Raw genomic sequence first — 72,089 nt, forward strand, 5'->3', positions numbered from 1 at the left:
ATTCAAGCTGCCATAATGCAGAACCTCTTTGAAGAGTCTGTCCCTTTTGGGCAAATGAATATTACCATCATTTATATAATTACAAATAAAATTAATATACAGACAAAAATCCAAAGGGAGTATAAAGAAGAGGAAATGTTCAGAAAATACCTGGCTCTAGATTTCTAAAGTGAATTTAGGATCAAATTTTTAACAGTAACTTTCCTATTTGCTTAATAGAAATTTACTATCTATTGTAGGTGATGAACTTCATACTCATTTACCCAGTGCACCTTCATTTTGAAACACAATTAGAGAAATGTGGATATAATTTAATCCCATGCTTAAAATAAGCCACATATGCAATAACGTACCAACCACAAGTTTATGAGCAAGATCCATCAATTTGCTAGACAATATGAAATCATTATATTAATATGATATTCATTTTCTAAAGTTGATACAATTCACCTATTTTCCTTCTTGTGACCAGTAATGTTATCATATTTCTCAATCTATAAGTACATCAATTTGTTATTCAAATAATTCTACTGCTATTGCCTGTCCTCTGAATGATTTATCTAAACAATATAATTCATTAAAAAAATACATATATTTAAACTTTTTTTCAGTTGTTATCAATACATACAATAAGATGTTTTTTTGGTTTTTATTTTGTTCCAATTCCCTGATCAAATCATCTTTTTGCATAATACATTTCTTTCGATCTTCAGTTTAACATCAATTTTAATGCTTAATAACAAACAAAGCAAATAATTCTCTCTAGCTCTACTATAAATTTCATGTTATTTTGTGATTATTTCTGTGCTGCTGTGAAAATAAACAAAATATTCAGCAAAAATTAAAGTTTAAACAGTAAACTATATGAAACAATAATGGAAAAGCAATTTTGGAATAAAACTAAGTTATTTCAACATATTAATCTAAATAATTTATTTAAAATTTGAAAACCAGCAATAGCAAATTTCTTCAAATAAGACATTCTGGGATCCAGAATTATATTGCTGTTATAAATACATAGGAAACATCAAAGTAAATAAATTATCTAATTTGTTACCTATGTTTATGTGAGACAACTTTTTGTTACCCATGTTTATGTTTTAATTTTGATTAGGGTTGCCAAACATTTGAAATATTCACTAAAATATTAAGACTCATAAAATATATTTTTAAAGAAAACTGTTAGGTTGGTAAAAAAAAAATACTTGAAATATTTAAGTCATATATGGCTCCTTAATATTTACACATAAATATAAAGCCGAAAAGTAGATTGACTAGTAAAATCTCCAGGTTTTAAACACATGATCGTAGACACTAAACAAAAATAAATTAAACTTCTGAATGTTACTAATTTGCATCATTGTCATACTTTTATGATAATGACTCAATCTCCTCGTTCTATCTCCGATGGCAGCTGTTGTTTGAGAGACTATTCCTACAGCTTCCTAAGTACCTGTGCTTTCCTGGCTCTAGAAGCTACTGCAGGTAGGGCTTAGAACAGGCCAGAATAGTTGGTGAGTTCACATCCTCAGAAATAACTTTCAAAAACTGAGGACACACCAGCTTCCTTGCTCCTTGGTGGGACAAATTTGAAGTGTGTTCTGCAAATAGAGTTTTAGGATTTTCCTATAAAGATTAAACTCAGTTGGACACCCTGATCATGAATGCCAACTCCTCTGACTTTCCCTCCCTTCCTGGACTCCACCTCCATTTCAGCTCTTTGGAATAATATCCATAATACACTCCTTATCTCTTATCTGAATTCTCATTAGGGTGCTTTGTGATGAGGTATAAGTGAAAAGAAAAGCATTGGCATGTACAGGGTCTAACACCTGAAAGACATGAAGGCCAATAGAGTTAAAATAATTGGAGATTCAGTTCTCTTTTTTAACTACTTTTTTTTTTAAGACAATATTCAATGGTCAGCTTCAGCCAGCATTTAAGTCAAAAGAGATCCATGGCAGCAATTAAAGATACATTATTTCCTGCTGCTGGTGTACAGATCGTACTGGAAATAAAATTGAAAATTTAATTGTAAGAGTGATAAAAATTACATAGAAAACACTCACCACCTAACAATCACTTATGCTAGAATCAAGGCCTGAATAGTGAGGTAATGAAGGACTGATGTCCTGAGGACTGGGATGGGGACATTTGAATGAATTCACTTGAATAGCTAAAACTCCCCCCAATTCCCGTAATACTTCCCGGCTGTCAGTAGCAACCCCTTCCCTTGCCAGTGGAGACTACCTCCCTGACACCACCACCACCACCACTACCACCACTACCAGCGGCTGGTTATTAAGGAAAGACAGCACCTGATATGAATGCCTCAAAAGATGATATTCGTCTGCATCAAGTGTGTCTTTTCTTTCTCAAATTTTATTTCCAGACCAGTTACTACGGTCAGTATTCAGCGTGGCCTAAATCAAGATCGCGGTACAAGGAGAAATAGATTTTTAACTCAAAAGAGCTGCTGAACCTGCAAATATCTATCAGCAGGAACCAAGAGCATATATAGGCATGTCTACTGAGGGTGCTGAACCAACACAGGCCAAATATAACATTAACATTTGGCAGGACACTTGAAGCTGATCCTAGTATGACGTTGCAATGGCTCATTTTAGTTCACAGAAGATGATACAACCGTAGCTAATAAGGTGGAGTTGGAACTGCCTTGTCAGAGTATTAAGAATGAGGCCAGAGAGCTCAAGAAGTGGGGATACCAAAGTGGGTTAACTATGTAAGACCAGGGAATCAACTGGGTCATAGTGTTCCTGGGTAACCCCAAAAACACTCTCTTCACTGAAGTGATATTGTATACTCTAGGTGAGTGGAATGTTGGTGTTTTTGAGATTCTCAGTAGGGCTATCTTCCAGAGTCTGCATACAACATGCTTCTGTGAACTGGCTCCTTTCTTTCCGTGGGGTAAGAGGGTTCTGGGGTATCAGAGGCCAAAGAGTGATACTTAGCAATCAGAAGCCAGACAGCAAGACCAGAAATGGCAAAGGGTTTTAAGACCTGAAGGGAACTTTGGCAATGGCTGATGTATGGTTGTTTTCCAGAGGCAAATTATATGGGCAGCCAATGAGGATATTTTCTGGCTTATAAAGATTTTGCTTATTTATTTGACAAAGTGAGAACAAGAAGGGGCAGTGGCAGGTAGAGAGAGAGGGAAAAGCAGGCTTCCCACCCAGCAGAGACCCCAACGCAGTGCTTGATCCCAGGACTCTGGGATCACGACCTGAGCCAAAGGCAGATGCACAACCAACTGAGCCACCCAGGTGCCCTATATTGTCACTTATCAAACCAGAATGTTTAACAGTGAGCTGAACAATGATATCAAGTGTTATAATGGAAAATCATTATTCCTCTCCATATTTTCATATCTAAACCTATCAACTGAAGTGGAAACCAGATGTCCCTGAACGGGGATCCAAAAATGCCAAGGGTAGGCTTAGCAAGAGAAACTCCAAGAAAATCTGAGCAATTTTTTAAATTGGACAAATTTTGGATATAATGGCAGTTGGGATGCCATAAAAAATACTCTGGACCACTTTATACCAAAGTAAAAAGGGAAGAAAATAATTTTGAATGTTAAAAGAACAAAGAGAAAGTCAGTGTATGACTGTGGAAGGCCTGGAATAAGATGAATAAGGTAGGGTTGAAATTATGCGGACCTCTTTACAGCAAGACAAAAAGGCTGGCTGATACTTAAACATGATCAGAAGGTCATCAGCAAATAAACAAATGACCTGAATTACATATCAAAATATTACTCAGGGTGCTGGAAATATTTTATGCTTTTGTAACAGGAAAGATCTTTTTAAGAGTTTTTTTTTTTTTTTTAAAAAAGCAATAATAATCTCTAAGTGAAGACAATAAAATACTGTCTTACTTTCTTTAGCTTCCATTATTTCACAATGCAGAGAAACTTAAAAACATATGATAGGAATCAGGGAACTCTAGGAAACTACCCAACCAACAAGAATTACTTATCCTTCTTATCAATGCATAAAAGCTGTGGTGAATGAAGTTCTACCATTTTTTTTTCCCCAAAACTCTACTAACAAAGGTTTTAATTTTGTATTTGGGTGCAGCATTGCGGGAAGATATTTTAGCTGTATCTGTCAAAATAAAACCAAACTTTTCACTTATCAATTCCATCTTAATAAATACTCTCTAGAATTTTATTTCAGTTTTGGGTGTACTAGTTGGGATTCAAAAAGAAAAGCATAATTGCCGTAAGTGATAAAGAATGTAGGAATTATTATAGGAATTAGATTTTATAAAATTACGGGAGCTGAAAGACAGTGTGTGGAGCTGTTAGCTCTGAGTCCAGTATCAATCCTGATGTACTACGGATTGGTCTGAGCAACAGTCAGGAGAGCTGGCTAGAAGAAGAGCAAAGATTCATAATGTCACCTGAAACATACTAAGACACACCGGGATCATCCATGAGGACAGCTGAAATCAGTTGGAATACAGAGTGAAAAACCAGAATCTGTGTCTATTGCCAGCGTAACATGTAGTGATTAACCTCGAGAAGCAGCTGGCATCCTTTGCCACAGAGCTGCGAGCACACTTAGCTCAGGTTTGTAGAAGTTGAAGTAAGATGTCTGGTGGTAGCTGGTTGATCTAGATCACCAAAAATATAAACAAGAGGTTAGGCATCTGACACTTGGCTCCTTGCTTCATTTTTACCTTCCAAGTCTTGCACAAGGAAAGGGGTTCTGCAAACACAGTTCCAGATTAGCTAAGTAGACTCAGAACAAACCAGTACAATGATCCTTTGCTTTTTTTTTTTTTTTGGCGGGGGTTGGGAAGTGGAAGGTAGAAGAGAAGGAAATGGCTGATCCTTTTCCAATTCCCCTGACTACACTGTGATGTCTTCCACTTGAGATAGAGCCTCTATCCAAGCGAAGCCAATCAGATGTTCCCTACAGTCAGAGGAAATGACTCTTCAACACCGGGGGGAAAAGGGGGCTGTTGGGGATTTACTAGCCTTATCAAAGTTTTCTTTCGATATAGTCTTGTTCTAGTTCCTGCTCTGGAACTGCATTAATTGCTGCTTTTCCTCCAAGCAGCTGATTGACTTCATGAGTCTTCAATATACTTCTAATAAATTCCCTTCTACGTATGGGAAGCACAGTAGGTTCTACTGAGTGAAAATAAAAATCCTTAACAAATACAAGCCCACATGTGCACAATTAATATATATATATTAATTGCAGTATGGTTTATGATTAATAGTAGACAGTATATATGCCTAACAATAGAATGGTAAAATAAATATACTACCATAAATTAGGAATATATTTTATTTATCTATTGGTACATTAGAGCAAACACAATGTCTATGTAAAACACAAAAACAAGAAAACAAGCATCTATTTCTCCCTAACATGTCTGAGTTTGCTCATATCAGATCTCTGTTTCAGACTGAGGACCTAGGGATTATAAGGGATTCACTTCAACTGTGGGTCTACTCCACGTGTCACACTGAGATCAAGTAGAAGAGGCAGTGGGTCCCTGAGGTATGCTCTTGACATCACAATGGCAATGACATATTGGAGTAAGCCCCACCACAAAAATGCTCTGCTTTTATCATATGTACTACTATCCCATCGGCCACAGCAAGTCACACAATCAAGACCACAGTCAAGAGACTGGAGAGTATGTTATAATCACCGTGAGGCCAGAGCAAGGATGGGGACCCAAAATTCTATTTGAGGAGAGTTAAGATTTGAGATCAATAATTCAGTCTACCACAGATTACAATGAAGTTTTTAAAATTATGAAGTATGTCTACACATCCTATCACAGAAAGATCTCAAAGGTGGGTAAAGTTGAAAAAACAAGGTTCAGAAATACACGAATAATATTTTATGGAAAATATGTATATGTTTCCTTTCAGATCCAAATACAAATAAAAAAGGTATATGCAAAAAATGTGCATAGTTATATAAGGATGTCTATTGACCGTGATTATTATTACGTCTGCCAAGCACACAGTTGCTTTGAGTGGGAGTTTCACTACATAGTTTGGTATTAATTTGTATAATTTTATAAAATACTCTAAAATTTTTAAAACAGAGAGTCTCAAACTCTGTCCTTCGAATAGACTCTGTCTACTATATTCTTATGCAGGTCACAGTGTCAATCAAGTGAAAATTGAGAGGAAATTATTACTCTGAAATCCTCAGGCTATCTGTATCAAAAATCACATTTATTAATTTATGGCTCCCATATTATTCCTAGGCCCAAGAATAAACAAGTTCAGTCATCTTAGTCACAGAGCCTTCTCATATATGCCCTGTTTTTCTTCTTTCATAACATTTTTCATCTTACTTTTCTTATTCTTAATCCACCTCCTTATTGTCATTCATCTGGATTTCAAAGAAAATAATCTTTAACCTAACAGTTCATCTGCCTCTGCTCAGGCAGAGGCAGATGATTAATTAGTCAATTAATCAGTCATATCATGACTGAAGAAAAAAACAATACTATAAACTTTCATTGCTTCTATGTTATGCCTTTTTAAAACCAAGTATAATGGCTTGATATTCAAGTTTATTTAAAATTTGGCAAGTCCATCTCTTTTCTGCAAATGTGAGAATTACATCTCTTTTTGTAAAAATTGTTAAATATAAATATGTATCTCCCTCTGCTTTCCTGCTTCTTAGCATAGCCTTCTTTTTAATCAGGTATTTTGTTTTTGTTTTTCCTTATTGATGCATAAATATATCGTGTACCTTGCTTTAGGTTAGGGTCCTTTCCACAAATTCCCTCTTTTTCCCCTTCGTGTAATCTAAATTATCTTTTAAAGTCGAAATTAAACTTTATTTTTTCCAAGAGACTGTCTTGAACTCCAATGGCATAGTATCCAATGGAGTGCAATATGAGATTTGCCTGCAATAATATGCTAGTCTTCTCTTTTTAAATCATTTATAAACTCACTGTAGGTAAGAATCACGTTTCAGCTCCACCTGTATTCCTTATGACTGAACAATGCTGATTACTTAGTATATGCTGGATAAAATGTCATGGATCATCATTAGTCAGGCTAATTATTTACTTTCTATCAAACAAGAATTCAAGTTGTGATTTGCCCCTTCGGTGTCTTCTTGGGACTCATTCCCATAGTTATACTAATGCAGTGGACTGAACAGCTGTGAATCATTCTCTTACCATAAATCAACATTGTTGCCATTAACTCAATATATGTTAAGCTAAACAGAACTTCCAATTAAGAAAAGGAAGAATAAGTTGTTTTATATTCCTGACAAAAGAAAAATTCCCTAGATTTCTAATAGCACAATAACTTCTAAAGAAAAAAAAATAGTGTAAAATAAATCTAAACAATTTGTAAAATTTGTGCAGGTTCTAATCACATGATTTTTCTTTAACTTTGAGAATTCTTCAATGAAGGAAATAAACTCAGGAATATTCCCAGATTTATTGTATTTGTGTGATCTAAATGTCAACATATTTGGTTGTATTCTTAAGTGAAACAATTCATTAATATTTTCTTCTTTAGAAATGTTAAATGAATTAGGTAACCCAGGGTTATATTCACATATGCCTGTTTCTGAAGATTTTTCACCCACTTTTCTTGCTTGCAGAGCATTCTTTTTGGAAACAACTCATTTAAATCCCTAACCCTTTTCTACCTGAGTCTCTTTTCCTTTCATTTATTCTGCATTGTTTTTTTTTTTTTCATTTATTTAAATTCACTTTGCCAATATATAGTATAACACCCAGGGCTCATCCCATTGTTGTTATTAGTATTGAAGCTATCCTTTGTAGGATTCTTTTGTATCTCTTACTTCATTTGAATCAATTCACATTTTCTTCCCAGACATTTATCTGTCGTTGTAGTTAAATTCCTTGACAGTGAACTAGTCTATTTTCTGTTTAGTTTGTGGGATTTTTCCAGCAAATTTCAGTACTATTTATAGAAAAACAAGGTATTTGCAAATACCTTCTATTTTTCACAGGAATATAATCTTAATATTGCTTCTAGAGGTAACTGCAAACGTGATCCAGTTTTTACCTATGTTTTTCACACCATTTCACGTGTCATGAAATAATGGGACAGTTTATTAAACATATCTACTTCTCCTAGTGATAACATTACTGAGAATGCCCCCCAAATAAATAAAACTGTACGAACTAAACGTTTAGCAACAATGATGAAGGGAAGATCAATCATGCACCTAAAAATATATGCCTAGTAAGGAACTCTTATATATCCTTTTAGTGCAATATTCTGACAAAAAGGCAATACCATTTGATCTAAATTCTGGGCTACCTTGGAAATGAAATGAGTTTTATTCATAATGATATTATTCTACTACATAAACAACTGTTTTAAACAGGTGAGAAGCAATCTGACCGCTTCAAGCCATCTCACGGTGTGTGGGCCCACTGGTGCAGCCTCACTTAACCAGCCTGGGTCAAGTCCTCAATTCTGTCGTCTGGAAAGACAAGTTCATTTATTCATCAAGAGTTATCTAGACACTACGAAACAAAATTATGCTAACAAAACTCAAAAGAAACTGCTTTCTCCAGTCCTTTCTTCTGTCATTCTATCCCCCATTCCTCCTGTTCCAGTCAGGTTAATTTTCTCATTGCTTTACAAATGTATAAGCTCTATGAGTCTATGACTTTTCTCATGCTGTATATTTGTCTAAAATATTCTTCTCCATTCTTTCTGCTGAACAAACCCTTACTCATACTTCCAAACACCTGCCTAAATGTGAACCACACTGTGAAACGCTTTTACTTCTTCAAAAAGATATATTATCTCTATTCTTGATTCTTCCCCAATATGGTGTTCATTACTTATCATGTTGGACCATAATACAGACACGTGCTTCTGACACGTGGCCTGGATGTGTTAACTTATAAACAGAGTCTAATTATACTTTACATTTAACAATGAGAACAATAATTTTCAGGGACTTGCATTCTTTCCTCTACCATAGCACACTACTTTTCCCAGTATCAAGATTCTGATATATCAAATTTTCACCAACATGGTTGGGCGTCATGATCTACTGGGACTTTTATAGATACAGCTAAGACCCATAAAGTTCTAGAGAGTACTAAAATGATCAGTAGTCACTTATAGAGATACTTGCCATATATTATTTGTAAAGCAATAAATTTGCTATTGGCCCATCGTCCCCAGTACACAGCATAATCTACTATAGTGTTCTTCAGTTGAAATTTCCACAATGACAGAAATTTTCTGTCATTGTTATAGGTAGCCACTAACTACATACGGCTATTGGATATGTGATATATGGCTAGTGCAATGTAACTGAATTTTCAACTTATTTAATTTTAAATAATTTTAATCAAAATTCAAAGAGCCATATGTGAATCATAGTTACCAAGGTAGAAAGTAGAGTCTGTAGATTCAACCTTGGTGTAGCTAATAATATAATGTCTCAAAAATATAAGATGTTTCATAAAAGAAAACATTTACAATAGATGTGTAAGAACAGGAATTCAAGTAAAAAACTAAGCCATAATGTTTAGAAAAGGAATAGGAGTGCAAATCATTTAGCAAATATTGTCAATTAATCACCATACTGGGTAAAATACATTAAAAACAAAATTTGTACACGCACACACATATACATTAATACCAACAGGATTTTTTACTTGAGGAGTTCATAATCTAAAAGAGAAGCATTTTTTAGAAACAAATACTGATTTTGAGGTTTTCCATATGTTTATACATACTATCCCCAATTTACTCTTAGAGCACTTATTTAATTTCTGCCCTAAAAATTTTTCCAGAGGTAACTGCAAATGTGATTCTAAATTTTTCTGCCTAAATTTTTCTAAAAGGAGATTCTTTGCTTTAAGGGACCACTAAATTACATTATTTGGAAAATAAAACTCAGATCATTCACTAGTATACTGATAAATTATTACAATGAAGAAGTCTGAACGCACAAATGCTAAGAGAAGAATGGTTGTTCTCTTGCTAGTGTTACTACATCTAAAGATTTTAGACTATATCAGCTATTTAAGATACCAGAGGATCACATAGAATAATAACTTAATGGTTAATTTTCTGACAATTAATCTAAACATTTAGATTTTTTAGAAATTTTCTCTGGAATGTAAACATATAAATATATTTGAGCAATTGGGTATTTTCTAAAATATGTAACAAAATACATTTTGTTAATATTTTAATTTATGCATAACAGAATCATGCATAACATTTTTAATGAATACTAGTTTTTGACTTAAAAACCCAGAGCAAATACTTTTCTATATAATTACACATTTATAAGCTTCCTTTGATGAAAGTGTATTCATTTGGTATTTGGATCTTTTTTTTCTAATTCTATTTTATAGTCTGCTAGATAAATCCTCTTATTCATTTGTTTCAATGGAGCTTGAATAAAGGTCATTTAAACTGGCTCACCTTTCTTATCCTCCTGTGCTTTCCTATAATCTCTACATCCATTGTAAAAGGATCATAGCTTCCTTCTCAATATACCTTTTCAGTATGAGAAGAAATATTAACATTTCATTAAATAAACCTGAGCCTATTAGACTTTAAATCCACACTTGTGTGGTTGTGTGTGTGTGTGTGTGTGCATGTTGAATTATTGAGTTCTTTTGTAAACTCTAAGCAATCTTACTGAACTTGCTGGCTATCAATTATTTTGCAATTCTGATATGCAATGAATACAGCACATAAAGTTTAAAGTTTAGTATTTATGATGGGAAATTCTTCCAAAAGCAATGTTTTTAATAGTCATAAACTGAGATCTTCAAGTCAGGTCCCCAACCCCTGTTGAGTTCCCTGACTTCTTTCTTTACAATGATAATTCTCGGTAATATTATTTTTCCCAAAATATAAAATTGAGTTGTTAACAATTAAATATAATGTCACCAAGGCACAATAAATAACGAGACCCTTTTCCCCACTTTAGCACAAGAAAGCAATATGATGCCTTTTACTTGTGATATTTATAATGAAATTCTTACTTGCTATCGTAAGACCAGTATATGCTCTCACTTGTTGTTATGAGAAACCAATACAGGTGCAAACTAATTAGTTCAGATAATTTATTGATCATGCATAGTGTGTGCAAAACTGCAATATATTCTAATGAGAAATTTAGGCAGGACCAGAACAAGTCACCCCTTCTCCTCATACTCAATTTCTAGGAGTGGCCTACAAATTCTACGCTGCTTTTATCACAAGAAAAATTTGCCTTTTAGCTGAATTGTATAAAATTTCCTATAAAGTTAGAACTTTACTCAATCAAAACTATCAGTGTCAATTCACTTTATTGTTATCTCCCAGTTTTTGAATGCTATCTAGTTTCAATTCTCCTAAACACAAAACCTTGTTCAAATGTTTTATTATTAGCTATACTAATAATCAGATATCATTAAAAAAACCACTGTCACCTGACCAATAATCATCTCACTCCTCATCTTTGCTAACAGAAGCTTGGTTTATTCACTCTCTTCTGAATAGACTTGTCCCTCAGGGGTGAAAAATATCCCCAGAGAATGAATTATGAATGGTTTAAGCTAACATAGTTGGTTTTATAACTCTTATCAAGTTCAGCACATATGGAATCGTTCTAGTTAATGACATACATAGAAAAGACTCAGACTGTTTCCTCTTTAACTGTCTTTGCTAATTGCTCTATGAATGTGGGATCCTGGGAGCTACGAAAGGCATCTTTTGATTCTGAGTAACTAAAACTAACATGCTGAGAATGGCAGAACAGAAAGATGGAGAAAAATAAACCTGTCATTTATGATTTTGTGAAGTTTATGAATCATGTAAAATAGTATATTGTCTTTGTTTAAGGTAATTGGCTTTAGCTTTATGCAGCCAACAGTATTCTGATTTATATAAATATTCATTTGTTGTACACTGTAGGTATACCCTGGATATCCTGTCGAGTAACTCATCCATCTTCTCACCTAGAATGTTGACCATTTGAACCAAGTACCTTTGACTTTGCTTTGTATTCCAGAAATGATGTTTCTACTAGAAACATGGCTACCTGGAGGGCACCTGGGTGACTCAGTTAAGCACCGGACTCTTTTGATTGCAGCTCAGGTCATGATCTCAAGATCATGAGATAGACCCTCATGTTGGGCTTTGTGCTCAGCATGGAGTCAGCTTGAAATTCTCTCTCCCTCCCCCTTTGGCTCTCCTCACCCCCTTGCTCTCTTAAAAGAGATGAAAGAAAAAGAAGAAAGAAAAGAAAGAAAAGAAAGAAAAAGAAAAGAAAGGAAAGGAAAGGAAAGGAAAGGAAAGGAAAGGAAAGGAAAGGAAAGGAATAAAGAAAAGAAAAGAGAGAATGCCTACTAGAGTGTTAAAATACTGACCACGGAACTGTCTATATTTAAAGACATTTTAAAGTATTTCCAGATAGAATAAGACTTATAGCTCTAATGCTAGCACTGTCTTGAATATCTATAACAATGTACAACCACCTTTAAATTCAGATAAGTTTCTCTTTATCCATATCCTATATACTCTAATATTATGTACATTTTACTCCAATCTTAACACAAATGGCTACTCTTCATCCCACATGTTGGTTGTTATAGACCTAATATATTATAATGAAAGATCTAAAATAAAACCCGCTTTTAAACCTCAAGTTATACACAAGTTATACAGTTTTAGGAAACAAAGTCAGTGAGTCTAAACTGATTTATTAGGTATATTTGAAAGTACAAAGAAATTCTCAGGCAGAAAACATTTAAAAGCTAAAAACTTCCCAATGTGTGCGACAACTCGTATGGTGATTCTCCTTGATGACTTGTGGTAAAAACTTTTTCTGTTGTATTTATCATACAGGTGTGAGCTCACAACTGGAAATTCCAATTCAGAAGATTTAGCTTTGGTATCTGGATTCTAAAAATGCTACTTAGGTAATTGTGATGAAAATTTCATTTGAATACTACCCAATAAACCCTTGTAAACATTGAGAGATACGCTATAAGCCAGCAGTACTGAATATCAAAAACAACTATTCAGAATAAACAGAACGGAGAATGATGATATTCTCTGAATAGGTTACTAAAACTGAATTCAGAGAAGCTGGTTATGTTGTTTTCTTACTTATTTGTTCTGTTTCCTTTATCAATAATATATGCATTTCCATTTTGTTGGATATAATACATCTGTCTCATTATTCTTTGTTCTTGGAAAAGAAATGATTGAAAATATCCATAATAAAATCTATAGTGTCCCAGAACCATGTATGTATATATATATATATATATATATATATATATATATATGCATATATTGTTTTTATAGCCTGCTCTATTGGCTGCAGGTTTGTTTTGTTTTATTTTGTTTTGTTTTTGGTGAAAGGTAACAAATAGAGGACAAGATGTAATTTATATTTTGGGTTTAAATAAAATGAAGTGTCTAGGTTAGATTCACATCTTTAGAAAAGGAAACATTATCTTGGAAACAGACCTTACAGAGAGGGTCTAGCCAACATCCTGTCTCAGAGCAGTCTATGCTGCAGAGTGGACAAGTAGTCCCATGCTGTTTCCAGATTGCTGATAATGCTTGCCAAAAGGATAGAGATATTTAATTGTTTTTAAAATATGCCAAAATCTTCTTTAACTAATTAGTTAATTCTAAAAATATTTCCTCAAAATATTTAAGAAAACAAAAAAAAAAACAGAAAATAAATTCAATGCTGAAGCTTATAATTGCAGTGATAAAAGCAGTGAAAGAGAAACACAAAGCGCTATGAGCATGTATTATAAAAAAGTTAATCCAATTGAAGGGAGGTAGTGTCTGGGAGTGTTTTATCAGAAGGTGATATTTCAGCTGAGATTTGAAGGATGAACAAGAGATGAGAAGATAAGGATGAGGGTGAGGAGTGGGAAGAGCTTTGCAAAGGCAAGAGAAAATACAAAGGCTCTGAGGTAGCGTGAAACATAGATCTGAGAACATGAAAAACTGAGGAATAAACAAAAACATAAGGGATGAAGCAATGGGGATGAATTTCAAAGAGTAAATTTTGAAACCTGTTTATTCCAACAGTTTTTGGAACTCATATTGACTGAGAGAAGCATTTGGACAGGAAGAGGAGGAGATTTGAGGAGACCAGATTGTTAGCTACTAAGGTAGCATGAACTATGGTATTAGCAATAGAGAGAACATGCAACTTAAAATCAACAAGAGTTTATTTAGATGGGATGTGAAGTGCAGGAGAAGGTCTCTTCCTTCCATAATTAGACAAATGTGTATGCCTTTCACTGAAATAGGGAACATAGGAAAAGGACATATTTGAAAGAAAACTTTTTTGGACACATTTGCTTTTGAGAGTCTTTTGAAACATCCAAGTGGAAATGTCAGGCCAACTTTTGGATATATATGTTTAAAATTCAGAAAAGACAAAGATCCAGCTAGGACTGGCGTATCAACAGGAAGTGAGGAAATGGCATGGATGAAATTGATAGAGCACCTGGGAGGGGTCAAGGATCAAGGCTGGATGCAAGATTTAAACTTATTAAAAGAAAGTTTGGCAAAAAAATATTACTTGAGGAGACTCACATATTCTATATGCGGAATTCAAATTGATTACTGTTTGGTTAAACTAGACAAAATTACCAACCGATTGTTGAAATATTTATTCATAAATAAAGGTGGATATGGTATTAAATACCAGTATTTCCTTACTGCATTGGTGAGAACTATGAGCAGGAAGTGGCCTACAAACTGCTTTCATTATTTTTGTCAGATCCACGCATACTTTTCCCAAATTGAACATACCTAAACTGCTTCTTTGCCCTGTATCTGTTCATGTCTGTCAATGTCAGATAGGTAACCTCATTTTACTGGAGATAATACGTTGATGGAAGAAAAATATCATTCTATAGGTCTTCAAATGTTCTAAATTCATTTTTTAATTGAATGATACTATTCAATTTACTGATTGATACTGAATAGTATCAATTTACTGATACTATTTAGCTATTTCTATTTCAATGTGAAAATTCATAAATTTATGAAATACTGTAAATTCTGCAGGTGTGACTCTCCACCTATGTCTTCTAACTTGAAAGTGACTATAAGTATCACTCTGAAAATATCTTGCACCCAGCGCCTTTGGAAGCTTCGCTGATTTCAGGTGGGTACAAGGTTATTGTTTAGATTAAACCCTGAAAAAGACTTCCTCATTATTCAGAAACTTATCTCTCTATAAAACTATCATAATGTTATTTGCCTAAAACCAATAAAATGCTATATGTTAATTATTTTTCAATTAAAAAAGGGACAAAACATTCTGATTGCTTCCTTTCTCATGCACCAATGACCTTCAAGTTCAGAAACTGGGATGCAATCTCCTATTTGCTATTCCACAGGCTGTGAGAATTTTTTTATGTGAGTAGAATAATATGTGGCCAATAGTAAGGATACGATAACTGTTCGAGAAAGAAATGAACAAACTCTTCTCACACATTTTAGAGTTAGCTGTTACATCACTGCCACCACTGTTAGGTGTAGGTAAAATACAAAACTGCTCCATGCCGTGAGAGCAGGATTTTTCTGTATTCATGTCAATTAGCATACTTTTTAGATAACATTCATCCTGGTGTATGTGCAAGACGAATCATAAATCTTTGGGTCTGATTTTGGTTACTGTGATTCCTGAGAGGCTGTGGGAAATTTTATCACAAAGAAAAACCACTCCTACCCACTGCCTCTTGACAAACTCATGGATATTTGTCTATCACCTCCAGTAGTCTAGATGTTAAATTTTCTTTTCATTCTAGCACAGTGGAACCACTCTTTAAAATTGCCATGAATATTGAATTAGCTAATACTGGATCATTGCTCCTAGGAGAAACACAGAGTTAGGTTTTGGAAGCCTCTGATCACAATATTTTGCTAATCAATCAATATATAACCTTATTTTTGGTGTGTTTCTTATTACATGTGTATTGTTGATTCACTAACATTGAAATCATGGCCATCAACACATTTAGGCATAATGCATGTCTACATTAAGCTGACCTAACACATGAACCTTCTCTGTGGGCACATCACAGTCTTCCTATACTTCGGGACACCAGTCAGCACGCCAGAGTATGCTTGGAGGACACCTCAAGCAATGAATCATCAACAGAAAGCACAAAAATGCTAAGACATCACACCACCACAAGGACACTCATTTATAGTGTAGGAGCTAACCCAAGAAGTCAGTGTCTCCCCGTGCCTTGCCTGACCTCAGCTTGAAATGTGCACATCAACTCAACTTTTGCCTTGCTCTGCACGTGTCCACACATATCCGCAAATGACCTCAAAAGCATTATGGATATTGACTTTGGGGTTACAAATAAACTTCAGTACGCAAGCTAATTCACATATACAGAATCCACAAGTGATGGGATCCACTATATTTTGGTGGGTCACAAAAGGTGTATCTTCTCAAAAATATTAATCAGTGGCCATGTTATTGAAAGACAGGAACATGGTAACTAATGATTCATTGGTCACATAATAATGAAAAGAAAACATTTATTAAATATGGAAGAGTAAAACTCCCAGTAAAACTTAATTATATGTTGATTTTGATAGCTTTATATCAAATTGAGTAAAAATCAATTGCAACCTTAAGGATTTCCTGAAATAGCAAATATAAGGTAAATAAAACTGCTGATTCCCTCCTGGTAGGCTTTCTACCAACTAAATGACTTCAGACTTCTGCCTTTGTACCTGACATTAATTTCCAGTATTTTAATATTAAATTATAATGTTTCTAATATTTTAGAAGATTTGTCTGCTATGTTCCTAGACATAGGTATTATGTATTTTATATTAACCCTTTTGCATATATTTAAATATCAGGCACAATATTGTATCTAGAAGGATGCTGACAGGTCAACTAACCCTACTCTACACATCACATGAGAGAAAACTGAGTCCAAGAAAAGTTAAGTGATGAACATTTCCACACAGAACTTTAAAAATTCATGACTAAATATGTGGTCAGCTTGACAATAAAACATTTTATCTTACATGGACGTTTTTTAAATTTTGTCTATAGAATATACTAAATTATCCTTGGTTTAAAAGCAAAACTCAAATAATTCAGAAGCCAAAAGCAACTCTAAGCCTATCATTCAGCTTTTGAAAGTACACTATGATTCAAATAATTCCCATGGTATTCTCTCTTGTTTCCAGGTTCTTCACCTGACATTTCTGGGTTTTTTCCTTTTCAATACACATTTCTCTCAGTCGTGTATTTTTAATGCAGAGCTTTCGCTTTGAAAAAGCACAAACTGGAACAAAGCAAGTTCATACTCCCTAAAAGATTGGATGTGAAAAATAATCATGGGTGACTGCTTGGTTTACCTTGAAAATATACTGAGAATAGAGTTCTACTTTCTGTTCATTATTAGTTGCAAGGTGACTCTGAAATAAATACAGGTCTCTTACTTTCTCATACGGTCTGGTGGTGTTGCAAAGAAGTTTTTTGACCTTCTGATGCATAATAGTAAGTTGCAGACACACAGGAGTTATAAAAAATGTTTGCTAAATGATTGTTAAATGGCTGAATGGTGGCATTGATTTAAATAAGACCTTGAAGTACTTTTATAGGCACATCTGGTTTTCCTTCTCCATCAGCTTTTTTAATTCAAATTAATCACTTGAGCCACAACCTGCCCAAATTAGCAGAACGTCTAGTTTCCCATTCTTGAGACTTAAAACTTAAAAAAACAGTGCTGAAGTTTTAATCAGCCCAAAGCCAATTTTGTTCCCAAACACCAGGAAGAAAGAGATCTGCTTCAGAACCTTAATAATCCTAATACATACACCCATGGTTAGTTGTTCTTGCATCTTGTACTGCCACATGGGTCACATTTAATACCAGTGCTACTCCTTTTGATATGTATCTATTCTTCAATAAACCTTTTACTAAGCCATATTCCCTGGGAAACATAGTAGTGAGTGAGGAATGTGATCCTGCTCCCTCGATTGGCTGAATCTTCTCTGGTGGGCACTAAAGTAGGAACATTCCAGTGCAGTTTCACATCTCACCCTTGCTCCCGGATACAGCCTCACGACGGGATGTCTCAGCCAGCCACGAGGAAGACCAGCGTTAGCCACAGTCTGGGACAAACCCAGCTCACCTGTGCCGCCTGTCGGACCTTGATATGAAGCTGAAGACACCAGCCAGATTCCCCTTTCTGTCAGGATGAGTTCCCCAACAGAGAACTGGGTGTCTTTCCAGCCAGTCAAATTAAGTTGGGATCATCTCCATCAGAGAGATCATAAAAACACTGAGCTTCAAAAGGTAATGAGACAGAGTCTATCTCCTTTCCTTCTAAGGAAGTTTCTTTGCGTCAATACAAAAATAACTAAAAAGACCATCACAAATCATAAAAGGTCCATCACGAAGGATTCCTAGGGCAACAGGATTGATCATCCTTAGATTTACACAACAAATGGGAGCATTCAAAATTGCTCTTCTCTGATCTGTCCTTTGGATGACTCCTTGTGTCCAGCTGACAGAAAAAAAAAAAAAAAAAAAGTAGAAAACTTTTAAGTGACAATCTCTTGAAGCCCTGCTTATCTCAGCACCCTTCATATATATTATGACACAGGTACTCAGTTGTTCCAAGTCTGATTTTTCCTCATAACATTCTCTCTTGTTCTCCTCCTCTATCTTCACTCTAGACCAAGTCTTCATCAGTCTGTATTAGCATTTTTTGCCGGGGTGCCTGGGTGGCTATTGGTTAAGTGATTGACTCTTGATTTAGGCTCAGGTCATGATCTCAGGGTCCTGAGATCAAGCCCAACATCAGGCTCTGTGCTCAGCCAGGGATTCTGCTTGAGAATTCTCATTCCGTCTCCCTCTCTCTCTGCCCCTTCCCCACTACCCCCTCTCTCTCAAATAAATAAACTTAAAAAAAAAATTGTTGCTAATATTTATGTTACCTTTCATTGATAACAAAGCATTTTTGTATATCTTACCTCACCATAATCTTCTCCACCAAATTGAGAGAATAGAAACAATGACACTAAAAATGCTTCTACTTCTACAGAAAATCTGCAACCTACCTCCATCTGCAGCCACATTTTCTAACCTCCTTCTGTGTAAAATTTATAAAACCAAGCTCTAATAAAGCTTGCCTAAAAACTGAGAGGCATAAATTCTGTATTAACTATAACCTAGAATGGAAGGTGACACATGATTATTCTGATGGTAATGAAAAACGCAGGATTTTAATTAAAAAATAAATAATATTTGAACATTTATAATATGTCAGACATTGCTATATTATTGTCTCATTTGATACAAGTAACCGTAGGAGGTATATGTCATTATATCTATATACAAATCAGAAAACACATATTTGAAAGTCAAGCCTAAAATTAGGCCTTCCCTGAGGTTAGAGAGATTTTCCTGTTGCCCTTGACGGAGTCAGCACCTATGAGTTCTACAGCAGCAAGAAAATGGATTTTGCCAATAAGCATGTGAGCTATTAAGAAGACCCTGAGACTGGAATGAGTCCCCAGGCCTATAGACCCCTTGAGATTTGAACAGGGGACCCAAATAGTTTGTGCCTGAACTCCTGACCCACACAAAGTGTGATATGATAAATATGTTTTATTTTAAACTGTTAGATTCGTAGCCATTTGTTTTGCGGCAATAGAATTAATACATCTGCCAATGTTCACACATCTGGTGGGTGTGGAAATCAGAATTTGAAGCCAGGGCTGCCCAATCCAGATCCCCAAAACCAACTAAATGAATAAGTGCTGTCACTTACGTTTGGTAAAAGAATGAAGAGAGAGAGAAAGATGACAGATAAATGATAAGTACATATGCCATTGGATAGATAGAGAAGATAAACATTGTTATCTAACCTAGAAATACAAGACTTCCAAGCCTCTAATACATTTAAAACAAAAACAAACTAAAGTCACCAAAGTCGGAGATGTAAAAGCCACAAAGGCTATTTTTATCACTGACATAAGTTCTAAAGGGGTCATTTATACTCTAGAATATGAAAAAAAAAAAAAAAAAAAGAATGCAAAATTGCCGGTAATGGATAATGCCTGTGAGGACATTATATAATAAATGTTAAAAATGAAGTAGAAGTGAGAATCTCTTTCAAGTCATGCTTTGAAACCCTAAGCTAATTTTTCTCTAAACAAACCTGACTTGCTTGACATTTTAGTTTTGAGAAGTTTTATTTTTCCTAGGCAACTCGGATTTATTGTTTCTCTTTCCCTGAAAAGCCATTAATTCTTGGCTGGTGGCCCTGTTGCAGTGCTTATTGGATGTGAGCACGGAATTCGGAATTAGCCAACATAGGTTCACGTAATGCTAACACTCGCTGGCATATGAACTTAGAGTATCCTTTAGCTACCGAATTCTCACTTTCTCTTAGTAAAATGGAAATAATAACAATCCCTACCTGTCCATGTTGCTATCATTATCAAATGCCACGGTGTCTTTAAATTGCTTAGGATATGTCTATGGCACTGAATGCTCATAAAGAAGTTTCTTCTGGGTATTATTTTTATCATCGGTAGCTAATTAATGTTCAGACCCGAGGACTGAGAGCCATCGGCATGTGCGAGAACAGTTACAACAAAAACAGCTGAAGTCATAATGACTTCAGTATCAGAAATTATCATACTTCTCAGGTAGATTTAAAGATCTCAAGAGCAGATTCATGTTTAACAAACATCTGCTATGTGCTAGGAACAGTGGCAGACATTCATATCTTGTGAGTCATTTTCTTAATCTGCACCTAAACTCTCAAAAGCGTGCATTAATGCTTCATTTTCGCATGGGCAAACACCTATAGATAAAGAGCCCTCGATGATCTAGGACAAAGTACAAAACTACGTTTTTGTTTGTTTGTTTCTGCTGTTTACACATAGTGAACAGCAAAGCTCTCAACTAAAATTAAGATTTCTTTTCAGTATCACTCCTAAAGCAGTGTTTCTCAAACTGGTAGCACAAGCAAAGCAATTGAAGCTATTGCCAGGTTGCTGTGAAAAATGTGTTGGATCACTTCTCCGCTGGCAAAGCTGAGCAAGATCTGCTAGGCACTCAAAGGTAGCTCTAGAACTTGCTCTATCAGGGCTAGGCTCCCAGGCCTTCAGGCTGGTCCCACACTAGTGTGTTTGGACAATATGCAAATCAGCCAAAAAAGATGACATAGACAGATGGTATGAAGGAAAGGCAACCTGACATACAGAATTACACAAATGAGTGGCATATAACACCCTCATCCATCAAGCAAGAATGAAAAATTGAAATTCAGGTGCATGTCCAAATTTATATTATCTACATGTCCATAAATGCAAAGACAGACAATGAATGGTTTGAGACTAAAGAAATAACTGGAACCAGTGAACAATAATTGAATGAGTAAGTGGGAAAGTATTTTGGAACCTATTTGAATGAATCTGTATCATCACAGGAAGATTGAGAATGACAAATGAAAAATGTCTATACCTGAGTATACCATGCACCATACCTTAGTATATATTGGTGTGACTCATGCAACATGGCCTAAACCACATATCCAGGCAAAACTCCGTGCTAGTCTATTCAAGACATATAAAAACAGTTATAGTCATTTCAAAATGCCTAATATGACCCTCACTCAGAAGTCACTATTTGGAACTGTGTTCCCTCTGCTGAGGTTTAGGGGCTAGAAACCTCTTACCTCCCATAGACAATGTTCGTTCTTTCTGTACATCTTGAATGTAGTAACCTAAATTCTTCATCCTTTGGATGAGTAAACCTTATTTGATTTATTCGAATACCACCTATGTCTGCTCTTTCTATCCATATATTCATGCCACTGACATTTGTCAAGAGAATCTTTGTTCAGACATATCATTCTTAAACTGGTTAATATTCTAATATCTTACATTAATCTACAAGGGAGAATTACTGAATACTTTTAAACACAGAGATATTAATATTTAATATACAGATATATACATATAATTAAACAGATACACACACAAATTTATTTTTCATTGAGTATCTTTTTTTTAAGATTTTATTTATTTATTTGACAGAGAGAGAGCGAGACAGTGCAAGCAGAGGATCCCAACTCGGGGCTTGACTCCAGGACCCTGGGAACATGACCTAAGCTGAAGGCAGATGCTTAACTGACTGAGCCACCCAGGTACCCCTTCCACTGAGTACCTTAAAAGCTTCAGTTTTGGAGAATAAATGTATATAATGTTGGCTTAAGCTAATGATGTTCCAACTCTAGCTTTGGAATTCCATTCAGCTCAGTTTCAATTACAATTTTTTTTTTTTCAAAATGCTAAGATTTTATTTGGAAAGCTTCTTTGTTATACAGAAAGTAAAAAAGCTGTTAGAGTCTTGGTGTAACCAGTAGCCACAGATGGTTGACTCCCCAGTCACAGCTCTCCACGCTACGGCAAGAGTCTTACGTGAAAACCTAACAACACTTAACAATTCTGTTGGAGTGAAGTCTTCAAGCTTGATGGTGAATTTCCCAGAGGAACTAAATGGAGGAAGATGCAATGTCATAGGAACAATTTTTTTTTTTTTTTTAGGTGGATAGGTGTCCTGGGGTTTGTATCACAGCTACATTTTTTTTCAAAACAGCTACCAAATCCATATGAGCAGTCCAACCAAAACTGAACAGTTCCTTTTTCTACAGGTTATTCAGGGGCTTACTCATGTCCTCCTTCATCGTCTGTTTCTCTATTCCTCTTTTCATCCTTCCAATTTCTTCCCCCTTTTATCTGCCTCTTTATCTTCATTGACTCCACCTTCATCAACTTCTTCATGTTCAAGTTCTTCCTCCTCACTGACTTCACCTTCATCCTCTTCCCCTTCTCCATCTCCATCTTTGTCCTTTTCATCATCAAATCCTTCCTCCTCCCCATCCTTATCGTCATCGTCTCCCTCTTCATCCTTCACTTCTTCATCCACACATCCATCTGGGCATCTAAGTCAGGAGCTTCCCGATCGTCTTGGTCAGAACCATCCACGTAGGTCCACTGGGACACGAGTTTGAAGACACTCTCTCAGTAGTCGTTCAGGTTAGTTATTTCCCAGTTAAACAGAGGCAGGCTTTCCAGATATTCCAACTTTTTCAAAGGCTCCAAGTGGATATTGATCTCCCAGTTTATTTCCACTTCAGTTGAGAAGGGTGAGATTTGAAAGTATTTCTGCCAGCATGTCCAGATCTCCAAAGATTCTATTGTCACTAAGCTCAAGTTTTTTTCAATTTAGATAGCTTGGGGAGATGTGAACCTGAAATCAAGCCTATATTTATCAAACTAAGGAATCCTAAATTCAGACAGTCAGCTGCTAAGCCCTATTTTCCCATCATATGATATACAGTTGTCCAGGACAAGTTCTCAGACAGCCACCAGGGCCCAGTCCCTCAGCTCCAATGGATCTTCCTCTTCGTGTCCATGTTTCTTCTTTCCATCTCTTTTCAAACTTAACATTCCATGGTGGGGGTAGAGCGACGAGAGGCTTCCTGGCCTGCAGAGCAATGGCCCTTGGGAGGGGTCCGCTGGCAGCAGAGGCCAGCTACACAGTCACAGGCGGTGTGCAGGCAGGTGAGGGAAGCCCCAAGAGGCCCAGTTCACTTTTCTATTTGGGTTTTCTACCATATAAAATTGTGGGAATTACATTGTGATTATCTAAAAAGAAATGGCATATTTAATTTTTTTAAATGCTAGCATTTAATAAAATAGGATATATGTGTTTGGTTTCTGAAATGCACATCTTAAAAAAGTATATAAAAACCTTATTTCCACTGGGAATTTTAAGTATTTCTTTGGATCCTTATTGATTATTTTCTGCTAAATAAATGGATTTGTAATCATAAGGAGCTGAGCATTATTGTTTAACAAAATTAGGGACTATTTTAATGTTATAATGAATAGACAGATATCATCTGTAGTGTAAAGCAGAAAAATTTAAAATAGCTAACATGCAAAACCTTGTAGAATTTCAATCCTCGATACAGCAAAAACCTAATTGATTTTCTAACATAATAAATGTTTTTAATCTTTAGAAAAGAAGTGGTGGCAAATCCTTAAACATTATATATAAAAATAAAAAAGCAATGTAAGTATGATAAGACCATTAACAATAAAAGAAAAATATATGTTCGGCTTTACGGTTAGGTTTTATGAAATTTGAAATCGTTTTTGAATTAGACCAGATTTAGTACTATGCTAAATGGATCATTTCAATACAGTTGTAATGAACATTACCATGTACTGTATAGTAAGGAAATAGAGCTTAGCTTGCCAAACTATCATTCTTGGAAGCTCTGCCAATGCAAAAATAGCCTCCTTCCGTGGTATAATATTTAAGGGGATTTTAAGAGGTTTTAAAATTCTTTAGAGAATTATTAGAAGTTACTTGATAAAAGAAGCAATCAGTTGTGAGTTTGAAATAGCATCACATTGCTTGTTTCCCATCTAAAAATCCTTCTGCTTTTGATGGCTGTTCGTCGCTTTGCTCGGCCATTCAGTATTATAAAGGAACTATTTTGTGACCATCTGCCACTTATCTCTTTGGCCCCAAACTCCTCTTCTCAGATCACTATTGATTCTCCAAATGGACCCACCATAAACTAAATGTAGCAATTATTACATTTAGTTTAGAAACAGCCTTTGCCACTGTAAGTTGTATCTAGATTACTAAAGAATCACTCAAAAACAACCAAGAAAATGAAGGCATTTCCTGGAGGCAAAGATTTTTTAATTGCTACAATTAACTTTAAGTCTATATTATCATCATTAGTCCATATTTTCTATTTTTTAAAATAAATTAGCCACACAAATTTCCACATTTAAGTCTTAAGCAAATGCTAACACAGCTGGTCCTCCCAAATGCATTCATGGTATAATTTTTTGAACTATGTGCCATTTCTATTCAAAATTGAAATATCCTTCAGGAAAAAGAAGCATTTAACAAAAAAAGGTATTTGAATTAAAATCTTTTCTCTGGAAAGGCAAAACTGTTTGGACAATAAAATTATCACTGGTTGCCAGGGGCTGAGGGTCATGGAGAAGAGATGACTAGATGGAGTGCAATGGATTTTTAGTGAAGTGAAATGATTCTGTATGGTAACATAATGGTAGATACATGACTTTATATACGTTTGGCAAAATCTCTAGATACGTACAACACAAAGAGTGAATCCTAATATAAACAATGGGCTTTAGTTGGTAGTAATATGTCAATAATAGTTCATCAACTGTAACAAAGGTACCACATTAACGCAAGATGTTAACGACAGAGGAAATTGGATGGTGTGGCAAGATATGGCAGGGTGAGGAGAGGCAATAAATGGTAATTCTCCATACTTTCTATTCCATTTTGTCTAAAACTAATAGTGATCTAAGAAATAAAATCTATTTGTTTAAAAACAAAATGAAACAAAATCCTCCCTCTTCCTTGCCTCTTTTTCCTTCATTGTGATTTTGTGTATCTGTCCTTAAGTTAATGTAGAAATATGTGGAGAAGAAAATGTTGAAAGTCTGCTATGAAATGAAATGGCCCAAATATCATGAGAAACTCAAGTAGAATTTCTGTCAACATAGATTGTTAACAGACATCATGTTGGCTTGTCCATTTAATTTCATTGTGGTTCGTGAAGCAGGGGTGATGAGCAGAGATCCCCATTTATAACTCCCTGATGGAAACCAATCAATTGATGATCAGACAGGTGTTTAAAAACCATCTTGTACTGACTGAAACAGTTGATGTCTATAGAGTACTTGTCCTCCAACATGTTCCCAGGCCGTGTATGACCAGGGACCCATAATGGATTTGAGGGGGGGAGGTTGAGGGCAGGAGTGTTGTTGTTGTTTAGTTCTTTCATATGTTGAATCTATGTATTTCAGATTTCAATATATATTATGGTGTTTGGCCCTGTCTTTTGGGGTTATTAGAAAGAAAAGGATAAGTGTTCATCAATGGATAAACAGATAAAGAAGACACGGTAAACACACACACACACTACACACTTACACACATGCACAGTGGAATACTATTCAGACACAAAAAAGATTTAACTCTTGCATTGTAACAACATAGATAGACCTTGAGGATATATTTTTTAAGATTTTATTTATTCATTAATGAGAGACACAGAGAGAGGGAGGTAGAGACACAGGCAGAGGGAGAAGCAGGTTCCATGCAGGGGGCCCGACGTGGGACTCGATCCTGGGTCTCCAGGGTCACGCCCTGGGCCCAAGGCAGGAGCTAAACCGCTGAGCCACTGGGGTGCCCAGCCTTGAGGATATTATGCTAAATGAAGTGTGTCAGACAGAAAGACAAATACCATATGACCTCACTGGTATGTGGAAGCTAAAACAAACAGACAAACAAAACAAGTTCATAAATACAGAAAATAGATTGCTGGTTTCCAGAGGCAAGGTGGGGGTGGGCAAAATGATTTAAGGGTGTCAGGAGGTAAAAACTTCTAGTTATAAAATAAATCATGGAAATGTAATATACAACTTGGAGACTATAGTTAACGCTATGTATTGTATATTTGAAACTTGCTAAGAGGGAAAAGTCCTTGTCACAAGAAAAAGAAAACGAAAGGAGAAGTGATACAAAAAGCAGAAGATAGGGAGGAATCAAGTGGAAAAGATGGCAGGGGTCTTCCTCATTCTGGTTAGGCTATGTTGTTACTGATTGAATCTGTAGGAGTCCTCATTTATTATTCTAGAAAATGTGTTGATCCAAACATCACTAGTTTTTTTCACTGCAGATTGAAACCTAAGTTTGTAAAATTCAGTTGATATCAGGGCATCTTAGTGCCACAGTGGTTGAGCATTTGCCTTTGGCTGAGGCCGGGATCCCGGGGTCCCGGGATCGAGTCCTGCATCGGGCTCCCCACAGGGAGCCTGCTTCTCCCTCTGCCATGTCTCTGCCTTCTCTCTGTGTTTTTCATGAATAAATGAATAAAATCTTTCAAAAAAAATTCAGTTGACATCATATAATGAAAACAATACATATTTAATAAGATAATTAAATAGTATGTTTACCGAGCACCCTCTTCTACTCTTAAATACTCATATATTTGAAGGGAGTTGTTAACAATGTAATTCACTGTGGGAATTTTAGTGATGGGAGCAAGAGTAGGAGGTAAATAAGAAAAAAAAGGTTAAGAGAAAATCAAGCCATATTCACTGACACTTCTAGGTTAACATGTGCTAAGCTGACATTTGAAAGAGACTTACTTAAAACACATTCATGAGGGATGCTACTGAACATTAGGAATCCCAGAAATGTGTCCCATGTGTTGTTAACTCAAACCTAAATTCCCCATATTTGGAATAACTACTTTAACTCAAGGGTCACACTAGTATCTCACTTTCCCAATCTTCCTATTTTCTCTGATAAAGAATGTCTCAGTTCATCAAGTGAAAGAGAATAATTTAATGTTTCCTTAACCACTCAATTTTTTGAATGAAAAAAAAAATACTTTCAGTTTAACTAGGGACATGATGTGCAAGTGGGAATGAACAAATCCATTATCTCTAACCCAAGGACATTAAAAAAAAAAATCCTGCTATAGAAAGAGTCTCCCACATATTCATCATTCTCAGGGTGAACTGTGAAACTTGTTAAAGAACAGATATGAAAAGCATTGCCAATATGTCAACCACCTTAATACCATCCAAACTTCCTGCAATTGCTGCATTTTCTTCTGTAAGAAATGTCAAGATTTCATCAAAAAGTCTTTTAATTTGGATAGTCTCCATACAGTTGTCTGGCTATTTTCACTCTCTGGTTTGCAACTTCTCTTATACCAGTTGTCATTTCTGTAACCTTTCCAACAGCAACTGTGCAGTCTTGGGACCATGATGCAGAATATCTCACTCAACAATCCTCCCACAAACCATCTGTTTCTAGAGACATCAACAACTGTTGGCATTGGGAGATTCTATGCAAAATGGGGAAGAAATTGTTCAAAACGATACCGTGAAACTTTCTCAGAGATCTCGAAACCGTAGCATAAAAAGCAAATAATTGACATACAAAAAAAAAAAAAAAAACAAAAAAACAGTATTATTTGAGTAAAAGACTCCAAGTCTGGAAAAATAAAATAAAACAAATAAAACCCAAAAGACCAAAAGTCCCTCACTCTTCCATCACATTTACACAAAGTTGCACATCAATTTTAATTACAATAATAAATCTCTATAAAATTATGCAATATGCAAACAAAACATCTACCCCAAAATGTGAAAACATTCACAAGACATTCACTCCACCAAACATGGCCATATATATATATATATATATATATATACTCTTTCAGTATAAAATAATCAGCATCAATCTTTGTGCAAAATCATAAATGGAACTTTATTATCTTCCTGCATCTTGATTTGAAATCCCATTGTCCTTGAGATATAAATGCTCACCAATAATCATTTTTAACTCACTTTAATAGGGCAACTGAATTGTTTTAGACAGATTATTTTTTTAAGACTTATTTATTTATTTTAAATAAAGACAGTATGGAAGCAGGGGGAGAGGCAGAAAGAGAGGGAGAGAAGCCGACACCTCGATGAGTATGGAACCCGTTGGGTGGATCCCAGAATCAGAGATCATGATCTGAGCCAAAACCAAGAGTCAGACGCTCCAACAACTGAGCTATCCATGTGGCCCTACACAGATTCCGCAAGAAATAAGTGCCCCCAAAACACTAATTAGAATTATAGTTGGCAATGTGATTTCCTATACCTTTATTATGATTTCCAAAATAACCTTGTGAAATACAAAGAACAAATATTATCACCAATTTACAGAAAAGTATTTGGTGAGTCCTTCAAAGTCACATACCTCAGAAGTAATAGAGATGGAAGGCAGAAGGCATTTTTACAATTCAAAAACAGGGATCCCTGGGTAAGTCAGTGGTTGAGTATCTGCCTTTGGCCCAGGGTGTGATCAAAAATAAATAAATAAATAAACAAACAAACAATTCCAAACGGTTCAAATTCTATTCAAACATTATTGTTTGGGTTGAGTTTTTAAAATAAAATATGCTTCTCTTCCTTAATTTTCTAATATTACTTACCATCATATCATTGGGGTACATAGACGATAACTGGTTTGAATATAATATATAATATTTTAAAAAAGATTTTTAAATGTCTAACACAAATGCCCAGATCTTAAAAAACTGAGGGGTCTTATGGGTTAGGAACCACATCTGATTAATCTTACATAGAATTGAATAGCAAAATTATATTATAAAGTTTAAGTCTTACTTTAAAGACTGCTCCTAAAGATCCAAGTTGCCACATAATACAACTTAATCCTGGAAAGGAACTCACAGACAAAATACCTTTCAGATTCACTTCCTTCTTTTTTAATGGATTCTTTTGTTACTTTTTGTTAGCTCCCAGCCTGTTAAATTTCATGTCATTAATGCCTAATAGTTAATGTTTTGGTCTATTTAAGGCCTAAAGCTTAAATGATTTGAGTTTAATGATTAGCAAGTCTGTAATAGTGCTGTGCCTCTCTTTGGATCTCAGGTCTGTGAACCAGAGTCAGAGCATGTTTTATCTCGTATGTATTATTCATCACTCTCATACTCAGAGGGAATTTCCACAGACATGAAAGCACTTTAATTTTTCTTTTTCTAAGGACACATTCATGTCCAATTGGACCAATTACCACAGCCAGTTAACTCTCAATTATGTGGGCAAAACAAACTGCATCACTTAAAAAGGTGTGATTGTCACTACGAGTGATCTTTTTGTAAACGGGCAACTGTGTCAAAGCTATACAGACTTTCCGTCAAAGGGCTGAGTAATTATAAATCTCCCAGATGTTAGCAAACTTCCCCAAAGTGATGTCAAACACGGGCATTCCCTTCCAGTATTTTAGATCATTGGTTCTCGGAGGCAGTTTTGCCTCTCCGTGTAATACTCAGCAATGTCTGAAGCCATGTTTGGATATCACATTGGAAAGAATAGTTATTTGTGTCAAAAATATCAATAGTGTCAAGGCTGAGACACCCTGACCCTACACGGGATCATACGTGCAATGGCTACTCCAAATAAAATCTGGCTACTCATTACCCTCATCAGCTTGTTTTAAATTGTAAGAACTGAATGAACTAGTTTAAGTTATTATCTCTTACTGTAATATCTGATTATTGTTTTTAAATTCTATTTTCCTACTACATATGGTTCTAAACCCTATCTCGAGTTTCTCTTCTGTAGCTTTCAGTGCATAATGAATTAGAGAAATGGCAATTATTTCTTTTTTTACATTGGGAGAGGAGATTCCTAAAGGTCTCGTTTTAGATCTGGGCTGTGAGAATTTCAGCAAATTGCTCCTCCACTGCTCTCCACCTGAGTTGGAGAGAGAGAGAATAGATACATGATACAATGATGGATGGATAGATAAACAGATAAACAGGAAGACAGATAGACAGAAAGATAGAGTAGATAAGAGCTTAAACCCTAGAGCCAGGCTCCCTAGGTATACATCTTGGCTTCACTACTTACTGGTTGTATGTGTACTTTGACAAATAATATACTAGGAGCCTAAGCTTTTAAATCTATAAAATTGGCAAAATATTATATTACTTTATTAAGATTGTCCAGAGGATGAAACACACAAAGCCCTTAGAACAGTTCCTTATGTATAATGTGTTCAAAAAATATCAGCCTCCATGTATTTATTTAAATGTTTCACCCTCAATAATATTGCTTTAAACTTAATAAATAAATTTATTACTTAAAATGATTTTATTTTTTCTGAAACACTAGAATCTTCTGAAAATTACACGATTGCTTTCAATAGCTTCAAATGATAAACAGATACATATTCAACCATGAACCTCTATAAAATTAATCTAATTCTCAATGTATTTTTGATCATAATTGGAAATGAAGAGTAAAAATGAAATTAGTGTATCACCAGAGAATGAATAGATTTACCAATCCTGCTTTTTCATTTATATTGATTAAAGTACTTTTTGATCACCATTTCAAATGTAGAGTGAAGATGTTTGCATCATCGGAAAATAACTGGATTGACCAATGCTGCTTTTTCATTTATATCTATTAGTACTTTCATGCTTCTGATCCAAATTACCCAGGCTTCAGTAATTTATTTTTCCAGGCTTATAAAGTGCTTTGGGTGTTTTTGATTGAAGTTACTCATTTTTTCATCACTATCATTGATCAAAGTCTTCCTACACTTTTCTTTTTCTCCACAGTAACTTAAATATGTATCCTTATCTTCAACTTTCTGCTTTAATCTTTATCTTAAAATGTCTTATCTCACCATGTTTTGCACTGGTTTGTTCCAAATGACTCTTACCTGAGGATTGCCCTCTGTTATGTACTCCCAAGGGATCAAATTCAGTAGGTACAGGGAAATGAGAGAGAGAGAGAGAGAGAGAGAGAATGAGAGAGAGAGAGAGATGATAGATAATAGGTGATTAGATAAACTTTTATATGTTTATAAGTATATAGCTATAAATATATGATATTTATATATCTATATAGCTGTATTTTAAATATATAGCTACAGATGATGACAGAAGTGGTTGGGTAAATCTGTAGGTTTGTCTTATATAGATTTTGATGTTTACCACAAAGGACATGATGATCCACAGTGTAGGTTTATACAAAGGAATATCTAGAGTTTTTTCCATTTAAATGAGATAGTCTCCAAATTATGTTGGTAAATAGTTTAACTGTGAAATCCTCAATTATCTGAAAACTGCCTTCTAATACCTTCAGCCTCAAAAAAAAAAAAAAAAAAAATGCCTTCCGATACCCTCAGTCTTGAAATGGAAGATTGAGGACAAAGGAGTTCTTGGTGACCCAGAGAAGGCATCTGGAGGAGTGAGAAATAGTAGCTCTATCCTATGTGAATTGACAATCATACAGTTAGTTTTGCTGGGATGCATTATGTCAGGTTTTTAACAAACTATCTGTAAGGAAATAGAAGTGTATTTCTCAAATGTACAGATTTGCACGTAAATAACCAGACACAAGACAGATAATATAGCCAATAAGCAAGGAGATATAAGGCATATTGTTTTTTTTTTTTTATATATATCAATACCAAAACAATGTTTTTTGGAAAGCTTTCTAAAACAGAACTTTCTATACCACATGCTGAGTAAATAAGGAAGTTTCACAAACCTTTCTTGAAATACCAGATATAATATTTTATGAAATAAGGTTGAGCTTGACAATGTTTTATAACATACCTAATTCTGAAGTAATATAATCTTATAATAATATGGGATATAAATTGAGAGCTGAAAAATGTGTACAACACTGTGCTTCATTAATGAGAACATTTATTTTTTTCCTGGCTACTTTCACTTCTGACACATGCCCCATACTTTCAATCAATGACTACTCCTAGGATGCTGGATTAAATCTACATGGTTTAACTACATGTCTAAAAAAGATCAGCCTGGTGCCTCTGGAAAAAGTGTCATTGGAGCTTGAAATGAAAAGTTGATTTTTTTCTTCATTTTCCTGTCCTGCCATTTCCATATAATCAGCTCAAGTGAACACAGCACAGGACACACAGATCAAGGTATTGCTTCTTTCTCCAATGTTAACACATTAGTTGGTCTTAGGTAAGTTAATCACTTATCAAGGTGTTTGTTCTTTTCCTTTCTAAATTGTATATTATTTGGAAAGTAACACTATTCTTTCTCAGGCCTAAGTTTGAGGATTTGTAAATTAATGATTTTTTAAAGTACCTTGAGGGGTTTTCTTTGTTATCTTTTTAGGAGAGTAAGTAAACCACACAATTATAAAACAGAATTCAGTGTGACTTAGCCCATGTTTGATTCATGAAGTTTTGCAATGGAGCATTTAATGCATTTCAGTAATGCTTTGATTTATATATTCTTTTTACATAGGAGAGACAATCAAATTCACGGCAGCTTCCTTAAGGTTCATCTTGGTCAAAAATTCCTAGATGATGCAGCAGAGGCTCATAAAATATCTCTGGGAATTCCAGAAAGATGCATCAAAGCTTTGGAAATCTTTTAGGGTATTATTACTCTCATTATTTTTTAGTCACTTATAGGGTCAAACAAAACTTGCAGATGAGAAGAACCTTGTACTTTAAGGCATACACAAAATTTTGACTCTGCAATAAGCAAACCAAGGACTGCTTATGCTTTTTATCCAGCATTTTCAGCAGCAACAACCTTAACAAATGTTCAGTGATTCATACAGTTAATTATTTCTGCTAAATTTTTGATCAATAATATAAATTCTATAAGAAATATTGTTTAAAAATCCAATTAAATTAATAGCGAAGTATTCCAAAACTTAGGAACATGGATCAATGTTCATGTGATATATCCTAGCTACGCATGGTTGTAGGAAATTATGATTTTTGTGAAGCCAACATAGACCAAAGTGATAATTATATCAAGCATCTTAACACTAACCTTGCTGGGAAATTATTATTGACCTTAAGAAGGTTCTGGTTTGGGGACACCTGGTGGTTCAGTTAGATAAGCATTGGACTCTTGATTTTGGCTCAGGTTATTAGCTCAAGGTAGTGGGATCAAGCCCTACCTTGGGCTCTGCACTCAGCATGGAGCCTGCTTGTCCCCCTCCCTGTGCTCCCCTCTTCTGCACTTGCTCTCACTCTCTCTCTCAAACAAATAATAAAAATAAATAAGATCTTTAAAAAGAAGTTTCCATTTCCCCCTCCCTTTGGTGATTGAGCTCTAATATGATTTTGGTACCTCATGAAATACTCTTAAATATTGTAATATTTAACATATACAAAAATATAAATTTTACATACAGAATGAATTTTACTTACATAGAAAGTGTACTTTTTTAACTTAGCATGGAAAACTATTATATTACAGGTATTTAAGACCATTAAGTTTACCTTCATATGAGGACAATTGATTCTACCATGGATAGCTCTTATATGTCATCAAGGTGCCAGAAATCTCCTTTTTCATATCTGACTAAATGCTCCATCTTGCCCATTCCTGTCTATTTTTCTCCACCTACTTTTTTCTTCATCTCACTCTATATAGTTTCCATCTCTACTTTTCCAAATTATGTTTAGGGGATCCTTAAAAAAATGACACATCTCTTCTCTGCCCATTTCAGAATCTATAGAGAAATAAATGTCAAAGTGGGATTTCCAGGTAAATATCTCGATAATTTAGAGAAAATTTTTGTAAATTATCTTTTTTTTCACAAAATCAAGCAACAATAAAATCTGGGCAAAATATAAATTAACAGGCATATTTCTGTCAGAAGCCATCAGGGAGATACCAAGGAAGCCAGGACTTGAGGAGCCAGTATTCTGAAGAGAAAGAAGTTTGTTGAAATGAGCCTAATGCTACTTTTCCATCACAGGATAATTCTTAAGTGGCAAGGGGTGAGAGGCTAAGAAGGTGGAGCAGAGAATGGCAGCTGAAGTAGGGGCACTTTGAGTTCAACAGTAGGCAGCCTCAATCTCAAGAGTTATGAGTCTGAATCACAGAGCATATCATGTATTCCCTTATATATAAATAGTAATGGCCCTATAAAACTTTAGTTGAGTTTTAGATCTTCCCCTTTATGCTAGAGCTTCTAAGGCCATCCATGAACCAGTTCTTCTGACTTCCACATTCTGATCCAGATTCATCTGGACACTCCCAAGCGAAACCTCAAAGTAGTTATAAAATTGAATAAGTGACAAAACCTTAAGCTTATTTCTCTTAGTTTTCTAACTCATGGCACATAAGAGACAGATGTTTTGCCACACTTTTCTCCACTGGATTCAAGTTACAATAAACGGAAAGTAAAAAAAAAAAAAAAAAAAATCTGTTCAGGTATTTTTAGTTTTTATTAATAAATTTAATCTGAGAGAATTTACTTTTATGTAAATAGAAACCTCTTTCTCATATGTAGATTCTATGAGAAATGTCCTTAAATGATAAAAGTTTTTCCCATATCTTCCAAATGATCTCCTTCAAATTTTATCACTACTAATTGCAGAATTCAGGTCAGTTTAGTATTTATTTAGAGTGACTAATTTGTCAACTAGTGCAGATACTGTCAGTCAAAACTATGGAAAAATAGCAAAACTACATTCCAGCATCCAGAAACTGTTTACTAAAAAGTCTAGGCTTATTATAGGCACATTCTTATATGCTATGGCTTCAGCACATTTTCTTGTATGAACAATTTAATAATAAATGCAAGTTTTGTAATGGAAGCTTTCACTTAGAGTTATTATTTTTCAAGTTTAATCATGCAAATAATACAATTATCTTCTATTTTGTGTGCAAGTTCTATATATCATGGAGTTCTTAAATTCTAGCTTATATACTACTACGGGAGCAAATGAAACAAAGAAATCGAATATTAAAACTTATATTTACATTTATTTTCACCATAATATAAATAAGAAAATTTAGATTTGCTAATATTTAATATATAAATAAATATCAGAGCTCTGAGTCAAATATCATATGCCAAATGGAGTAAAACCAAAATATTTGAAAAAGTCATAACTACTAAAGGATTCATACTTCCAGAGACTGTAAGTACATTTGGAGTCAATTAAAGTTTGAAAAAGACCAAGATTTTAGAATAAATCCAGGTGTAATTTTAAAAAATTTGAGGTTTTTTTTTCCCTCACTTGATCAGCCTTTTAAAAGATTAGGTTCATAGTTTGGGTATACATATATAAATATCTGCATTACAATTTCCGTTTCTGGAAATGGGATGAAACCAGAGAAATCTGTGGAGCGTCTGATTAGTGCTTAACACAATTAATTGGATGGCTAGTAGATTGGAATTTAGTCATTTCAGGAATTAAATCCTGTGGGGCACAGCTGCCAAAAGTGTCCTATTTTTCACAGATTAGACAATGTTTAATTAATAGATTAAAGGTAAGCCAAGCAAATCATAAGCAGTACTCAGATTTATATTTTGACTAGTCAGATATAATGTATAGCAGAAACCTATTATGCTTATTTAACAGAGAATCACTCAATTTCGAGCTAAAAAGCATTTGCTGGTTTTGGTCATAAATCATTCTATTTGAGTCACCATCAGTTTGGTTTTATATCCAATATTTATTTAGCTCATTATGTAATACTATTCATGATACAAAATACAGGCCATTATTTTGTACAGAAGTATTTTGCTGTGGGATTTGTGGAATATTTATTGAAAAATATTTTCTAAATGAAAATTATAGAGGATATATTTATGGATACTTGACAACAAACACGTACAACGTTATGCCCCTTTCGGTCTTAGCTAATAGATGATTCCTTTCTAACAGGCAAGTTCTATAGCTCCATATGCTTACATCCTATTTCTTGGAGAATACTGAGAAGTTCTGAAGATGAAAATTACATTGTGGAAGGAACCGTGTATATGCATGCCCAGTCAAATGACTGGGAGATGTGTCACTGTCAAATCTTGACACTAGTCAAAATTTGCTATGCCTACAACGGAGTCAGCTCCATTATGAATGCTAAGGACAGTGACCAAGCACAGACTGTAAAAAAACAAAAAAACAAAAAAACAAAAAAACAAAAAAAAAGCCTTAAATGGGATGTTTACTGTTTAAAACCCACAACCTCAAAACCACAGCTAATACTCCTCATCTTCCTTCTCTACCACCCCTTCTAGATTTCCCTCACCTTCAGCCAACCCTTCCACAGGTCTGCATCTCTTTCTGGGAGGTGTCATCAAAACTCTATCAGTGAGGTGTGAGTCCTCATTTGCCTTGCCCTTACTAGGATACAGCAGATGTAATTGCCTGTGTATATTTATTATCACATACGGAAGCACCAAGAGCTTCCTGTATGAGTCTTTTGAGTTTCAGACATATTCCTCCTGGATCCCTTTAGGTCACAAGAACCCTCACTTCTCATGATAATTACAATTTTCCCCATCCCATTATAGTCACTCCTTTTTTGCTTGCTTGTATATTAGTATGAGGAAACCAGAATTACAAGGTGAAAATTGGAGCTCTAAGCTCACCAGAATTTTACTGAGGCCCTAATGGAATTATACTCCCTTGAAGGCCAGCATTTTAATCCTTTAAAGACCAAAATTCTGGAGAAAAGAATTACAAAAATTATAGCTCCCAAGTGAGTCACTTGGCTAAACAAGAAGTTCCACGCCTCTTTCCACCTCTGATTTCTTAGACTCATTTAATCTGTCAGAAACTTAGCATGTACAACAGTTATTGGTTCAAAATATGTAAGATATCTTAAAAAATAGGACACCAATCTTGCAAAGTATCATTCTCAAAATAGTTTCTGAAGTGTGTTTTTAAAAAAGACATTTCCATTCTTTCAGGACAGCAGCTAGTCAGTGACATCACATATGATAGAACCCAAGGATCCCATAATCATAGGTTCATTTTCAAGCTCTCTTTTCTTTAAAAGCATCCCTTGGTCCAGTATAATTCTAGCAGGAACCTATGTAAGTAAATAAAAAACTCTGAAAGTCTTAGCATAGTGATGCCAAAAAAGCCCTTAGGGCAGAGATAACAAACCCACAGAATACAATTCAAATCTCAGGGGTGATAAATCACTGTTCCCTCCATATAAGAGGAATTTAGGCAGTCGACCTATCACTGAGTGGGACCATATCAAAAACTCAACATCAGTCAAGCAATGGCAGGAGACAAGCCAGTCTCAGCAAAAGGAACCCCATGTTTTTGGTCTTATGCCTAGACTCTACTTACCTCTGTCACCATGTCTACTCCATTCATGGGCCCATTGTACAAGTACTAAGGTGGCTGAGGACAAAGCCTATCAGATCTACATGAGTCATCTTGTTCACCTAGTCATAAAATGTCTCTGTTGATTGAGGTTTTAATGAGACAAGAAGAAGAAGAAGAAGAAGAAGAAGAAGAAGAAGAAGAAGAAGAAGAAGAAGAAGAAGAAGAAGAAGAAGAAGAAGAAGGAGAAAGAAGAAGAAGATCTGCACATGTGCCCACTCCTATCCATCCATCAATACATTTCTTCCTTCTCCAGAGCTCTTAGTCTTTGATCTTTCTTGCTCCTTCCAGACTTCTGTCCAACAAACCAATTTATCACTTCTCAAAATTTTGAGTATACCCTACCTCTAAGAACTTCTCTCATGATATTAAGGTGATATAAACATGTGTACTACTCACAGTTTAGACTGTTGAGAAATTCTACAACTACCCTTATGGCTACACATGCATGTAGCTATGGTTCGTTGGCAGTCCATTTTCAGCTTGCATCAATGTATTGAGCTGAACCATCTGTGAACCAGATACTGAAACAATATCTGCAGTTATTCCCCAGCTGTTGGGTTGGACAGCTTAGTCAAAATGGGTTTATAACCATTAGAAATCACTGCACAGTTTATTTGGCTGTATTTTGTTTGTGTCTGTTTGAGTACCCTCTCCCTCACCCCATAGGGTTCAGATGAGCGATGGAGGAAGTGACAGCTAACGATGCAATTCCTGCTGTGTTGCATTAGAACTGGCATTATATAGCAGAAATCAACTACTGTACAATTCTTGGGTTTAACCATCTGTATTTAGTTCAATGGAGTTTTAATTTAAATGAAGCTTTGCTAGTTTTAAGTGTTAAGCATTTTTGCATTAAAGTATTCATATAATATTTTGAAAAAAAAATCTAAGCTTTGGGAAAAGCTTTCCTACCCACAAAACGGTTACCTGTTCATAAAACTTGATTGTATCTCTGGACTAATTGCAATTGGGTTCTGAATAATTAATTTCCATGTCATGTTGGCTCAGTGCTGCTCTTGCTCAACTTTGTGACTTAGTAGATCTAATAAGACCCATCACTTGATGACTAGGACTGCTCATGTAGCCTTACTGTCCCATGGTTAGTCACTCAGTCTCTAGTAGAGCCCAATGCAAGTTTAGAAGCTACTTTTTGAAAGTTAGTTTTTTTTTTTTCAATTTAAATTCTATTAGCCAACATACAGTACATGATTATTTTCACTGTTGACAGTGATTCTCTGCTGCAGAAGACATTGCCTTCCTCCAGAACATGAAAGGTCTATTATGTCTATGGGGGGTCTAAATAGTCTATGTACCTTTTACTGAAAGATTCCAAGAGACCCCAAAGAATTGTATCTACTGGGTCATATAGTCTGAGCAGGAAAGAAACAGGAAAGATACAAAAACTTGATATGCAGACCTGTCCACTGCAGCTGCATGTGAGCTCAGAATATTGAATGGATATGGAATGAGTCATCAACAACCAGCATTTATCTATGTATGCATTGTGCTAGCATTTGTCTATGTGTGCACTGATTTATCATGCAAATGTTTTTTTACTCCTACATAAAATACAATTAAATAAAATATAAGTTGAATGAAATGTAGAAAATAAGGTAAAATAGCAGAAAGAAAAGCCAGGAATGAAATTTTGTGTATAAAATCGTGTAAAGTTTGCTGCACTGAAAAAACACACAGCATCATTTAATGCCAGAAATGAGGCAATCAGTAAAACAAACAAACAGAAACACCAAAATATTGGAAGTGTATCAAAGGGATTCAGGAGTCCTGCAACAGCATAAATAAAGTGGAATTGGAGTATAAAATGAAGTATAAAATAATAAATATCTAATATTAATATTGATATCCAATACATTTCCATATTAACAAAATTACTAAACAGAATATGCATAAGAAAAAAATTAAATATCCTGTGTAGATAATTCCAACTAATTTATGTAGATATTTAAGAATGGAAAGAAAAATTCTCCACATATTAGGTGTAAACTGGCATGGTGACCTCCTTCCAAAGTGTATAGTACAATACTTTGTTATAGGAAGTAGCAAGGAGGAGAGTAACTGTACAGTGGGGAAACTGAAAAACCACTACCTCATCCAGGTGATCAAGGTCAACATCAACAGTGACGAGCAATGTTGACTGTATGTACCCTTGATATGATGTAATGAGAATAGCAATTTACCTGAGTGTTCTTCTTCCCAAAACCTTTAATTATAACCAAATAATAAGAAAAAAAAAATAATAAGAAGAAAAAACATTAGATAAATGCCAGCTGAAGAATGTTCTAAACCATCTCACCAGTACTCAAAACTGTTCAGGTCATCAAAAAACCAGCAGAGTCTAAGAAGATGTCCCAGCCACAAAAAGCCTAAGAAGACATGACAATTAAATGCATTGTATTATCCTGAATGGACTCTTGGAATAGAAAAAGGATATTAGATAAAAACTAAGGAAATCTGAATTGAGAACAGATTTTAGTTAATAATGTATCAATACTAGTTCATTAATTGTGACAAATGTACCATCCTAATGTAAGCTGTCAATAATAGGGAAAGCAAGGAATGAAGTGTATGTAAATTCATTGTACTAGTTTCACAATTCTCTAAATCCAAATTATTCTAAAATAGGAGTGCATTAAAAATTAAGCATATTAGTACAAAGATTAAAAGGCACAATACTAGAATATATTATATAAGGTAATTAAAAATCCATTAAAGATAAGCTACTATTTCAGAATAATGAGGGATAAAACAAGATATTAAGAATGAATAAAGAAATAATTGACCTATGTAAAATATGAAGCAAAACTTGAAAATCAAAAGCTACAGGATAAAAATGAGAACATAAAAAAAGCTCTGGAGAAACAAAGATCTGTGTGGGAAGCTGAGAAAGGAGCTAAAGCTTAATGAGGTAAAGTCTACACTTAAGGAGAAACAGAAAACAGATGAAGGAGAGGCTGAGATGAATGGAGAGGGGAACAACATCTACGTAGAAACAAGCCACATTTTCCAGCGACATCAAATGTATATAAGAAGATCGCTGTGCATCACGGTCCTGGATAGGAAATCCATCCTGGCTAAGACCCTTAGCACAAAGGACTGTTTTTATACTTTTTCTCTCTGCCTCTTCCTTATGCTCAAGTCTTTAGAAATGAGCTAAGCTTTCTAAAGTCCTTTGCTTTTATATTTCAGATAAAGTCGAAGGGTAACAAGTGGTTGTGAGCAACTAAAGAAGCTATGCATTTGCTTGTGCCGTTAAAGTAACTTTTAAAAAAGAAAGGAAATAAAAAGAACTTTGAAAGGTGAAAATAAATGTTTAGATCTGGGGAGCAACTGGGTGGCTCAGTCAGTTAAACACCAGACTCTTGGTTTCAGCTCAGGTTGTGACCTCAGGATCATGAGATGGAGCCTGGCACTTAGCCCCAAGCTCAGCTCAGAGTCTGCTTGACACTTTCTCTCTCTCTCTCTCTCTTTCCCTCTACCTCCATCCCATTCTCTCTCTCTCTCTCTTTCTAAAATAAATAAAATCCTTTTTCAAAAAGTTTAGATTTGGCATTTCTTGAAAACAAGATTGTATGAAAAGTTAGGTGACTGTAATTTTCAATTACAGATGCTATATATGTACCATCTTGGAGATAATTAATTAGATACATCAAAGGTATATATATCTTTAGCTGAAATAATTATTATAACTGAATATGTATCAATCATACACATTTATGCATGGTCTTATTACAATTAAAAATATTCAGAGAGATATGTTCATCATTTTGAATAATCTGATTTAACTTTCAGAAATGTTTTTCTTTTGTCTTTACATTTCTCCTATACTATCTTCAACATGTTTTAATAAACTTATAGGAAGACACGTTTTTATAAAATAAGTACATCTTTTTCTGAGCTTACCATGAATACAATCCCTTTTCTCAGAAAATGCTTTCAAGTCAAAATACCCCCTGAGAGGCAGAGCTCTAAAAAAAAGGCAAATGGGAATCAGGGTATCTGCTATATATCTAAATACCTTAATAATTCATTAACTTACATCTGCCTGGGTGGCTCAGTTGGTTAAGTGTCTGACTCTTGATTTCATCTGGGGTTGTGATCTCAGGGTCATGAATCTGCCCCAAGTCAGGCTCCATACTGGGTGTGGAGCCTGCTTAGGATTCTCTCTATCCCTCTCCCTCTGCCCTTCGTCTCTTCATACATGTGCGCTCTCTCTCTCTCTCTCTCTCTCTTTCTCTCTCTCTCTCTCAAAAAAACATTTAAAATCCATTAACATAATTTTTTCATCCTTTTCATTATGTAATACAGCAGGTGTTTAGAGAACTAAATATTTTATGTAAATATGAAAATAATATTTTAAATAAATGTTTGAAATATTTGTTACAAAGGAGTTGTTTTACAGTGATTAACTGAATTTTTTAAAAGGAAATTATTCATCTGCATATTTCAAAAAGCATATTAATATTGTCATTGGATTAAATCAAATCGTTTTCACATATTCCACTTTTTATTAATATTGACTACTTTTTGCATTTGAAGTAGAACTTATGACTGAGAATGTGTGAGAAATAAATTAAGATTTGGAAAGAAGTATGTTAGACATTATTTTTACATATGAGAAATTTCCTTGTTATAGTTACATTAAAAATTTTACGATAGTTGACTATCAGAAATAATATGCAAAAACTTGTCTTGAAGGGAAGGTTTTTTGTTATTGAACATACTTAACTGTGGTTTTTTTACAAACATCTTACAATTTCTTTTACTATCACATACCTAGTGAATTTTTTTTCACTTTTAACTAGATTCTATTTTAATCTGATGGCAGACTAAAGACTGTGTTAAGGCACAAAGTTAAATTATTTTGGAGCTGTAAGAAAGACTCCAGTGTTAATATAATAAATTTCTCCTTGTACAGAAGAGAGTAAGTCCAAATCAACAAAGATAGCTATTAGCTAATCAGAATCAGGTATCTACGAGTAATTTAATTACATCAAAGGAGATAATGTATGTATATGTCACATGATGGATGAATATTCTAGTTCATAAGGTGTACATTCCACTGGAATTTTTAAATAACCACAAAGAAATTCTATTTGTAACGTATATTAGAACATATAATTATTGAAGAGACTGTCTTTCTTCCAATGGATAGTCTTTCCTACTTTATCGAATATTAGTTGACCATAAAGTTCAGGGTCCACTTCTGGGTTCTCTCTTCTGTTCCATTGATCTATGTGTCTGTTTTTGTGCCAGTACCACACTGTCTTGATGACCACAGCTTTGTAGTACAACCTGAAATCTGGCATTGTGATGCCCCTAGATATGGTTTTCTTTTTTAAAATTCCCCTGGCTTTTTTTTTTTTTTTTTTGGGGGGGGGGTGTCTATCCATTGGAAGAAAGACAGTCTCTTCAATAAATGGTGCTGGGAAAATTGGACATCCACATGCAGAAGAATGAAACTAGACGACTCTCTTTCACCATACACAAATATGAACTCAAAATGGATGAAAGATCTAAATGTGAGACAAGATTCCATCAAAATCCTACAGGAGAACACAGGCAACACCCCTTTTGAACTTGGCCACAGTAACATCTTGCAAGATACATCCACGAAGGCAAAAGAAACAAAAACAAAAATGAACTATTGGGACTTCATCAAGATAAGAAGCTTTTGCACAGCAAAGGATATAGTCAACACAACTAAAAGACAACCTACAGAATGGGAAAAGATATTTGCAAATGATGTATCAGATAAAGGGCTAGTTTCCAAGATCTATAAAGAACTTCTTAAACTCAACAGCAAAGAAACAAACAATCCAATCATGAAATGGGCAAAAGACATGAACAGAAATCTCACAGAGGAAGACATAGACATGGCCAACAGGCACATGAGACAATGCTCTGCATCACTTGCCATCAGGGAAATACAAATCAAAACCACAATGAGATCCCACCTCACACCAGTGAGAATGGGGAAAATTAACAAGGCAGGAAACCACAAATGTTGGAGAGGATGCGGAGAAAAGGGAACCTTCTTACACTGTTGGTGGGAATGTGACCTGGTGCAGCCACTCTGGAAAACTGTGTGGAGGTTCCTCAAAGAGTTAAAAATAGACCTGCCCTACGACCCAGCAGTTGCACTGCTGGGGATTTACCCCAAAGATTCAGATGCAATGAAACGCCGGGACACCTGCACCCCGATGTTTATAGCAGCAATGTCCACAATAGCCAAACTGTGGAAGGAGCCTGGGTGTCCATCGAAAGATGAATGGATAAAGAAGATGTGGTTTATGTATACAATGGAATATTCCTCAGCCATTAGAAACGACAAATACCCACCATTTGCTTCAACGTGGATGGAACTGGAGGGTATTATGCTGAGTGAAGTAAGTCATTCGGAAAAGGACAAACATTATATGTTCTCATTCATTTGGGGAATATAAATAATAGTGAAAGGGAATAACGGGGAAAGGAGAAAAAATAAGTGGGAAATATCAGAAAGGGAGACAGAACATAAAGACTCCTAACTCTGGGAAACGAACTAGGAGTGGTGGAAGGGGAGGAGGGCGGGGGGTGGGGGTGAATGGGTGACAGACACTGAGGGGGGCACTTGATGGGATGAGCACTGGGTGTTATTCTGTATGTTGGAAATTGAACACCAATAAAAAATAAATTTATTTAAGAAAGAAAGAAAGAAAGAAAGAAAGAAAGAAAGAAAGAAAGAAAGAAGAAGAAAGAAAGAAAGAAAGAAGAAAGAAAGAAAGAAAGAAAGAAGAAAGAAAGAAAGAAAGAAAGAAGAAAGAAGAAAGAAAGAAAATATAATTATGTTGCTTGATGGTTTTCTAATACATCACATAAAAAGGAAAGACTATCGCCTGCTTATCTCAATATTTGGCAGCATATCCTAGGTCCCTCAAGCAAAAAAGAGTAACAATTTTCCTGACCACATTCTTTTATACAAAGATTTACAACATTAAGCACATACATATACAGACATGTGCAAGTACATACGATGTATATAAACTACATTAATATTTTAAAGTATAGTTTTTATATAAATAGATATGAAAGATGCATAGAAATAGCAAATGGAAATATATGGATGAAAATAGTTAAATGTTGAATGAAACAAAAGGTGTGGTTTTAAGCTCCTTTTCCTTTTTTCCCCTTAAACTCATCTATATTTTCTAATTTTTCTAGGATAAACTGCTTGCCCAGTGAAACTTTCTAACAATAAAAATTATTTTACAATGAAGCTGTATTTCTAAGCATAAATATTTCTTCATGAAAGCAAAGCCAAGTCGTATATTTTTCAAAAACAAAGTGGGGTAATGACTAATGATATATTTTAAATATATGTTTCAGCATAATAGAAAAAATAGTAAAGGATCATTTATAAATATCTAGGCTTCAATTCTTAGTGTGTTTAGTTTGTCAAACTCTAAAAGTAAAGTATCAAAGCATAATTCATTCCAAAGTGCTTTTTAAAAGATTTTTTTTATTTGAGAGAGAGAGAGAGTATGAGCAAGGGGGGAGAATTAGAGGGAGAAGCAGACTCCCCACTGAGTAGGAAGGCCAATGTAAGGGTAGATCCCAGGACCCCGAGAACATGATCTGAGCTGAAGGCAGATACTCAACCAACTGAGCCACCCAGGCACCCCCCCAAAAGCTTTTTAAAAATTGCGACATATTTTTTAATATATATATATATATATATATATATATATATATATATATATTTAATTCCAGTGTAGATAACATGCAGTATAATATTAGTTTCAAGTGTACAATATAATGATTCAGCACTTCCACACAACACCCGGTGCTCATCACAACAGGTTGCTCATCACCCATCACCTGCTTCACCCATCCCTCCACCCACCACCTCTGTTTTTTAATGTTTTTCTATAATTTTTTTACCAGCAGTTAGATACTTGAAAATTGGAGTGGATTAAAATAAACAAAAAACTATTTCCCAAATGAAAACAACTTATCACATGTTATAATTTCTGTTTATTTAGAACCTTTCCACCTCCAGATGCTTTTTAAGATCAGTTCATAAAATTCCTTGAACAAGAAAACATTTCATCATGTGGAAATAAATAGTAAGTTACATTTTTCTTATTTGGATTCTGTACTTTTTTAGTTTTATTCCAAAAGAATCATTGCCTACCAAGAAAGTGACCCGAATTGGGATTTAGAGGAAAAATAAACACAATTAGAGAAAATAAGAAACAATATCAACAACACTAAAAACTGTAACAAAAAGACAGTGGAGAAATAAAGGAGTGAAAAAAAAATAAAGAGGACTTCATATGAGTGTTAAAAGTAAGTAAAATAGTACCTACTCACAGGACATGGAAGGCATAAATTCTATGATAATGATACAGGAGAGCTTGGTTCTTGTCTCACGGAGTCGAAGAATTAACCTCGAGGACACAGGAGAGTGAGTAAAGTGATAGAAGTTTATTAAGGAAAGATACAGAGAAAGCTCTCAGGAGTGAGAGGGGTCCCAACACGACATGCTGCCACTGAGGCCTTGTAGGGTTGGCCTTGTAGGGTTGGCCTTCTATTGGAAGGCAACCAGGGAACCTACATCCTTTTAACATTATCTACTGATACCACCATTGAGTAAGGCTTAGTGATAACACCTTTAATGGCTTACTTCCCTTTTTAGAGTCTGGTGATTTTTGTTGGCTACAAGTAGCTGTTATCACAAGACACCCTCCCTGCCCACACCTAGGGCAGGGTGGTCTGGCTTGTTCCCTCATCTCTGGTTTCCTTACCCCTCAGCGTTTTTGGGGATTTTTGTGAGCCTGCTTCCATGGCCCCCTACCTAGCCCTGCCTGGCCCCATTTATCCCTAACTCAATAAGTCACGTAAAAATGGCTATTTACCACTTTTATGCCTCAAATGCCTGTTCCAGTAAGCTTCTCATTTGTCATGGTGTCAAAATTAAAAGAAAAAAATTCAATCATAATTTTTGGTTTTATTCCATTTGACTTTCCTTTAGTTATTGAGCCGGTCTGAGCCATATTTTCCTTAAGCCACATTTCCTTTATATTCCTTTATATATATATATATACAGAGAGAGAGAGAGAGAGTCCATTCTGAAGGCTTGTCATAAGAATCACTTTAGCTTATTACCGGAGCCCACTGAGAGCAAGTAATCCGTCCTATTTGCCTATCTGTTCCTAGTACCTACCCTGGAGCTTGTGCATGGTACATAATTGATAAATACCCATCCCTTTCTATATAAATAAAGTCTTTCTAAGCAGATCCTTGATTTTTAGGCATATCAAAGTGAAAATATTTTAGACTCATATAGGCAGGAGTTTGAATTCCAGCTATCCACTTTCAAGTTACATAACATTAAGCGCATAATTTGATCCTCATTTTCATCATTTATCGGATGAAAATTTAAAAAGAAGAAACAGCAAAACAGAGACAAAAGATCTTTCTACTTTACAGCATTATCGGAAATATGAATAATGTTGATTGTAAGGCTGGCTTTCCTTTTTCACTTGATCAAGTCAGATTTTGCTGTGCAGACTTTCGAATCTGATTACTATTCTCACCAGTTTCCAGAGGAAAAGCAGCCCATTCCCTCCCCTGGCCGGCCACAGAAGGTGCTTTGCTTAAAATAAGTGAATAGAGCTAACACAATTCATACCACTCTATGTCCTCTCCTGGCTTATGAAACAAGCTGTAGACTCAAAGTCAGAAAAAGCAAAGCCTGTTGTTTAAGGAAAAGTAAAACAGCAACAAAACTGTCCATTTCCTCCTACGGGAGCTATATTATGGGCTGTAGCTGTACTCTCCAACTAAAATTAGTCTTGGTATAGCTCTTTGCACCTCAACAAAAATGGCTTTTTTCCTTCTTCTCTCTAAATTCCTTGATGTGGAACAGGAGTTTGTAAGTTGAATTTCTTGTCTCTGGTTTCTCCATTGCTTATGACAAATCTGCATCAGTCTTTCAAACAACCTTGCCAAAATGTACTGGAAAACAGGGACTCATTGAGAGTTACTTGGCAATTTTAGTTTAATCAAATCCAAGTCTCCTAACACTTCCCTTCTCATTGGAGCAAGTCTATCCTGCTAGGAACAAATAGAACCCGGTGTTCAGCCTTGTGAGTGACACACATTTAGTAACCTTGCAATGGGTGACTGGCTATTTGTGAGGGACCAAATGATATATTTATAAGCAGATTTTCTTTTCCTTTTAATTTCATAGTTTTTCTGCTTTTGCATATTTGATCAGAAAGGGAAGACACATGCCTCTCCTAATATCCCCGCCTGGGAATAAAGTAGAATGGGGAGGAGGAATGCTGAGTGGTTCTGCAATCCAGTGAAGAGAGAAAACAAAGACAATGTGATAAAGAAAAAGAGGCCTTGTGCTGACTGAATGCCCTAACCTGAGGGCTTTGCAATTGCTTAGTCCATTATCTACATCCCCAGGATCAAATGTGAGATATTTAGAGATATTTATCAAAGAAAGGAGGAAATAAAGCCACAAAACAAGGTGAATTAATGCAGGGAAACCATTATGTTAAATGCATTCTCAGTATAGGAGAGCAAATTCAAATAAATGGGTAAAATACATGTATATATAAGAAAATATGATTTTATAAAATTTCAGAATAAGCGTGTTAGCAAAAGCATGTTGGCCGGCAGGATGTTTCCACTCTTATCATCATGACCACATTATGGCCGTAAAGTGAAACAAAAATAGGACTTATTATTAACATGTCCTTCTAGCAATGAATTCTATGGTATCATCTTTTTTAGTGGCAATCTTTCTTATTCTCTAGATGAGATGAATATTCATGCTTGTCTCCTGTGTTCCAGATAAAAGGAAATGATAGCACATTCCCTACTAAGTGAAAAAGTTAGCTCTGCACTTAACTGGCTTTCAACTGCAAACTACACAGAAAATATTGATGCAGATAACATAACAGGCTTTCATAAGAAACACGCAGATTTCATAGGTAAGAAAGAAATTAAGATTAATGATGCAATAATGGCTGCTTTAGTGTGTAGAAGATAGTTCCCTGTGGGCATTGTCTTTCTCATTTTTATACTTTATATATGGCCTTATTTTGAGAATAACTCTTACTTACCATAGAATCATTTTCGACACGAGCTGTTATTGTCATCTACAGATCACTGGTAGCCTATCACCATGTGTTTCTTTTTTACACAAATAAATGAACCTAACATGTGTATGATTCCACTTTATTCTCTGGTTTAGTCTTAAATCAAGAGAAGTAAATGCAAATGTACTCAAAGAAAAAAAATACTAGATATATAGGCTTTTAAAATTCTACTCGACCTCAGGTTTAAAATGGAGGAACAGTCAATTCTACAATTCTAGATAAGACTATGGAAAAACAATCATTTAAGAAACAATGGTTTTCCTAGCATTCAGCTATATAATTATGGCCTGGTCATTCTTAGACGCATTGTTGACGTTGTTTTGCTTTTAAAAAATTGAAACAAGGCAGGTGAAATGTCCTAAATGGTTGTGTGCTGGAGGTAGGAAAGAGATTGGAGGAGAGAGTGATTCTCAACAAAAATGTCAAAACTGAGAATATTTGCAAGGTGGAGATTTTGCCCAACTATGAATCAATTTCACTTCTTTATGCCGTTTGGGTTTCCTAAATGAATGGATTCTCAAAAATTCATGGCAATGGTATCATGTTTTTGTAAACTGGCTAAAATTACAGATGTGTATATAAATCCGATACTGGTTTCACGATTTTTTTTTTCCTTAAAGCTTGAGATGTCTGCAGTACATTTGAATGAATCATTTCAAAACTAACTAGCATTTTATATATATATATATATATATATATATATATATATATGTATCTTGAGTACAGGATTCAAAGTGATGACTCTTCTTACTTTAAAATACTAAAGAAGAGAGTCCTTAAATTTATGAGTGGTAGGATGATACTGCTTTTCTTAGGATAGTGCACTAAAAAAGTGAACATGCATTTCTATTGCTTTATTATTGTGCAGTGGCAGTATGTTTGGAAAGCAAGAAGAGACCACAAATGGCCACCATTTCCTTCCTCAGCCCCCTAAATATTTATTTACCTATAATTATATAGTGTGTGTGTGTGTGTGTGTGTGTATAAAATTATCTTGTTGATTTACACCATACCATGCCTTCCACTCTCTTTTACAGGTATAGAGGGTAATGGATGTTCATGTGCAGATAGTCTTCCTTTCTTTCCACTTTGGGAAAATCCTCTAACCCTTGTGTGTGTGCACGTGCACGTATGTATGTGTGTCTCTCTGTGTGTGCCTATGCATTTGTATTTTGTTAGATTATGTTTAGAAATTAGAGAAACGATCAAGTACATGTCTTCTACAAAAATATTGCCATTCATGTTATTTTCTCTCAGTTCATAATCCAAATCGATTACTAAAGTTTGAGAACAATCTAATCACTGCTGTACATCTAAACTGTTACTCCACCATTTCTCCCTTTACTCCCCAGAGTAACTTTTCCCCTTCCAAGGCTAATGTCTCTCCTCAACATTTCATGAAAACCTCTGCATATTTCTTCTTTTGTACATTTTCTACTCTGATTACTACCTAATTCACTTGGTCTTTCTTTCCTTGGAGATCTCAAACAAGTCTAACTTTTTTAACCATTCTATTGATAAGTCCAGGATTAATCCCTGATTTCCCATTAGTCATTTATTTGACATGTTACTCATACTGTTTTGCATTTTTCTCTTTCTTTTTGTGAACATGTCTTGTTTCCATCAAATTTGTTCACATATGTGTTAGGGGTGGACAACATTCTTCAACAAGTAAACTATAGGGCAGCGCGGGTGGCTCAGCGCCGCCTTCAGCCCAGGGCCTGATCCTAGAGATCTGGGATCAAGTCCCACATCAGGCTCCCTGCATGGAGCTTGCTTCTCCCTCTCCCTGTGTCTCTGCCTCTCTCTCTGTGTCTCTCATGAATAAATAAATAAAATCCTTTAACCACCCCACCCCCCCCAAAAAAACAAACAAACAGTAAACTACTGAGCCAAAAGATGCTCGGATTTAAGCCTGGCTCTACTGCTTATTAGTTGAGATAGATAGCAATTAAATTATCTTAGCTTCAGTTTTCCCATGGGAAAAATGCAAATGATGAAACCCACCTCAGGACATTATGATGAGAATAAAATAACTCATGTAAATAGCATGGTCCATCTGTGGCTCTGGAACAGTGAGATTTGGCTCTAGTGATTTGGCTCTAGTGATTTGGCTCTTCCCTATAGGTCAACAATTGGTTGGAGTTACCATATTTAAACGGGTACATCTCTTGGTTTGCTACCTCCCTTACCTCATTCCTTTCTTCTCTTTTCTGCTCCTGCCTGGTCCTTGTAGGTATTTCAATTTATAATCCTTGGACCACACCCTCTCTTCTCTTACTGTTTACCTCTCCAAAGATTACCCTCTCCCAAACACCAGCACATCACATACACTCTAGTATATATTGGAGTTTCCTCATTAACCTGTAGATAAATCCAAGCAAAACTCTAACTTTTAAAATGTTTTGCTATTTTATTAAATGAAGTTTTAAGGTGGATAATTTGTGTTTCAAATTGCAGCAACTTAAACATTGTTTTGAGTCTTGATGACAAGACTTTATCTTTTGATAAAGATAAGTAAATTATCAAATCAGGAAGGTTTTACTGAATACTATGATGCTGTAACCTACTAGAGATGACTCTGTGAGGCAGATTATCCTGCTGGGCTGTTAAAATAAATCGTTTTAAGAAAACAAAGCTATCAAAACTTCTTTTCACATTTAAATTCATGAAGAAGGAATTTAAAACTATCACTGGTTGTTAAGAGAAACTTCAATTGGGTAACTTGCCTCAGTGAACCCAAAAGTCCAAATCATTTCCTCTGGAAAGAATTACTTTAACCTAGTAAATATGGTATTCTTATACTAAAAAGTTGAGTATTAGAAGTATAACTGTGATCCCATTTTTGCTCCAAGAAATAGATTTACTTGGGATGTCTGGGTGGCTCAGTGGGTTAAGCAGCCGGCTCTTGGTTTTCGTTCAGGTTCATCTTGCGGTTGTGGGGTCAAGCCCCACATGGGGCTCTGTATTCAGTGTGAATCTGCTTCAGATTCCTTCTCCCTCTCCCTAGGCCCCTCCCACATACACTCTCTCTCTAAAATGAATAGATAAAATCTTTAAAAATAAAAAAGAGAGAAAGATTTCCTTATTTGATTTTGATTTTCAAGCATATTTAAAAGGACCAAAATATTTAAAACTAACCATAAAATCATTTCAGGACAATTAAAGTTCTATCCACCTGGATACAGCTGAACATATTTTTCTTTAGAAAAGCAGAAGAGTGGAGTGCCTGGGTAGCTCACTTGGTTAAGTGTCTGCCTTTGGGTTTGGACATGATCCTGGGGGCCTAAGATCAAGCCCTGCATCAGGCTCCCTGCTCAGCAGAGACTCTGCTTCTCCCTCTGCCTGCTGAGAAATTGTCTGGGTTTGAAATCTGGATCCTCTATTTACAAACTGTGTAGTTACTTAACCTCTCTGTGTTTTACTCCTCATATCTGTAAAAGAAGGATAAAAATAGTACCAAACTCCTTGGACATAGGATTTGAAGTATAATACATGCAAAACACTGATAAGTAATAAATAATTGTTAACTGGCACTATTTTTCTTCAAAAGGATTTAATAAATTTAGACTGAGACCAAATGCTATCGTAGTTATAGATGTTGTCCATAAAATCTCTGTGCAGTTTGAATTTTTAATAACTTTATTTCTGTGTAGTATGGAGCAATGAACAAAATGCAACAGAGGAGGAATCTACTCAAAATGTAAATAAAATTGTTAATGATTTATCTGTTCTAACTATGTTTATTTTCCAGAGAACACACTTACTTTATGATAAATAGCTATATTAAAATGTATCCAAAATTGTAATGAATAGTTTGAAGTCTAAATATCTGCAATTAAACATTGAGTAAAAGTTTCTATTCATCCAAATGCAGAAGGCTGGCAATGGCTTCAATTCAGGTTATAGAGCTGGGGAGGAGAAAAGTAAATAAATTTGCATTATGCAAGTTATTCCCTCCTCTTACAGAAATAAATTGAGGAATCTGTGGGCATACTTACTATATAACAAAGATACTACATAATATAATCAATATCAATGTGTTTGCAATAAAACAGTTCTTTATAAGAATTTGAATACGAGTTTTTGATAAACTTCTTAACAATTATTTTATTTACTATTTCATGTAAGGTTATATTACAATTTATATATGTTGCATGATTTCAAGACCCTGAAGGTATAGGTAAAGGGTAGATAATTTATTTTGTTGATATGATTCTTCCTTGTACTCTATTATATGTTGGTATTATATGAGTATTTAACTGTCACGATAGCAACTATATTTATAGATAATCAAAGCCTGGACATTATTAATAAAATAAAGATATTCACAAGGACACTCTTTTAGCAAACCAAACTACTGCTCATTGGTTATTTCCTCACTAAAGATTGCCACAAATAAATTCCAACTAGCCATTAATGATCTAGCAGGATAGGGGAGACCAAAAAACTACATTGTATTTTACAGAAAAAGATAGGACAATTATTCATGATCAAGTAGGATTTTCTAGGGAATGAACTCATCTCACCAGTACATAAAAGCAATCCATTCAACTATAACACAATAAATTGCCTAAACCCCATTAAAATCTTGGAACTTGTTATCCTCTCCAGAAAATGACAGACACACTTCAGAGAAAATTGGAAACTGAAAATAAGTAATCAGGGATTTTTTTTTTTCTCAAAATATGGGTTAATTATTTCATCTGGTCAAAAAGGTGTGTGTATTTTTGTGTGATGCATGTGTGTGTGAGTGTGTGTGTGTGTGTGTGTGTATACAATAAGCCAGACACAATTCTAGATGTTGGAAATACAACAAGGAATTGGATACAATTCCCAGGCTCAAGGCACATACACTGGATGAGGCAAGTAAATCAAGCTGAGATTGGTGTGATAATTGCTGGATGACTGATTTAGGAAAGGTCACTGTGGAGTGCCATGGAAGGGAAACAAATTGGCCTCAGGGTTTCAGAAAATAGGCCTTGGAGTCAGGTAAACGTTGAAGAGAGCCATATATATATATATATATATATATATATATATAATTTTTATATTATTATGTATATCATTAGACATATAATTGACTTAGAGTGCATAGATAGAAGGTTTCCCACCAGGTTTCTGGTGAGGACAAGGATAATAGTGACGGAAATAAGAAACACCAGTGTTAGACGTGTGTACGAAAGTTCTATCTGCCGTAACCAAAGAGTAATAAAGCTAGATCGGCATTAAGTGAACAAAGAGGCTTTCCACAGTGATGATACCCCTTTCTGTATGTCATATAGTACCTGCTTTGGGCCTCTGTTTATGCTGTCAAATAACACATATCTTTAAGGTAGGCGTTCTCCAACCCTAAGAAATGCAGATTCTCCAAGATAGAAAGTATACTTCTAAGAACATGGCGGAGCACTGCAAAGAGCTCTGAAACATTTGTCCAAAAACTTCAATTCTAATCAGGATTCTAATATGATTAATTGGATGAGTTATAGCAAGTTAGGTAATTGCTATGTGGCTCATTTGACTCATCTAAAAGCATAAGAATTGAGTTTGATGGTACTTAGTACCTCAACCAAGTCTAACATTCTTTGATAACATATACATTTTTGATGAACTCATGAAAGTAGGCATCTTTCCTATTGGAAAAGTTCCTAAGTTATTGCTCATCTATTAAGCTGTTTTTCATTCTTTATATTCAATTTGGACCAACACATGCCTGATAGAATTCAAAGGAACAGGACTGAACCATATGTGAATTTTAATATCACCTTCTTCTACAGCTCTTTCATTTGTGTTCAATGAGTTTTGCTTAGAGTTATTATGGGGAAATTATGAAATATAGATTAATGGTTGCATTTTTATGCTTTTGATGTGTTGTTTAATGAGGTATGTGCCGTTTTATATCTTACATCAAAGAGACATCTGTTAGAAACCTTCTTATCATACACATCAAGTGACTTTTGCACTAATAAGCATAATCATCTGAATAATGGAATACGGTATCTCTTTTTTTTTTACACCGATGAACTTACCTTATATATTTAGTTTCCATTTTGAAACTTTGGAATTAAAATTTCACTTATTATTGGACATAGCTTTCCTGCAATAAACTTAAATGCTATGTAAGATTAGAGGAACAATCAAAAGATACAAACATATAGTAGTCCTCAAGGCCACAGAATATAGTCAGGGAATTGCCATAATGGTGTGGCCTGCATCATTAGTGGTTTCTGCAGAAGTTATCGATCACTTTGGATTTTTCCTGTGCATTTCCAGTCACAGAAAAATCATTAATTTGATGAAATAGTCATCATATTCTAAAGTTAAAACGAGACATCAGTTCAAGTTAAATAATAGTTCAAACAAAATCACCATATTGATGATAAGATTCCTTGCACCACCTGCTCTCACAGCATCTTTCCACCAAGGCCTGCATGGTTTAAAATCAAATTGCCCTTTCAGTGAAATATGAAGTGTGTCAATATTTTCTGCATTGCTAAAGTAAATCAGCAAGATGTAAGATGTTTTTGTAAGACATAATACCATAGAATAAACTATAAAATCAAAGAAATCAGACCACTACTATGCAATCTACCATCCTGGGGTTATGTTTTTCTGGTTTTGTTTTTGTTTTTTGTTTTTTTTTTCTGTGTGTGTGTTTTTTTTTTTTTTTTTTTGCATGTAAACATAAAGATTTTACACAAGCCCATAAGAAACAGACAAGGGCTCTGGTGGGCAAATTCCTGATATCCCTTAGTAAGCAAGATGGAATGTAGTTACTAACCAATTAATTATAATATATTAAGGCTGAAATACCAAGTATTCAATAATTTCTCAGGGCAGATGAATAAACTATTACTAGCATGGCAATTACAGACAGCTCCCAACTTAATGATTTTTTGAGTCTATGATGGTGTGAAGGCAGTACGCATTCAGTGGAAATCATACTTGGAATTTTCATCTTTTCCTGCACTCGTGAGATGCAGTATGACATTCTTGTTAAATTGCATAATGGTGGCCACACAATCACAAAGGCAAACAACTAACATACTTAAAACTATTCTGTACCCATATACCTATTTTGTTTTCACTTTCAATACAGTATTCAAGAAATCACATGAGATACTTGGCACTTTTGAGGCACTTGTGCGGCTCAGTCAATTAAGCATCCAACTCCTGGTTTCAGCTCAGTCATGAGATCTAGCCCCAAGTTGGGATCCAAGCTCAGCTCAGAGTCCGCTTGAGATTATCCTTCTCTCCCTTTCTCCTGCCCCACCCTCTCTTCCTCTCTCTCATTAAATAAATAAAATATTTTTTTTAAAAAAAGGATATTTAACACTTTTTACACTTTCTGAAAACTTATGCTAGATGATTTTGTCCAACTCTGTAGGCTACTGCAAGTGTTCTGAGCACATTTAAGGTGGGTTTGGCTAAGCCATGACATTCAGTAGGTTTAGGTGTATTAAATGCATTTTTGACTTACTGTATTTTCACTTTATGATGGGTTTATCATGATGTAACTCCATAGTAAGTCCAGGAAGATCTGGATTGCATTATGGCTGTCGTTCCCATATGTAAAATTCCAAGTAAAAGTATTTAGTGAGTTTTTCACCTAAAAGAGAGTAAAACATAAAACTTGTTTTAGTATTGAAATAAACAGCTCTATTTAAACAATGAAAAACACAAACACTGTCCTTTAAAAAGCTTAATTTTATATATATTACAAAATTGATGCATTAATAGCTGTTTTAAAACTAGACTATACAACAAATTAATGGAAATATTATATTGGATAGAAGAAGCTTTCCCAGAAAATGAAATCAGAGCTATTAAGGTGCTATTAAGAACAAACAACAGGGCAGCTCTGGTGGCTGAACGGTTTAGCGCCAGCTTCAGCCCAGGGCCTGATCCTAGAGACCAGGGATCGAGTCCCACGTTGGGTTCCCTGCATGGAGCCTGCTTCTCCCTCTGCCTGTGTCTCTGCCTCTCTCTCTCTCTCTCTCTGTCTGTCTGTCTTTCATGATTAAATAAATAAAAATTAAAAAAAAAAGAACAAACAACAACAACAACTACACATACAACAGCAGTGCTCCATCAAACTTAGGATCAAGTTTCAAGTTTCTGGCCTTCTCTTAGGTTATTTTCTGAGCTCACTCAAACCAAGCCTTCTGGGCTTCATTTTCCTTGTCTTTAAAATGAAAGAAATTCAGTTTAAGGAACCTAAGGTCACAATAAAATAATACATATTTCATTCTTTAACAATATATTTCAGTTTATTCACAATTTTAATTTTTAAAATATTATTTTTTTAAGAATTAATCATTTATTTTATTTTTGCAGGAAAGAGAGAATGCACCCACTCCAGGGTGGGGAAGGGCAGAGGGAGAGGAAGAGAGAGTCCCAAGAAGACTCCCCAGGGAGGGCAGAGCCTGACACAGGGCTTGATCCTATGACCCCAAGATCATGACCTGAGCCAAAACCAAGAGTTAGACACTTAACTGACTGTGCTACCCTGGCACCCCTATTCACAGCAACTTTAAAGATATAGCTTCAAAGCTATTGTTGTAATAGAGAATAGCTCCTGTTTTTCTCCATTTTTAAAATCCTGCAAAGCCTGCTCTGGATCAGTCACTCTTCTAGATAAAAACTACCTAATGTGGGGCAGCCCAGGTGGCTCAGCAGTTTAGCGCTGCCTTCAGCCCAAGGTGTGGTCCTGGAGACCCAGGATCGAATCCCACGTCGGGCTCCTGGCATGGAGCCTGCTTCTCCCTCTGCCTGTGTCTCTGCCTCTCTCTCTCTCTCTCTCTCTCTCTCTCTCATGAATAAGTAAATTAAATCTTAAAAAAAAAAAACCTACATAATGTAAATATCATATTGTTTTAAATTCTAACTAAGCAAATATATCCCTCACCATTAATCCATATGTGTTGATTAGTTATGAGACAGTTCTATCAACTGTCTGTAGCATGCTACATTACTGTAACTGTGTTGATCTTTTTCTGTATCTCAGCATTTCAGATAAATTACTAAGTCTCAGTTGACATTTGAATTAAAATTTCTCTGTCTCATTCCTACAATTTTTGGAAAAGGCTTTGAGAATCCAGGGCATAACCATTTAATCTTACTTCTGTTTGACCTTGGTTACCTCAGCTCAGAACAATATACAACATGTCATCCATCTCAATTCCTAAACTTTATGCCCTTTATCTCATTTCGTATGTAATAAATTGCCTTTTATATGTATAGCTCTGAAAAATGACTTGAGAAGAAGAGAAAGATTAGGTTTTAAGACTAAGAATGGGGGCAAAAAATCCACTTTTAAGCAAAAAGTAAATGTCCTCCTAAATGTAAGGGAGTATGCTGAAGATGCTTTTGCTAAAGCAGAAGGTAGAAAGACTATGAGGAAAAATTTTCAGAACTTTTTTAAATGGAAAATTATAATTGAAAGAGCTCACTGGGTATCAGATAATATCTGTGGGTTGTTTCATTAAGGAAGATGATTTCCCAAATATGTGTGTATATATGTATATATGACTGTGTGTATATATATTCTCATATTTTACAGCAATTCTGTTTTCGATGTTGAGTAAAACACTCATTTTTAAAATTATCTGTGACCTTGCAATCCTCATAAAGTATTCTTAAAAATAATCAAATGAATCAGAAGTTTCCAGATTTAATTATAAAAAATTCATGGGCAGAGTGACAACTTTTAAAGTGTATTACAAGTATGCAATCAAAACAACTGATAACAGGAAAGTTTATAGGAAAAAGAACTGAGTTCATCAATAAAAAAAAAATATAAGGAGGAAAAGGTAACCAACAGGTTAAAAGAGAATTAAAGGAGAAATCAGCTAAATTTGATATGTGAATTTTATTTGGATTGTGATTCATATAAACCAACTACAATTCTCCTCCCCCATAAAGAAAATTCATTGAAAATTCACCGAATATTTAAAATACGGAGGAATTATTGTTTCTTTAGGGAAAAAATATGATAAGCCTGATATGTTTCACTGGTCACTAATTCAAGATGTGTCACCTAAGTATTAGTATATTGTCTAATAAGTAGTTACACAGCAAACTTTTGTTGAATGTTATTTTATTTTATTCATTAATATTTAAATATGTAGAGTAAAAGTAAATAGTGCAAAGTCATAAATTGCAAGTACATAAAAATCTTAAAAATCATATGCTGTCTGAGAGTCATTACAAAGAGTTCAGGACACATTAATTTATTTAAATTTGTATGCTACATCAAAATAGTTTAATTTCTCTCTCAGACCTTGTTCTTTATGGTGAAGGTCAAAGGTTTAAATTTACATGCTCATATCTCTTTTTGAATTCCAACATAGTCCTAATTGAAATTTGACATATATGCCTATTAGTTGAAATTATTCCTTTTCCATGCTTCATTAACAATGCACTTTACTATACTACAACGATAATGCTTATAATAAAAGTCTCCTATGCAATGTGGATTACATTGAAACATGATTGATTATCTCGAATGTAACATGGAATTCATATTATAAAATTTCATATGGTGAAATTGAGTCTGTGACTAGAATTTAAATATAAACTGAAAGAAGCAACAACAGTTATCATTGCATGAAAATGAACAAAATTTTGAGAAACAATTCTTTTTCTTTCTTTCTTTTTTTTTTTTTTTTTACTTGGCTATATACCAGTTAGAGATAGATATGACATTCAGGACTTTAGTCAAGACATTTTATTTTTCAGTATTATTTAGGGAGTGATATCACCAAGATGGCAACCCAGGTCATTCCTGACTTTGCTTCCCCTCAAAGAAGAGCAATGGATGTCTATTCAAAACAAGACACCACTAAATCCTAGAATACGGGGCTGAGTCTGAAGTAACCCCTTCATCTAAGAGACATGACAGACTGTATTAGAAGGGTAAGAGAATTTAGCCACACAGTGACCACATTCCCTCCCCCAGGCCAGCACCCCACCACCCAGACAGGTTTCCTGAGCCTTAGCTCCTCCCCTGGGAAAAGAAAACACAGAGGAGAACCAGCCTCCCCCTGCACTGTGGGTCACTTTACTTAGGTGGCCCTTACTCCGACTATGCACCATGGGGACTGTCAGGGAATCTTCATATCCTCCCATTGGGAATCTGCCTGGCAGGTGAGGGGGAAGAGGCAGGTGTTCCGAAAACCAGTACTGGGATCCTGGTAGATCGTTTATAGCTTTAGGGCTCAGGTAGTTCTACCAGCAGCTTCACCCATCAGCAGAAACAAGTTGTGGGAATATCCTGACCAGGGAACTCAGCAGAATGCAAATCTGCCTCATTTGGATCCTCAAATAGAGAGTTTTGTCAGCCCAAGAGTCTGGTTTGTCCATATTCAGGCAAGGTGCTGAGTCACAGTACCACTCATTGTGGAAAGTATCCCCTAGCCCCACTTGAACAGAAGAGCTTGTGACAACTCCTCAAGTATGCAGTTCAGTGACCCTTGAGCCAAGAGGCGGACAAGCAGAACTGATATGTCCCAAAGCAAAGCCGGTACTTCACATGGAGACTCCTGTACTCTGCACAGGCAGGGGGATTAATTCACAGCCAAGGCTGAGGGGAGCTCCTAGCCCTTCCCAGCAAGAGAGACTTTGGAAAACTAAGAGTAGCCTGGAGTGTCTTCTCCCTTTGATTCCTAGGCAAGGGAGCTGAGACATAGACCCACCCGCTGTGGTGAAAGTCTTCTGGCCCTATCTGATGAGAAAACCTGTGACAATTCCTAGAAGCTGAGCAGCTCAGTGGCACCTGAGCCCAGAGTCAGGGAAACAGAGCTGATCACCCTCAGGGCAAAGCCAGTGGCCCTGCTCAGCCAAAAAACTGGAAGGTGCAGGTTGGCTTGAGTTAGACAACAACCTAAGAACTTTACCAGATTTAGAGCTGCTTCTCCCACTGTGCCCACGCAGGAAATCTCATTTATATTCCTGCTCATCACAGAATACAGCCTTCAGCTTATCTGGCCAGAGAAGCTAACAAGAGCACACAGGACACTGCACAGTCAATTCAATAGCCCAACATATAGTCACACTTGAATAGAGACCGCAGACCTGGCTTCCCTTGTCTGTAGAGCAAAACCAGGGGCCTCCTGACCAGGGGATTCTGTGCATACTCAGGCCTGATTCAGGCTCCCAAATATCCAGGTTGTACAGGCCCTGAGCCCTGGCTTGTTATCCTGCCAGGGCAAGGAAGCTAATTCACAGCCCTGTCTATTACTGAACAACCATCTAGTAAACCAGACCAAATAATTCAAGAAATTGCAGAGCCCATCCTACAGCCTCACTTGGGTAGGGATCCAAGCCAGTAGTCCTTGCCAACTGTTTTTAACCAGTGACAAACCCTCACCTCGTTCCTATCTGCAGAGCTAAAACAAGTGCCTCACCCCAAAATAAATCATAATAGGAAGCTCCATTTGTGCAGACATTACCAGCAGACACATCGAGAAGCCCAAACTGAGTTGACTGGTGAAAAACTGTCTCTACAATAGCAAACCTGTAAAATCTGGAAGAGGAACCAAATTACTCAAAAGCACAGATACCAATGTAAGGAATCAAGGATCACCAAAAATCAGGAAAGTATTATACCATCAAAATAAACTAATAGAGATCTAATAGAAGACCCTAAAGAAATGAAAACTATGAGCTCTCAGGCAAATAATTTAAAATAATCCTCTTAAGGAAATTTAGTGAACTATAAGAAAACACAGACAACTAACAAAATTAGGAGAACAATGCACAAACAAAACAAATAGTTTGATAAGGAAATAACAAGAATTAAAAAAAAAAAATCCTAGAGTTGAAAAATGGAAATTACTACTCTTCTGAATAGTCAGTAGAGGCTAGAGGCTAAGAGGAACTTAAAGGTGAAAAAAAGGTTTCTGAGAGAATTGGAAAGGAAAACACAACAGATCAGGTTTTATGGGATCCAAGTAAAGCAAGTCTAAGAGCGAAGTTCATAGCAATAAACATTTACATCAATAAGCAAAAAATATTCCAAATAATCTAACTCTATGCCTGAGGGAACTAGAAAAAAGAAGTCCAAACTGAGTCCAAAGTTAGTAGAAGAAAGGAAATAATAAAGTTTAGAACAGAAATAATTAACATAGAAATCAGAAAAACAAGAGAATAGAGTAACTAAATAGGAATTGTTTTTGTTTTTTTTTTAATATAAACAAAATTGAGAAACCGTTAGCTACACCAACCAAGGGAAAAAGAGAAAGGACATCAATCAACAACACTATAAATAAAAAAAGGAGACATAACTGACAACGAAGAAATTCAAAGGATAATGAGGTTACTATGAACAACTACATGCAAACGAACTGGATATTCTAAAAGAATGAAAAAAATTCTTAGAAATGTGTAACTTGCCAAGACTGAATCAGGAAGAAATAGAAAATCTGAATAGAAAAATAACTAGTGATTAAAACCTCTCAAACAACAACAACAACAACAACAACTACAAAAAACCAAAATGAACAAAAAAATCCCACCAAAACAAGATGACTTCCCTGGTGATTATTACCAAGCATTTAAAGAATGAATACCGGGATCCCTGGGTGGCGCAGCGGTTTAGCGTCTGCCTTTGGCCCAGGGCGCGATCCTGGAGACCCAGGATCGAATCCCACATCAGGCTCCTGGTGCCTGGAGCCTGCTTCTCCCTCTGCCTATGTCTCTGCCTCTCTCTCTCTCTCTCTCTCTCTGTGACTACCATAAATAAATAAAACATTTAAAAAAAAATAAAAAAATAAATAAAAAAATAAAGAATGAATACCAATCTTTCACGAAGTCTTCTAAAAACTTGAAGAGGAAGAAATATTCCCAAACTCATTTTATGATACCAGCATCATCCTGATACCAAAACCAAATAAAGATACTAGAAAAGAAAACTATAGACCAATATCCCTGATAAATATGAATGTAAAAATTCTCAACAAAATACTAGCAAACCAAATTTACCAGCACATTAAAGGGATCATTCACCATAATCAAATGGGATTAATCCCTGGGATATAAGAATGGTTCAACATATGGAAATCAATCAGTGATATATATACATATATATATGATAATTAATATACTTAATAATAATATATATTAATAGAAAAAGGAAAACAATCATATGATCACCTCAACAGATTCAGGAAGAAGCATTCAACAAAATTTGACATCCATTCATGATAAAAACTGAGCAAATTAGGCATGGAAGAAACATATCTAAAGATAATAAAGGCCATACATGTCACAAGCCCAGAATTAACATCATACTCAGTTATGAAAGGATGACAGTATTTTTCTTTGTGTTCAGGAACAAGACAAGGGTACTCACTCTCTTACCACTGCTATTCACCATAATACTGGAAGTCCTAGCTAGAGCAATCAAGCAAGAAAAAAGAAATAAAAGGTATCAGAATTGGAAAGGAAAAAGTAAAAATTTATCTTTTGTATACAACATGATTTTATATATAGAAAATCAAACAGGGCAGCCGGGGTGGCTCAGCAGTTTAGCACCACCTGAAGCCCAAGGCATGACCCTGGAGACCTGGGATCGAGTCCCATGTCAGGCTCCCTGATGGAGCCTGCTTCTCCTTCTGCCTGTGTCTCTGCCTTTCTCTGTGTGTGTGTGTCTCATGAATAAATAAATAAAGTCTTTAAAAAAGAATGACTCAAAAAGCTGTTAGATCTAATCAGTGAGTTTAGTAAAGTTGTAAGGTACAACATTAATAGACAAAAGTTAGTAGCATTTCTATACACTAACAACAAATTTTCTGAAAAAGAGGATTTTCTTTTTCACTTACAACATCAAAAATAATACTTAGAAATAAGTTTAACTAAGGGCATGAAGAATATCTACTCTGAATACTATAAGACATTGATAAAAGAAATTGAAGACACACCAATAAACGGAAAGACATCTCATATTTGGAATTGTAAGAATTAATATAGTTAAAATAGCAATACTGTAGAAGCCATCTGATATTGTATTGCTCATTCATCAAATTTTAATACTATATAGCAGTACTATAAAAGCCATAGAGGGATCCCTGGGTGGCGCAGCGGTTTGACGCCTGCCTTTGGCCCAGGGCACGATCCTGGAGACCCGGGATCGAATCCCACGTCGGGCTCCCGGTGCATGGAGCCTGCTTCTCCCTCTGCCTGTGTCTCTGCCTCTCTCTCTCTCTCTCTCCCTCTCTCTGTGTGTGACTATCATAAATAAATAAAAATTAAAAAAAAAAAAAGCCATAGAGATTGAATGCAGCCTCATCAAGATTCCAATGGCATATTTTATAGGGGATAGAAAAAAAGAAAACACTCCTAAAACATATGTAAAACCACAAAAGACATCAAATAGCCAAATAAATCCTAAGAAAGAACACAACATAAGGTACCACACTTCCGGATTTCAAGCTGTATTATATAAAGTTATGATCATCAAAATAGTATGGTACTGTCATAAAAAACAGACATAGTTGGGCAGCTCAGCGGTTTAGTGCCACCTTCGGCCCAGGGCCTGATCGTGGGGTCCCGGGATCGAGTCCCACGTCGGGCTTCCTGCATGGAGCCTGCTTCTCCCTCTGCCTGTGTCTCTACCTCTGTGTGTGTGTGTGTGTGTGTGTGTGTGTGTGTGTCTCATGAATGAATAAATAAAATTTTAAAAAAAAAAAAAAAAGACATAGAACAGTGGAACAGAACCAAGAGCCTAGAAAGAAACCTAAGCATTTACAGTCAACTAATATTTGACAAGGGAGCCAAACTACTCAATGAAGAAAAGATGAGCTCTTCAGTACATAGCACTGGGATAATTCAATTTTCACATGTAAAATAATGAAAATGAAATTATTTCACATGTAAAATAATAATGAATACTTATTGTACTTACAAAAAAAAAATGGACAAAGACTTAAATGTAAGACCTGAAACCATGACACTCCAAAACAAAATTATAAAAATAAGCTCCTTCGCATAGGTCTTTGTAATGACTTTTTTAATATGACACTTGAAGCACAAGCAACAAAATAAAAAAATAAATAAATAAATAAAACTGCATCAGCGCTAAAAGCTTCTGCACAGAAAGAGAAACCAACAACAAAGTGAAAAGACAACCTATAAATTAGGAAAAAATACTTGTAAACTATGTACCTGACAAGGGGTTAATAACCAAAATATATAATGAATTCATACAAGTCAATAGTAAAAAAGAAAAAAAAGCAAATAACCCAATTAAAAGCTGAGCAAAGACCCTGAACAGACACTTCACCAAAGAAGATATACAAAAGGCCAAGAAGTACACGAAGAGATGCTGAACATCTCTGTCATTAGGGAAATACAAGTTAAGATCACAATTGAGTTATCATCTCATGCCTGCTAGAATGGCCATTATCAAAAAGACAAACGATAACAATGCGGATTCATGGACGCAGAGAAAAGGAACCCTTGCGCATTGTTGGCAGACTTATAAATTGGTTATAAAGGATCTTCAAAAAGTTAAAAAAAAGAACTAGTATTCTATTGATCCAGCACTGATCCAGCAATTCCTTTTCTGTGAATATGTCCAGAAGTAATTGAAGACACTAAATCAAAAAGATACGTGTTCCTTCATGTTCATAGCAGCATTATGTACAATAGTCAAGACATAGAAACAACCTAAGTGCCCATCAATAGACGAAGAAAGAAATTGTGGAGAGCGTGTATGTGTCCGTGCACACGTGTGCACATAGAATGGAATATTATTCAGTCATAAAAATGAGGAATCCTTGACATTTGCAACAACTTGGATAGTGCTTGAAGTATTATGCCAAGTGAAATAAATCAGACAAATAAAGACAAACCCTATAATACTGTATGATCTCATTTACATGTGAAACCAAAAAAAAAAAGAAAGAAACAAAACAAAAAACAAAGAAAAGCAAACAACTCACAGAAAAAATGATCAGACATCTGCTTACCAGAGGCCAAGGCTGGGGAGGAAGGGATTGGAGGTAGCTGGTCAAAAGGTACAAACTTCCACTCATCAGACAAATAGTGCTAGAGGTGTAATGTATGGCATGAGGACTACAGCTAACACTGCTGAATAACATACAGAAAAGCCTTTAGGAGTGTAAGTCCTAAGAGATCACATAATAAGAATTTTCCCCCTTTATTCTTTTCTTCCTTCTTTTTTTTTAATAAAATAATTTTTATTGGTGTTCAATTTACCAACATACAGAATAACACCCAGTGCTCATCCCGTCAAGTGTCCCCCTCAGTGCCCGTCACCCAGTCACCCCCACCCCCTGCCCACCTCCCCTTCCACCACCCCCAGTTCGTTTTCCAGAGTTAGGAGTCTTTATGTTCTGTCTCCCTTTCTGATATTTCCCACACATTTCTTCTCCCTTCCCCTATATTCCCTTTCACTATTATTTATATTCCCCAAATGAATGAGAACATACACTGTTTGTCCTTCTCCGACTGACTTACTTCACTCAGCATAATACCCTCCAGTTCCATCCACGTGGAAGCAAATGGTGGGTATTTGTCGTTTCTAATGGCTGAGGAATATTCCATTGTATACATAAACCACATCTTCTTTATCCATTCATCTTTCAATGGACACCGAGGCTCCTTCCACAGTTTGGCTATTGTGGCCATTGCTGCTAGAAATATCGGGGTGCAGGTGTCCCAGCGTTTCATTGCATCTGAATCTTTGGGGTAAATCCCCAACAGTGCAATTGCTGAGTCATCGGGCAGGTCTATTTTTAACTCTTTGAGGAACCTCCACACAGTTTTCCAGAGTGGCTGCACCAGGTCACATTCCCACCAATAGTGTAAGAGGGTTCCCTTTTCTCCGCATCCTCTCCAACATTTGTGGTTTCCTGCCTTGTTAATTTGCCCCATTCTCACTGGTGTGAGGTGGGATCTAATTGTGGTTTTGATTTGTATTTCCCTGATGGCAAGTGATGCGGAGCATTTTCTCATGTGCGTGTTGGCCATGTCCATGTCTTCCTCTGTGAGATTTCTCTTCATGTCTTTTGCCCATTTCATGATTGGATTGTTTGTTTCTTTGCTGTTGAGTTAAGAAGTTCTTTATAGATCTTGGAAACTAGCCCTTTATCTGATATGTCATTTGCAAATATCTTTTCCCATTCTGTAGCTTGTCTTTGAGTTTTGTTGACTATATCCTTTGCTGTGCAAAAGCTTTTTATCTTGATGAAGTCCCAATAGATCATTTTTGCTTTTGTTTCTTTTGTCTTCGTGGATGTATCTTGCAAGAAGTTTCTGTGGCCAAGTTCAAAAAGGGTGTTGCCTGTGTTCTCCTCTAGGATTTTGATGGACTCTTGTCTCACATTTAGATCTTTCATCCATTTTGAGTTTATTTTTGTGTCTGGTGCAAGAGAGTGGTCTAGTTTCATTCTTCTGCATGTGGATGTCCAATGTTCCCAGCACCATCTATTGAAGAGACTGTCTTTCTTCCAATGGATAGTCTTTCCTCCTTTATCGAATATTAGTTGACCATAAAGTTCAGGGTTCACTTCTGGGTTCTCTATTCTGTTCCACTGATCTATGCGTCTGTTTTTGTGCCAGGACCACACTGTCTTGATGACCACAGCTTTGTAGTACAACCTGAAATCTGGCATTGTGATGCCCCCAGATATGGTTTTCTTTTTTAAAATTCCCCTGGCTATTCGGGGTCTTTTCTGATTCCACACAAATCTTAAAATAATTTGTTCTAACTCTCTGAAGAAAGTCCATGGTATTTTGATAGGGATTGCATTAAACGTGTACATTGCCCTGGGTAACATTGACATTTTCACAATATTAATTCTGCCAATCCATGAGCATGGAATATTTTTCCATCTCTTTGTGTCTTCCTCAATTTCTTTCAGAAGTGTTCTATAGTTTTGAGGGTATAGATCCTTTACCTCTTTGGTTAGGTTTATTTCTAGGTATCTTATGTTTTTGGGTGCAATTGTAAATGGGATTGACTCCTTAATTTCTCTTTCTTCAGTCTCATTGTTAGTGTATAGAAATGCCATTGATTTCTGGGTATTGATTTTGTATCCTGCCACGCTACCAAATTGCTGTATGAGTTCTAGCAATCTTGGGGTGGAGGCTTTTGGGTTTTCTACGTTCAGTATCATGTCATCGGCGAAGAGGGAGAGTTTGACTTCTTTGCCAATTTGAATGCCTTTAATGTCTTTTTGTTGTCTGATTGCTGAGGCTAGGACTTCCAGTACTATGTTGAATAGCAGGGGTGAGAGTGGACATCCCTGTCTTGTTCCTGATCTTAGGGGAAAGGCTCCCAGTGCTTCCCCATTGAGAATGATATTTGCTGTGGGCTTTTCATAGATGGCTTTTAAGATGTCGAGGAATGTTCCCTCTATCCCTACACTCTGAAGAGTTTTGATCAGGAATGGATGCTGTATTTTGTCAAATGCTTTCTCTGCATCTAATGAGAGGATCATATGGTTCTTGGTTTTTCTCTTGCTGATATGATGAATCACATTGATTGCTTTACGAGTGTTGAACCAGCCTTGTGTCCCAGGGATAAATCCTACTTGGTCATGGTGAATAATTTTCTTAATGTACTGTTGGATCCTATTGGCCAGTATCTTGTTGAGCATTTTTGCATCCATGTTCATCAGGGATATTGGTCTGTAATTCTCCTTTTTGGTGGGGTCATTGTCTGGTTTTGGAATTAAGGTGATGCTGGCCTCATAGAACGAATTTGGAAGTACTTCCATCTCTTTCTATCTTTCCAAACAGCTTTAGAAGAATAGGTATGGTTTCTTCTTTAAACGTTTGATAGAATTCCCCTGGGAAGCCATCTGGCCCTGGACTCTTGTGTCTTGGGAGGTTTTTGATGACTGCTTCAATTTCCTCCCTGGTTATTGGCCTGTTAAGGTTTTCTATTTCTTCCTGTTCCAGTTTTGGTAGTTTGTGGCTTTCCAGGAATGCGTCCATTTCTCCTAGATTGCCTAATTTATTGGCGTAGAGCTGTTCATAATATGTTTTTAAAATCATTTGTATTTCCTTGGTGTTGGTAGTGATCTCTCCTTTCTCATTCATGATTTTATTAATTTGAGTCTTCTCTCTCTTCTTTTTAATAAGGCTGGCTAATGGTTTATCTATCTTATTAATTCTTTCAAAGAACCAACTCCTGGTTCTGTTGATCTGTTCCACAGTTCTTCTGGTCTCGATTTCGTTGAGTTCTGCTCAAATTTTAATTAACTCTCTTCTTCTGCTGTGCGTGTAGGATCAATCTGCTGTTTTTTCTCTAGCTCCTTTATGTGTAAGGTTAGCTTTTGTATTTGAGTTCTTTCCAGTTTTTGAATGGATGCTTGTATTGCGATGTATTCCCCCTTAGGACTGCTTTTGCTGCATCCCAAAGATTTTGAACGGTTGTATCTTCATTCTCATTAGTTTCCATGAATCTTTTTAATTCTTCCTTAATTTCCTGGTTGACCCTTTCATCTTTTAGCAGGATGGTCCTTAACCTCCACGTGTTTGAGGTCCTTCCAAACTTCTTGTTGTGATTTATTTCTAATTTCAAGGCATTATGGTCTGAGAATATGCAGGGGATGATCCCAATCTTTCGGTATCGGTTCAGACCTGATTTGTGACCCAGTATGTGGTCTATTCTGGAGAAAGTTCCATGTGCACTTGAGAAGTATGTGTATTCGGTTGAGTTTGGATGTAAAGTTCTGTAGATATCTGTGAAATCCATCTGGTCCAGTGTATCATTTAAAGCTCTCGTTTCTTTGGAGATGTTGTGCTTAGAGACCTATCGAGGGTAGAAAGAGCTAGATTGAAGTCACCAGGTATAAGTGTATTATTATCTAAGTATTTCTTCACTTTGGTTATTAATTGATTGATATATTTGGCAGCTCCCACATTCGGGGCATATATATTGAGGATTGTTAAGTCCTCTTGTTGGATAGATCCTTTAAGTATGATATAGTGTCCCTCTTCATCTCTCACTACAGTCTTTGGGGTAAATTTTAGTTTATCTGATATAAGGATGGCTACCCCTGCTTTCTTTTGAGGACCATTCGAATGGTAAATGGTTCTCCAACCTTTTATTTTCAGGCTGTAGATGTCCTTCTGTCTAAAATGAGTCTCTTGTAGACAGCAAATGGATGGGTCCTGCTTTTTTATCCAGTCTGACACCCTGCGCCTTTTGATGGGGTCATTAAGCCTGTTCACGTTCAGAGTTACTATTGAAAGGTATGAGTTTAGTGTCATCATGGTATCTATTCAGTCCTTGTTTTTGTGGATTGTTCCACAGAACTTCTTCTTAAAGGGGAATTTTAAGAGTCCCCCTTAAAATTTCTTACAGAGCTGGTTTGGAGGTCACATATTCTTTCAGTTCCTGCCTGTCTTGGAAGCTCTTTATCTCTCCTCCATTTTGAATGAGAGCCTTGGCTGGATAAAGTATTCTTGGTTGCATGTTCTTCTCATTTAGGACCCTGAATATATCCTGCCAGCCCTTTCTGGCCTGCCAGGTCTCTGTGGAGAGGTCTGCTGTTACCCTAATACTCCTCCCCATAAAGGTCAGGGATTTCTTGTCTCTTGCTGCTTTACTGATCTTCTCTTTATCTTTGGAATTTGAAAGCTTCACTATTAGATGTCGAGGTGTTGAACGGTTTTTATTGATTTTAGGGGGGGATCTCTCTATTTCCTGGATCTGAATGCCTGTTTCCCTTCCCAGATTAGGAAAGTTTTCAGCTATGATTTGTTCAAATACATTTTCTGGCCCTCTGGCCCTTTCGGCACTCTCGGGAACACCAATTAAATGTAGGTTTTTCTTCCTCAGGCTGTCGTTTATTTCCCTTTATGTATCTTCATGGTGTTTTAATTGTTTGTCTCTTTTTTCCTCAGTTTCCCTCTTTGCCATCAACTTGTCTTCTATGTTACTCACTCATTCTTCACCTCGTTAACCCTCGTCGTTAGGACTTCTAGTTTGGATTGCATCTCATTCAATTGATTTTTAATTTCTGCCTGATTGGGTCTAAATTCTGCAGTCATGAAGTCTCTTGAGTCCTTTATGCTTTTTTCTAGAGCCACCAGTACCTTTATAATAGTGCTTCTGAATTGGCTTTCAGACATTGAATTGTATTCCAGATTTTGTAACTCTGGGAGAGAGGACTGTTTCTGATTCTTTCTTTTGAGGTGAGGTTTTCCTTCTAGTCATTTTGCTCAGTGCAGAGGGGCCAAAAACAAGTTGTATTGGGAAAAGGAGAAAAAGAGAGAGAAGGAAAGAAAAGAGAAAAGAAAAAGAAAAAAGGACAAAAGAGAAGAAAAAGAGAAAGAAAAAGAAAGAAAGGTGAAAAAAAGAGTGGGGGAAGCAAACAGAAATCAAAAAGAAAAAAAAAAGAAAACACGGGGGAGTATCTTCTGACTCTGTATACTTTAAGTCCCTTGACTTCCCCTGGAACTTGTCTGCCTAGCGGGTCCTCTGGGGTTCTCTGTTGTGCTGATTCTCAGGTGTGAGCACTTGGGGGAGCTGCTCTGCCCCTGCCTGGTGCAGGGCTCAGTGGGGATTGTTCACCCCGTGAGGCCCCAGGAGGAACAGCCCCAGTGGCGGCCGCAGCTCTGCAGCCCTGGAGTCAGCCCCCGCAGTAGCTCCGGAGCTCTCCGTCCGCTGGGCCTGGAGGCTCCGGGCGGGGCCGCTGATCTGCTCAGCTGGGGCAGGAGCGTCCTTGCTGTCCTGGGCCCTCCCGGCCTCTGCCTGTCCTGGGGGAGGGGGGCGGATCCAGGGCTGTGTCCCCGCGCACTGTGCTCCGGTCTGCGCTGTTGGATTCACGCTCCCGCCCCCGAGCCCCCCGAGCTGCTCCCGCCCCGCAGCCCCCTCCGCGGAGCCGCCCCCGAGCCCCCCGAGCTGCTCCGGGTCCCCCGTGCGCGCTGCAGCCCTTAGGGAGCTCGGCGCACTCTCCCGGGGCGCAGGTGTCTGTTAGTGTCCCCGGGAGCCCGAGGGCATCCCCGCCCTCCTGGGTCCTGCTCCACCTCCCTGCGAGCCCCTTTCCGCCGGGTAAGGTTGGTGCAGCTCCTGCTAATCGGGGACGGGGCTCTCCTGTCCTGGGGACACTCGCCCCTCCTC

The 72,089-nt window shown here is 36.0% G+C and overlaps 1 long non-coding RNA gene and 1 pseudogene across 7 annotated transcripts; one reads left to right on the forward strand and one right to left on the reverse strand.

The window, feature by feature from the left end:
- The first annotated feature begins 5,575 nt into the window (after positions 1–5,575).
- Positions 5,576–56,291, forward strand: LOC112656699 (uncharacterized). 7 transcript variants are annotated; one of them, XR_007408871.1, is made up of 10 exons: positions 5,576–5,839; positions 12,869–12,942; positions 15,068–15,167; positions 18,101–18,338; positions 22,097–22,206; positions 32,448–32,624; positions 45,854–45,937; positions 48,067–48,354; positions 48,681–48,820; positions 56,088–56,291. It is a non-coding gene; the product is annotated as an uncharacterized LOC112656699 (long non-coding RNA). The 7 variants fall into 7 exon arrangements; XR_007408874.1 differs by lacking the exon at positions 32,448–32,624; XR_007408872.1 differs by lacking the exon at positions 48,067–48,354 and having other exon boundaries at positions 5,579–5,839; positions 48,644–48,820.
- LOC112656698 (acidic leucine-rich nuclear phosphoprotein 32 family member B-like) lies at positions 22,727–23,478 on the reverse strand (annotated as a pseudogene).
- Positions 56,292–72,089: the final 15,798 nt, after the last annotated feature.

The sequence above is a fragment of the Canis lupus genome, chromosome 37 (genome assembly GCF_003254725.2).
Source record: "Canis lupus dingo isolate Sandy chromosome 37, ASM325472v2, whole genome shotgun sequence".
Taxonomy (NCBI): Eukaryota; Metazoa; Chordata; class Mammalia; order Carnivora; family Canidae; genus Canis; species Canis lupus.